The sequence below is a fragment of the Monodelphis domestica genome, chromosome 8 (assembly GCF_027887165.1).
Source record: "Monodelphis domestica isolate mMonDom1 chromosome 8, mMonDom1.pri, whole genome shotgun sequence".
Taxonomy (NCBI): domain Eukaryota; kingdom Metazoa; phylum Chordata; class Mammalia; order Didelphimorphia; family Didelphidae; genus Monodelphis; species Monodelphis domestica.
In genome coordinates this window covers 235,452,412-235,524,500 of record NC_077234.1, presented here as the reverse complement: position 1 = coordinate 235,524,500, position 72,089 = coordinate 235,452,412, and the positions used below count along the sequence as shown (strand labels likewise).

Genomic DNA, 72,089 nt, shown 5'->3' with positions numbered 1-72,089 from the left:
ATAAAAGAATATACTCTGACCCTACATACTGTCCTTTAGATAAGGTGGCAGAACATAATGGTGGAACAAACTTAAATCAACTATACCTTCTAATACCCCTTACCTAAATAAGACAAAGCAGTCATTTGATTTTTCTATATAACAACAGCAGCCCTCAGTCTCTATTCTCTTGTTGGGCAGCCAGATGATACTTAAGGGATAGAATGCTGGACTTGGGAGTCAGGACGTCCTGAATTTGAATTCTGCCTCACATATTTATAAACAGGATATATTATTTAACCTCTCTCCATTTCTATTTCCTTGTCTACAAAATGGGGATAATAATAGCACTTACCTCATTGAGTGATTGTGAGGATCAAATGAATTAACTTTTATAAAGCATTCTGGCAAACCACAAGTTCTAAATAGATGTGAATAAAAAACCCCTACCACATACCAAGAACATGATAGCTAAGACAGGTATCAGGCATGGCAAAATACATTTTTTTTTAATCCTAAATTCAGGGAGTTTTGTTTTCATCCACTTATTTCCCCCTCTTTTTTTTCAGCCCAGAAATACAAATCCACATAATTGCTTTTAATATACATCAGTAAAAGAAAGGTCAAATGTTCTGAAGTTTTATTTGTGTGTTTATCCCGCAGGCATTATATCACTTAGTTGTGGGGCTTTTCAAATGACTGAATTGGGTTTCTTTTGTTGCATTCCAAATAACTGATCTTGAAAGTGCTTTGTTAGTTGTTTGGGAAAATTAATAGAAACGTCCTCCTAGGAGAAATGGAAAGAGATCCCAGGAGGGGGATAAAAATAGTCACTGCTATGGAGGCATTTTCCTTTAAAAGAAGTGGTTTCCAACTAAGGGTTGCAGCCATTGAGCTTTAAAAAGTAGTGAGTAGGAAACAATTAATAAATTCAAGTTTAGGAGGATTTTTTTTTATCCTTTTGGGATTACATTTTTTTCAAGTGTTTTTCTATGCAGTCCTTAACTAAAACATTCCCATACCTTCCTACTATAGTCTCTGACAGTCATAACTATCCTGAACAAGAGATTCAGATTTTTAAAGTCCCTTCTCCCACACACTAAGATCTTATTTTTTTCTGTATGTTCAGTTTAAAATGTGTGCATCTGGGCTAGCATGCACATGGTCAGCCTGGCTTCTTTAAGGTTTAATCTTCATCTGTATGTACTTTTTTCAGTCTAATTTCCCTTAGCATTTGACTTTGCCTTTACCCTTAGCAGATAAGGACTCTAAATCACTAAAGATAAAGACTGTTAATGGTGTTCATAAAGAATTCATTAAACAGATCCGTTATCTTTAGAATCAAGAAGATTAAAACAATTCCCCTGAAGACCTAGTTAATTTTTTACCATGCTTGTTTCCTTTATCTGTGAACAGACAGATTTCTGATTAATTATGTTTTGTATATGTGTTTCATTATATAGCAGAAAACAGTTCTTCTGGTATTCCAACAAGTGGAAATACTAGTAATGAGCAAAGTTGCTTATCTACAGCCCATGACAGATGATCTTCTGGATAGTACTGTGAAAAAGTAAAATCTCTAAGCACCTTCTCACAATACCAAGATAGGATGTTATCTAAGTTCGGTACAGGGTCATTCACCCCTACTTACTATATTTCACGATATCCCTCTTAAATGAACTCCAAGTTCAGCCAAAATGGACTACCATCTGTTTTCTCAACTTGCTTCCATTTGCCGCATCTCTGTACTCATAGGAGACATCTCATGAAATTGTCGGATTCTCCTTTTCTTATCTATACCTCTCAGAATCTTGGACTTCCTTCAAGGATTTGCTGTCACCTTCTTGCCAGTTAGTATTTTCTCAAGTAATTTACTTGGGGATATACATACATACATACACACATGCATGTATATATCTACATATATACATGTGGGAATATATATGTATACACACACATAAGAATGTACTATAGATCTCATAGCATGTAAGTTCCTTGAGGACAGGGTTTGTTGTATTTTCATTCCTGGAACCCTTCCACCTAGCCTAGGGTCTTGGCAAAAACATACATTTGGTAAATTATTGGATTTAACTTCATTGTATATGTATATTCAAAAACCTTTACCTTCCATCTTAGAATCAATATTAAGTATTGGTTCCAAGGTATAAGAATGTATGGGCTAGGCAATTGGAGTTAAGTGACTTATCCAGGGTCACACAGTTACACAGTCCTCTTCTGTTGTAGCTGGGTGACCCTAGGCAAGTTAAACCCTGTTAGCCTCAGTTCCTCAAATGTCAAAAGCTTTGGAGAAATAAGTGGCAAACCATTCCAGTATCTTTCCTAAGGAAATCCCAAATCAGTTCATGAAGAGCCAGACATGACTGAAATGGCTGAACAACAACAGAATACTTTAGCCTAGAATCAAGAAGTTCTGAGTTCAAATCTGACCTCCTACAAGTATTAGCTATGTGACCCAGGGAAAGCCACTTTATCTCTGTTTGCCTCAATTTCCTCCTCTTTAAAATGTGGATAATAATAGCACCTATTTTGTAGGTATGTTGTTGTGAGGCTCAAAAGAAATAATAATTGTAAAATGCTAGGCACATAACAAGCACTATTTGGCTATTATTGTTTATGAAAGGCCATAGTTACAAAGTTCGTGTCCAGAGTTCAGTATTCTTTCTGTAAAATCATACTTTCTGCCATACACCAGAGAAATTGTTGGCAGAAAAGCAATTTCATTGTAGGAGGACATGATTAGAGATTCTGTCCTGCAAAGAATGTCAACTAGGATAGGAATGATGGAGCAAAGCAGTGACTGTGCAATATCAATCATCCATTTCCTAATGGTTTCTTTTGAAAGTGAAGAGGGGAAGCCTGAGAAACTTGCTCGAGGACTTCTTTAACCAGTTCTTTCTTGAAGTCAGTGTTCGAAACCTTTCAAACCCCCCAATCTGAAGTGTCTCCCCTTGATAAGCTATATGAGAATTTCAATAGTTCAAATGTCTTCCATTATCAGTGACAGCAGAAATGGTCATGGAAAACCATACATATATTTCTCTTAAGGTCAAAACACACAAGGTTATATCTAAAGCACATTAGCAGTTTTCGATAACCGGACCAAGCTAGCTCCAGGGCATCTGGATTTGTATTCTTGATTCTTTTCAGAAGGAGAATCTAATAACTGACTGAAAGTTTTCCTTCCCATCTGAGCACATCTGAATGTCATAATATGAAGAAAGAAACTTTACAAAGCATTAAAGCCCTTTAAGATCCTCTCAGCAGCCTGAAGCAAGGAGTATGCACTGATTCTCAGGAATTACCTTTTAAAGATCCAAAAGTACATGAACAATTGAGGTGATCAAACCCAAACTGCCTGGACAAACCTATTAACCCATGAAAACCTTAATCAAAGCATAAGCCAAGGAGAAGAAAGAGAATCCTCTTTCTGGATTGGGGTGATAACTGTAACATGAGAACTACATAAATAATTGTATTTCTTGCTGTTGTCACACTGTTCATGGAAGTCAGGATCTTCTGCTCTCCAAAGTTCCTGCATTTACAGAGAAACCTCTATTCTATCCATCTTAAATCTGTATTCCAGAAATAACATTTAGAATCCTCTCCAGTCAGTAAAGCCTATTGTGCCCTTAAAGCATTGTGGGAAATGTCCAAAGAGTGTGTTTCTATCCATAAATGGGTCCCTTAGGACTTTTTTTTCCTGCAAAGGAAGGGTAGGAGACCTCATCATTCAGAAGTGTGGGGACCCCAGCAAAAATTTTGAAGATAGAAGGATTAAAACCTCCAGGTCAAAGTCTCTGTATTCTATGTAGTATTTTATGTAGTAGGAATTCTATGTAGTAGGACTTTCCTGACCTAGTCATGATTGGTATATTCAAACTTCCTGAGGCTTGCTTACCCTAAGATTGGTATGTTGATAAGAAGCTTTGTCTATTTACCTGAGTATTAACCACTCAGCCCTAAATACATAGGATCTCCAGAACTGGATAGAATCAGTTGTGTGCGTTGCAATTAGGAGTATGACTTCCTTTACCCAAATTAGGCTAAAGTGAAAACCTGGGACGGTAGTGAGAAATGACAGTGTCATTTGTACATTATCACTGTAATCACCATCATCATCACCACCATCATCATCATCATCATTACTAGCATATACAAAACATTTTAAGGTTTGAAAAGTTCTTTACAAATATTATGTACTTTGATCCTCAAAACAACCATAGTAGGTTTTGGTGTTCAGTCGTTCAGTCCTTTCTGATTCTTCATGACCCCCCTGGACCTAGCATGTCAGACTCTTCTATCATCCACTATTTCCCAGAGACTGTTTAAGATCATATTTATTGTTTACAGGACATTATCTATCCCCTTCTCCTTTTGCCTTGTTATAAGGAGTTTTTTTATTTTCATTCTCTCGTTAAGAACAGAATTTTTATGTTAGAGGGAATTTCTTAATATCACTTTGTCTCTTTAAGAGACAGTAACAGACAGATTTTTCCCCTGTCTCTTTAAGAGAGTGACTATAAAAGAGAGTCAGTTAAGAAAGGAACTGCTTTCTCTCTTGACTTCCTAGGGAGCAGTGGTTCTGTGTCATTCTCTCTGAGTCAAAAAGATCTGGCAGTTAATTGTTGAGAGTTGGAATTTAGAGACAGATTTGAGAAGGAGTCTATCTCAGAGGGGGTTTCTTCTCAGCAGTTTGAGGGAAAAAGGTCTAACTCTGAGGCCTTTTCTCCTCAGAACTTGAGAGAGCAGGGGAATGCTCTGTGTCTCTGTGACAAGCAATTTCACTATTTGAACTTGGAGAAATTGACTTTAAGGAGGTTATTTGAAGATGAATGCACTTTGATTTAGCTCAGGTAAGATAAATAATGAAATTAATCTTAGATAGTCAGTGTAGGTTAGTTAGGCCTACTTGGCCAGGCAAGAAGATCCTTAGATGTAGGGTTTTTTAGAACTTTTAGTAAAGGGTTTTGGATTTTAGCCATAGTATAAGAATTAAGAGCTATAATCTCCTATTTCCAGTCCTATCCAAACCTCTCCCGTGAAAAAATAACTGTCAGTGCTATACCAAACTGCTCTCCACAATTTCATCAAACTCCCTCAAATAATTTTAACTCACAACAGCATTCAATCTTTCCCAATATAAAGATCTTTTCCACTGAATCCTGTCTTTTCATTTAAGTGGCCTAAATTTAAGCTTCAGCTTCAGTATATGACTTTCCAGTGAATAATCTGTATTGATTTCTTTAGGTATTGACCAATTTGATCTCTTTGTTCTCCAAGAGACTCTCAAAAGTCTCCTACAGTGCCACAATTCAAACATGACTGTTCTGTGGCTCTCAGCAATCCTTATAATCCAACTCTCACAGCCATACATTGCTGCTTGAAAAACAAAATGTATCTTTGACTGTACACATCTTTGTTGGCAAGGTGGACTCTGCTTTTTTTACTATGCTATCCAGATTTTCCATAGCTTTCCTCTGAAGATCAAGTACCTTTTCATTTCAGGACTATAGTTGCCATCTGCAGTCATCTTTGAACCTAAGAATATAAAACCTGACACTACTTCAATTTCTTCACCCTTTACTTTGCAGGAAATGATAGGACCTGTTACCCCCCAAGAGCTTGTTTTTTTTTTATGCTAAGTTTCAAGTCAGCTTTTACACTCTCCTATGTTGTCCTCATCAAGAGGCTTCTTAATTTTTCTTCACTTTCTTCTAATTAGAGGCATCTTCTGCATATCTAAGATTGCTAATATTTGTCCAAGTAACCTTAATTTTAATTTTGATTCACCCAGCCTGTTATTTTGTATGATATACTCTGCATATAAGTTAAATAAATAAGGTGACAATACACAGTCTTATCATACCCCTTTCCCAATCTTAAATGAACCAGTTGCTCCATGTTTGGTTTTACCTGTTGCTTTTTGACCCACATAGGTTCCTTAGGAAACTAGTAAGATGATCTGGTGCTTCTATCTCTTTGAGGAATTACAACATTTTGTTGTGATCTACACAGTCAAAGTCTTTAGTGTAGTCAATGAAATATATGTAGGTGAAATAGAAGTAGGTGTTTTTTTTTTTTCCTGAAACTCTCTTGCTTTCTCCACCATCCAGTGAATATTGGCAATTTGGTCTCTAGTTCCTCTGCCTCTTTGAAAACCAGCCTGCTCTTTTGGTAATTCTTAGTTCATGAATGAAGCTTAACTTGTGGAAACTTAAGCATTACCTTGCTGGTTTGTGAAATGAATGCAATCGCCATTCTTTAATATTGGAGGTAAACTGATCTTTTCCAATTCAGTGTCCACTGTTGAGTTTTCCAAATTTACTGACATTGAGTTCAGCACTTTAGTAATACCATCTTTTGGGGTTTTAAATAACTCAGATGGAATTCCATTACCTCTATTAGCCTTATTGTTAGTAATGCTTCCAAAGGTCAATTTGACTTCATTGTTCAAAATGTCTATAATGACACCATCGAGGTTATCAGTGATGCTAAGATCTTTCTGGTATTGTTCTTCTACATATTCTTGCCACCTTTTCCTAATTTCTTCTGCTTCTGTTAAGTCTCTACTATTTTTGTCTTTTATCTTGCCCGTTTTGCTTGAAATATTCTCTTGATATCTAATTTTCTTGAAGAGATCTCTCATCTTTCCCATTTTGTTTTTTTTCTATTGCTTTGCACTGCTCATTTAAGAATACCTTCTTATCTCTGTTTACTATTCTCCAGAATCCTGCATTCAGTTGGACATATATTTCCCTCTCTTCTTTACTTTTTATTTTCCTTCTTTCCTCAGCTATTTGTAAACCCTCATTAGAAAGCCTCACTTGCTCTTCTTTTTCTTTGGAATTTTTTTTTTTTTGCTGCCTCCTGTTGCTGACCTCTGTCCATAGTTCTTCAGGCACTCTATCTGCCAAATATCACCCCTTAAACCTAATCATCACTTCTACTTCACATTCATAAGAGATGTTATTTAGACCTTACTTATAAGATCTGAACATTTTCCCTACTTTCTTCAACTTAAGCCTGAATTTTGCAATAAGAAACTCAGGATCTGAGCCAAAGTCAGCAGAAAGTCTTGTTTTAACTGACTTTCCACCTATGACTGAAAAGTATGCAATGAATCTGATTTTGAAATTGACCATCCAATAATATCCATGTGTAGAGTTGCTTTTTAGGTTGTTGTCTACCCTAGGAGGTTTTTTCCCTCATTACTCCCATTTGACAGACGGGGATACTGAGGAAGACAGAGGTTAAGGGACCTTTCAAGGATAACCCAGCTAGTATAGTATCTGAAGAAGGATTTGAATATGTCTTTCTAAATATAGATCTAGCATTTTATCTTCTATGCTACCTGTTATCTTACTGCATGGGTGGATAGTATTTTAGATCATTAAAAATGCCCAATTCTGAGTGACTAATAGATAACTTTGGCTGTTATTTTTCATCTGGCTACACTCCCCTGGAATTCTCCATCATGCCCTTGTGCTGGGTGTCTTTTCTCTACCCCAACCACCTCTTTATTTCTTTTGTATATTGCCTTCTTCCCATTAGATTATAAGCTTCCTGGGGGCAGGAACTGTCTTTTGCATTTCTTTGTATGACAAGCAGTTAGCACAGTACCTGGCACACAGTAAGCACTCTATATATTTATTGACTGACTGATATCTCAAACCCCACATGGGTCATAAGTATTATTTCTTAACATTTTTCCTTTTCTTTAGAATTACTAGGAACTTCCTCAAATATTGTGATTCTTTCTTCCATGTAACATCTGTTATCTTCCAAAGTGTACAATTTCACAATTTTATCTGGGTATTTTTCTCCCTTTCCTTCACATTTAAGTTTTAAATCATCTTAATCAAGTCAGTGAATTTCTTGCCAAGCATGTTCATCCTGGGCCTTCTGAGATACGTCCCATTCTTTGCCAAGAGCCCATTATTCTAGAATTACAAGCTATGGTCCAGAAAACGACATCCTTTTCTTCAGTCCCATCTGTTCTTTGACACAAGCTGTTGGCTTTCTTTGTCCTTCGTTCTTCTTTCGAGTTCAAGACTGCTGGAAAGGGACACTGAACACCTGGGCTCCTCAAAGCTACAAAGTCACTGGAAATGTTTTCAAGGTTACTGCTGATGGATTCATTGAACATTGAAAAGCAGAGCTGAGTAGGGGGTCAATGGCTTTGCTACATCTTTGCAAACTCTGTCATAACTTGGATACCTGTTCCCCAAAGACAATGTGCCTCATAATTAGTCATGTCAAGTCTACACAAAATTGGCTACATGCCTGTAGATATCTAATGTGGCCATTACTGAAGTAATTGGTATTTGGGTACATCCCAGCTGGTCCCCTGGGAACAGAATCTGTGGAAATTGAAGCCTCATCGTAAGGACATATAGGCAAAAGGCTTGGATCAGGGATTTAGCTCTCTGTGGATTACAGGGCCCAGCCTTTCCCATTTTAGCTGGCTTTTTGCCATGCATCTCAAAACAAACCTAGCGTTTGGTACATAGAATATATCATTCCATCTTTTACTTGTTAAATAAAGAGATTGGCATGGAGGAAGAAGAGATACCGAATATGACATTTTATGCAGAACATAAGTCTTTACTCACAATAGGACCTTTGGAATAAAATGTGAATTTTAAGATATATGATTTCATGACCATCAAATAAAAATAAGAGGCAGCTTGATGGTACAGTTGATAGAGTGCTAGGTCTGGAGTCAGGAAGAACTGGCTTCAAATCCCACCTCAGACACTTACTAGCTGGGTCATCCCAGGCAAGTCATTTAACTTCTATCTGCCTCAGTTTCCTCAGGAGCAGTTAGGAGGCATAGTGGATAGAACTTTGGGGCTGGAGTCAAGGAAGACCCGAGTTCAAATCCAGGCTCAGATACTTACCAGCTATGAGACCCTGGTCAGTTTCCTCATCTATAAAATCAACTTTAGAAGGCAATGGCAAACTACTCCCATATCTTTGCTAAAAAAAATTCCAAATGGGGTCACAAAGAGTCAGACATAACTGAAATCACTGAACAACAATTAAACAACAGCATGAACAGAAATCCCTAGGGAATAGTGGATAAGAACCTTCTACTCTGATGGCTGCTGTGCAGATGTGCAGAACTTCGGGAAGGTGTACCCCAGGGATTATGGAAGAGGCTCTGATGAGAGCTACAGATCTATAATATGGAATACTCTCTCTTGTTACCAAGCAAAGAGATGGAATTTTACATTATGAATTAAAATTCAAGAAATCTACCTTTCTCACAAGTATGAACCCAACAATCCTTATATAACTTTCCCATCATCTCCATACAGTTATTGAATCTATAATCTTGTCAGTTATAACCTTTAAAACATTAAAAAGGGGGCAGCTGGGTAGCTCAGTGGATTGAGAGTCAGGCCTAGAGATGGGAGGTCCTAGGTTCAAATCTGGCCTCAGACACTTCCCAGCTGTGTGACCCTGGGCAAGTCACTTGACCCCCATTGCCTAGCCCTTACCACTCTTCTGCCTTGGAGCCAATACACAGTATTGACTCCAAGGTGGAAGGTAAGGATTTAATTAAAAAAAAAAAACATTAAAAACAATCACATGCAAGTGAGCTGATAGATAGACCCCAATGCCCTACAGGCATCATTATCTCAGTTATTGCACTGCCTTCAAAGTCCTGTCAGTATATTCATCTGAGGTGGCAGCTCTTTATATGGCCCTCCAAAGAGTCTTTGTCCTTCCTCGACACTTTAAGAGAATGTGTTTCTTCCCAAGTTGATTTTTATCAGTTTTCATTACACAAATGTTATTTTTCTCTTCTTTTCAGCAGATAAGCAGGTAGGCAGATAGGGCTCCAGGCTGGACCAGGAATCAGTAACACTTGGATCCAAATCTAATCTCAGACACTAGCTGTATGACCCTGGGCAAGTCACTTAAACCTCTCTTTGCCTTAGTTTCCTCATCTGTAAAATGGGAGATAACAATAGTACCTATATTCCAAGCTTATTGTGAGAATCAAATGAGATGTTTGAAAAGCACCTGGCATATGGTAGAAGCTATATAAATGCTAGCTATTATTATCTTAATGGTTAATATACAAAATGGGAAAATCTGATCTCCTTTAATGGAGTGTAAACCCCATAAGGGTAAATACTGGGTCTTCTTCATATTTGGACTCTCCATAGCTTTGAGCTCAGTACCTCACCCATATTGGTATTTATTTTCCAAACTTGTTATTTCATCAATATGAAGAGTACTTGATGTGGAACACCTTCTACCAAGGCTGACTGATATAATAAACTTTTATTAAGAGTCTACTATGTTTCAGGTACAAAAAAGTAAAAAAGAAACAGTTCCTGTCCTCAAGGAACTTACAATTGAATGGGGGTGGGGGAGAGAAGAGAATTTAAGAGTCTACTATGTTTCAGGTACAAAAAAGTAAAAAAGAAACAGTTCCTGTCCTCAAGGAACTTACAATTGAATGGGGGTGGGGGAGAGAAGAGAATTTAAGAGTCTACTATGTTTCAGGTACAAAAAAGTAAAAAAGAAACAGTTCCTGTCCTCAAGGAACTTACAATTGAATGGGGGTGGGGGAGAGAAGAGAATCTGCATTAGGAAACTGAAAAGGGAAGGGAGAAGAGGGCCACCGAGAGTAACTGGGGCTGGGGCTGGGGAATGATGATGATGATGATGATGATGATGATGATGATGGAGTCCAAACCAAGCAGAGTAGATGAAGAGATGGCTGAGATTTTGAGCCCTCAATAAATGAAGAATATGGCAGGAGTTTTTTCTCCAACCTTTCAATCAGAGGGAACAGAAGCAATTGAGGCACAGATGAGGTGTGATTACCAAAGCAATTTCCATGATGATGAGGTCAGCACCTTTTTTGGGCTTCCTATATCAGTATGAGGTTAGGTGACTTCCCCAGAGTTGCTAGTATGAGTCTGACTAGACTTGAGCCCAAATCTTCCTCACTCAACAGATCAACTCTATATTCAGAGTGTTACACTTTAAACATATTTTTCAGTACCTTCAAAAGGCAAGTAGACACTTATTAGCTTTGGGATCCCATGTAAGTCAATTAACCCCTGCCTGCCTCAGTTTCCTCATGTGTAAGTAGGATAGTAATAGCATCCACCTCCACGGGTTGTTTCTTTTTTAAACCCTTACCTTCTGTCTTAGAATTAATACTAAGTATTAGTTCCAGGGTAGATCATGAGGGCAAGGCAATTGGGGTTAAGTGACTTGCCAAGGGGTACATATTTAAGAAGTGTCTCAGGCCACATTGGGGTGTATGGGGTGCTCAGGGAGGGGTAGTATCTCTGGTATGGTGGGCTTGTCGTGCCCTCTTAGGGCAGCTCTCCAGCCTCTGATCCTCACTTGACACCCAGCTCTCACTGGTGGCTCCCAGTAGCTGCTAGCATGCGGCAGCGGTCACACCCCGGCTTCGACAGGCCGGCTAAACCTTGTGAGGGTAGCCATTGGGTCGTCGACCCCTGGTGAACCAGGGCTTTGCTCACCCAGCATGTGAAGACTGCTTTGGCGGAACAGACGGAAGAAACCAATAAGAAGGTTCAACGGCTGAGAAGGCGACGCAGCAAAGCACTGTGGAGTGCTCAGGGCGTGTTGGAGCACAAAGGACAACACGGCCACCCAATGCAGCTGAGGAAGTCTCCAGGTGTAACGACTTTTCGTGCCACTGGACCCAGGCTTCCAACGCCGAGAGAGTGGGACTGTCTCTGTGCATGGACTCTTCCACTTAAATCTCCTTCACGCACAAGTGTCTTTGTGCACAAAATGCACAAAGACAATCGTCATCCTCCGTTACCGAGAGACTACTACCACCACCACCAGGCCACATTTGAACCCAGCAACTCCTGTCTCCAAGTCTGGCTCTCTATTCACTGAATTACCTACTAGGCCCCCAAGATTGCTTTTTTAATCATATGAGATGATATTTGCAAAGCATTTTTAAAACCTTAAAGTTTTATATAAATGCTAATTATTATTATTACTTTGATTTGCTTAATTCAGTTAGATTATATTGAATAATATAATATAGGGATAGGTTTAGATGTGTTCCCCCAACACACACACACATACACACACACACACACACACACACACACACACACACACACACATACCAATAAGAGAGAAAGAAGGTGGAAGGAATATGGGAAACTGGAGGTCTAAAAGGCCAATTCCTTCCCCTTTTCTTGCCATTGACTCATGTTTTCAATGAGGAACTTTACAGTCACAAAGAGGGTATATAGTGTTTTCAGAAAATAACCTGGCCATTGATGGCTATGATTTGGAGAAGGGTAAAGGTTAACCTTTTTGCTTCAAACAGAAATAGGGAAGGAGAAGTAGTAGTTGTTGCTACGAAGATGTTCTCTGACATGGAGGTTAATTATTTAACTTTGAACTATTAAAAAAACTATAAAACTATAAAGCGTAAAAATATAATGGGTAAGAGATAATGAGAGTAATGAAGAAGTAGAATATCTGTGCCACAGGAATGACCACTGAGGGCCTTATCCTGAATAGCATCAGAACCTTTACTAGCACAGGGAGAACAGGACTTTGTTCCAGGACTCCAGTCTCCAGTGGGGCACTCTTCCTCCCTTCAGTGATGGAACTGCACATGAAGAGGTTGATAGAGGGCTTTTAAGACAAAGAAGATGGCCTCAGAGAGGGCAAATGTAAACCTTAATGATGCCAAGGGGGAAAAAGCCATGTCTAAAACTATCCCTGTACTCTAACATCTCTTTCCTCCCTTCCCATTTTGGTTCCCAAACCATTATTCTTCTCCTGGGTTTCACCTCCCATACCACCAGACTTGACTGTGACAAAATACTCAGACATCGTCTGGATGGCAATGCCATGGCCCATGCTATGCTTGATTCCTAGAATCAGTAATAATATTGGCATATGCAGGCCAGAGGGTTCACTAGACTCTATTTGCCTTACTCACTCCAAATGAATTAACACTATAGACCATGATATCCTGTTATAGTGATATGTGAACAGAGATTAGACTTGGGGCTAGATAGCTGCTGCCTACCCCCACTCAGATATGCCAGTATGGGGAGGGTAATGCCCAAACTGGAAGATCAGATTATGTATTTTTAACTCATCTGGATCATGGGCAACTGAGCTCACCTTGGCATTTCTGCTTCATGGGAAGGTCCAAAGATATACAAAGTGGAGGGTGAAGAGGAGGCCATTGGACAGCTTAAGAAGACAGGCACAAAATAAAAAGTATCTTTTATCTCCACATTTAACATTCTTTACATGCATTATCCGTATTCCTTCACTGATAGTTGGCACTAGAATCTCAAATGGTATTCAGGAAAAGAAAAAAAAAACGGAATGACTACAATATTTGTCTTGATGGCATAACTGATGAATGAGAGTAGTGAGGCTTTCCCAGCAAGTAATGGACCAAAGCCACGGTACAAAAATAGATTCTGCCTAGGTTTTCACTTTGCCATTTCCAATGGGTATTTCTTTGGGGATGGATGGCTGACCCGCATGCTGACCCCTGGCATATAGCAAACAAATCAGTGGTACTTCAGAGAGAAGTGGAAATGCAATGTAATGCATGCAGGAGAAAGAGAGAGAAAAAAAAGACAGTGGGAAGAGATCATTAAATTGCTCTTAGAAAACTTAGGAATGCTGACATCATCTAGTGCAGAATGTTAGTTTTTCATTTTCATTATTGAGCCACCCACATGATGATTGGCACAAACCTCAATAGTCTCAGAGACAGAAACTTGACGGTTAGAGATGTGTTGTGGTTCAGAAAGTCTACAGCCTTTGCAGTCTGGTAGATGTATGGGTTTGTCAGTCTGCATCTTAAATATTGCTTCTACCTCCCAGAGGTGCCTTTTCAATGGCAGGGGTCCAAGAGTGGAAAGTCCTCTCCTTTGAATACCTGAGGAAAAGGCTTAACTCTCAGGGTTCCTCCCTTTACCCCATAGCTCTGTTACTTTGGAGATGGTAAAGCTTATTGAATTGGAATATTTGGGCTATTCAGGGAGGACTAGCCCTTCTGGTGTGAGAGCTTGCTGAGCCCTTTTCAGGGCTGCTTATTCATATTTGGTGTCTACACGTGACTCAGCTTTCATCTGTGCCTCCATGAAGCTGTAGTATGAGCAGTGGTCACAACTCTGGTAAAACATCTCAGCAGCCAGGCTGAGGATAGAAAAGAAATCTTTAGGTGAATTGAGGGGATTGAATATTTCAAACATATAAAGACTTCCCCCAGTAGAATGGGCAGTTGAGAACAGTTCATTCCAAGGGCCATGAAAGAGGATGAAGCAGGAGCATTTAGTTTGGTTAGACACTGAAGAAGCCAAGATCATCCACTGATCCTGGGCCATTGCCAACCATTTTGACGTTGGTCTTGCCATTGGACTTTGATAACTCTGGAAGAGGGAGTAAGGTTGGCAACTTTGAGCAACTTAGCTTCACTTCAATCCAGTTCATAAGCAAGTCAGGAAATGATGATATCATTGGTCCTTATCCAGAATATAGGATGAACAACAAGAATAACAACAGAGAGACTATATGGCCTTATCCCCTAGTTCATGAGGCACCCAGGACATTTTCATTACTGGATCTATTCTTTGTTCTCTGGGCTTTTTACCTCCTTGCCAGTAGCTTTATCACCCTGAATGTGGGATTGTTCACCTTTTCCCTCCTCTCTTTCCATGTAGGTTCCAGTTTCCTAGTATGTGTTGTCTTTTTCCATTAAAATGTAAGGTTTTTTTAGAGTAGAAATTGTCTTTTTTGTTTGTATTACCAACCCTTAGAACAGTTCCTTGTACATTAAGTTTTCATAAGCGTTCCGTGTATGTATGCATCCTATATTTGCCTAATTGGTTTCTTGGCTTAACCCACACACATGTTGAAAATTGTTCCTTATATTCCATTTCATTGAGAACTCCATTCTGCCCTCTTCTCAATCATGATGAGAAGCTGTATGGCATCCTGGATAGTATCATGGACATGGAGTCAAGAAGACCTGTGTTCTAATCCCAATTCAGATGCTTACTTTGGGCATGACTTTGGGCAAGTTATTTAGCCACACTGAGCCTCAGTTTTCTTATTTGTACAATGAGGGGTTTGAACTAAATAATATCTAAAATCTCTTTCAATAATAAACCTATGATCGTGAGTGAACCTAGTATAATGGAGTCAACCACACAAATATGATTTCACTGTTTGTATACTTTATTCATGACCATAGAAGTAAAAGGAACAAAATCAAATATATTAAAAAAAGTTCCATGTGTTCTCTAGCTCTGTCCAAACATAAAGAAATCTAAATGGGGGAGGGGTGGTATAGCCATTTCCTAAATATAGGAGTTCCTAGATAAAATTCAGAGCCAGGAGCTCTCATCAGGAGCTAAAGAAGTACATAGCACTCCCGTTTTGATTTTCCAGGCACAGCCTTTAGAGGAGGTAAGCTCAGTCACTTAGGGAGCTTAGGAACCCTGGCTGCCTCCCATTGCTAATGATGTTCCACTAACTTCCTTAGTACTTCATGAAAACTTCTGGCTCCTTTCTAGTATGGCTGCTCCTCAGCTGGATTTTGAAGCCCTCTGAACAACGCTTGCTGCCTGTTCACAAGAGAAACAGCCAAGAGAAGCCTCTACACACATTTCTTCCTCTTACTTGAACCAGCAGCACCTTTTGTTTGTCCACCCGGACACTTTGTTTTTCATTTTGGTTTCAATTTGTCATGCTTGCTCTTTTCCTTAAATTTTTGCTCAAGCTTAGTCTAACCTATAGTCCATGTAGATAAAAGAGCCTGCTTTAGGATGATGATAATGGGAATAGAAAGGAAAGGACAGATTAAGAGGTATATTACACTTATTAGACTAAAAGAAATTGGAGAGGGCAATCAGGTGCTCAGTGAATTGAGAACCAGGCCCAGAAATGGGAGGTCCTGGGTTCAGACCTTAGATAGTTGTGTGACCCTGGGCAAGTCACTTAACCTCCAATGTCTAACCCTTACTGCTCTTTTGCCTTGGAACCAATATACACTATTAATTCTAATATGGAAGATAAAGGAAAGGAAGGAAGGAAGGAAGGAAGGAAGGAAGGAAGGAAGGAAGGAAGGAAGGAAGGAAGGAAGGAAGGAAGGAAGGAAGGAAGGAAGGAAGGAAGGAAGGAAGGAAGGAAGGAAGGAAGGAAGGAAGGAAGGGAAGGGAAGGGAAGGGAAGGGAAGAGAAGGGAAGGGAAGAGAAGGGAAGGAAATTTGAATAAAGTGACTTAGTGGCTGTCTGAAGCCAGATTTGAACCTAGGACCTCCCGTCTCTAGGCCTAGGTCTCAATCCACTAAGCTACCCAGCTGCCCCCAGAAGTTTTCTGTGAAAAGGTGAAAGCAGAAGTTTGTAGGAATAAATGGGTTTATCAAGCTAAGAAATGTACAGAAAAAAGAGAAGAGAGTCCAAACTCAACTTGTGTAGAATATTCACATTAAAAGGTCAGGAAGAGGATACGAGTCAGGAAAAAATGAGAGGGAAGGAGCAATTACAAAGATAGCAGAACTAAGAGAGTATGGAGTCCAGTAGTTCTCCAGAAGAATGGATGAGTCAACAGTGTCAAATCTTCAAAAAACATTTGTAGAGAATGGGTACCAAAAGTCGTCATTGAGTTAAAAATTCATGAAGTCACTGTACATCTCTGAGAGATCACTTCAAAGAATCTTATTAGGTGAAATTGGTGTGATTTCGGGATTTTGTGTAAGAATGCTCATCTAGCTTGGGACAGAAGTAGTGAGAGTAATTACTCCAAAGTGAGGGTTTTCAGGCCAAATAACTAGCTTCAAATGTTCAATCATTACCTAATATCTGTTCTTCATATTCAAAAAATGATCCAATTTCCTACCAGGGTCTTGTAGAATTATTGGTAGCTTTCTTTGGTTTTCACTTTGTCTTTGAGAAGGAGAATCCTTGAGAGTGTAAAAAAACTCAGTTTTTTCTAATCATTTAAGCCCATGGCATGGTGGAAGAAGCTAAGTCAGGAGGATATTTGAGACCCCTACCCATGACCAAATAACCCATCTAATAGTTCTCAAGAAAGACAAGTTCAGGGAAATCGTGGTTGAGTCATCAAATGATAATAGTCACTCTTTATTTCAAACTCTTTATTAAGTCTTGCTATTTTCTTTCTAGTTTCATCTCAATTAACTTACTTGAAAACATCATCAGGGCTGGTGGGATTTGCAAAATCAAGGTCTTCCTTTTGCTCCTCTGTGGGCCAACTAGTCAGGTTGTTTTCTGACCTGGTCTCTTCAATGAATTGGCGATGCTCATGGGGGCTAAACAGTTCAGACAAGAGAAATTCTACATCTTTGAAGTCTGGGTCAAAGATCCTGAAAGCATGTTTGAGTTCCTTCTGAGTCTTAAAAGGCTGATAAATAAATTTTGGAACCCATTTCTTCAGGGAATCAAGCTCCTGGGTTGTAAACTGTCTATACACTTTTGAATGTAACACACCAGCTGTACTTGATAACTTAGTGACCATTTTAGTGGAAAAAATTTTCAGGTTCATTATCAGACTTAGTGTCCTTGTCACTGTCATTCCCCTGTGCATTAATCTTTGATTTCTTTGCCTTTCTGTCTTTCTCTTTGGGTGCACTATCTGTCTGGCCATTGTTAATCTGGTCTAGCCCTTTCGCCTTGACAAATTCTTTAAACATATTCTTAAAAACATTTCCCAAGTTAGTATCTACCACCATTATCTGTGCTGCCTTTTGGGGGATTACAAATCTATAGATGTTCTTCAAATAAGTCAGAGTCTGTATGGCCACCATGGAGAGATATAAACCTGAGTTATAATCTGCCAGAGGACAGTTTCTTTTTGGAATGGCCACTGTAGTATGAGCATCGTGGTGTTGCCAAGGTATTTCACCGAATCAACAATCATGGTGGTCATTTTACTATATAGAATATTATAGATCCAATAAGCCATAATGGCTGCCAGAACAACTACCCCCACAGAGCACTTGCTTAAACATCTTGCTGTTTGTTTTAGAATTGTAAAGTCCAGTCAGCCTGAGGTGCCAAATTGCAATAGATGATATTGGAGGGGGTATATCTGATGGATATTAGATAACTAATGGATCATGTAGTTATCTTCTTTTGCCTACCCTCCTCCCTCTATATCTCCCTTTCTCCCTCTTCCTCCATTGTGTCTCCCCACCTCCCTCTTCAGCCTGTTCAGCTTCCCTTCCCCTTTCTTCTTCAGCCTCCTTCTAAGTCACTCAGGCTGAGCTATGATGTTTCAGAGGAAATACTCCTTTCTCTTCTTTATCTCAAGTAAGGGTTTATTGGGGAAAACAGGACAAGATGGAGGGTGGAGGTAAGAGGGTTGAGATTTCCCTATTATCTATGGGGAGCCTTAGGTTAGAGGATATTGAGATAAATGGCAATTCAGTCACTACCATGAAACAGAGCAAGTCAGAGAGATATGTGGACTATTGTCCTTCTTCTTCTGCCTTCAAATCAGCCAGGCCACCTCCAGCTTGATTATCCCAAGCCCCGGAGATAAACCCAGCTTCTTCCTTCAAAGTCACCACCATCAGCCAAGAAGCTCAGAAATCAGTCAGCAGTTGGCTCTTGCCTTCAACTGTTTCCTGGTAACATTCCAAATGGAATTTTCCTTTGATTGACAGCTGATCAACCTCCAGCTTCTTGTCTTGCTGCATGCCTTGTAATTTCTCTCTTCTCCACACTACCTATCTCAGACCATTGGATTTGGCACCAACCCTGTCTGGTTTTTAGTTTGGTTGATGATCATTTTACACTTGTTAGACTACAAAATCAAATTTCATTTCCTCTAAATCAATGTGGAAAATATGCTTTCTTCCTATAACAGGGTTTTAGTATTACTAACCTGTGATACTATAATAACAAATCTTTTTCCTGGGTTTCCAGCAAATGTCATGGAAAACCTTAAATTGCTTTCTTCTAAATTAGAGGATATAGTCTTTCATCTTCCCTACAAAATTAGAAATGATGGGGAGCAAAGTACATGCTATAAAATATCCTATAACTCACTTTTTCTTGTGAGGAAAGAGTTTTCTTCAAAATATTTATATGATAAAAGTTCATAATTTCTTTTGTAAGCCCATTTCTTATTGGGAGTATGTGATAGAAATTTTTGTGTTTGGTGATGATTATTAAATTTGAAGTAAAGAAGAACATTTCTTAAAATAAAAGGAGGCCATTACTTATAAGCATCAATTATCTGGTCAACAAACTTACATACGCACTTCCTTGGCCCAACTTATCTGTTCACTTTTGCTGTAAAAATTAATTTGCAAATGTAATTCAATTTAGTAAATTCTGTTGAAGTATCTAATAAGTACAAGGCACTGTGCTAAGAACAGGGGATATGAAGGTAGCTAAGATATAAAGACTCTAGTATCAAAGTGTTTATGTTCTACCAAGGAGGAGCAGAATACAAATTACTATGAAAGAAGAAAGGTCGGGATAAATACAGCAAAAGCACTGATGAAATTGTATGAAATCTATTTCACCTTGTACAGAGAAAAGTGTCAGGGAAGCTTTCAGGGTGAAGATGGAATTTGCTTTACACCTTGAAGGAAGGAGAAGAGACATCAATAAACCAAAAAATGAAGGTGGGAGACAAAGTCAGTCCATTGCAATGCAGGCAGATGGAAGGGTGTGAATAAATATATGCAGATGGGAGAGAAAAGGACAAGAATAGGAGATAGAATGTGATATTATCTGGCTCTAATTAAAAGTATATGGAGACGTATAAATAGAGATTAAGCTAGACAAGTAAATTGGAGCCTGATTGTAGAGAGCCTTGAATATTAAGGAAAGGAATTTATATTTAATTCAGTATATAACAGATTGTCACTAAAAGAATTTTTACTTATTTTAAATCAGTTTTATTGATTCTTTTTGTTTTTGCATCATTCATCTCTGAAACTCACCTTGGTTCAGGTTGAATTTACTAAGATGTGTAAGTCTCTCATTCATGCATCCTCCGTTAATTGAATGCTTACTGTTTATGCATAGTCAATTTGTTTATGAGTTAATATCTTGTAAATGAATGATTGATTGGCTCATTTGAAATCATTACACCTCTTTTAAAAATTCATTCCATACTGGAAAGATTCATTCAGAGCATTTGGTGGATTGGTTGTATTTTAAGGAACCAATTCCCATTACTTTTCTGTTTAAAAAAAAACAAACAAACAAACAAAAAAACAAACCCCTGCATTCCCTGTCCTAACAGTATAGTTCCTAACTCTTTAACATTCATTTCCTCCCCCTTTGCTGCCTCAAAAAGCCTCTTCCTGTTTTCTTCATAGCTGTATCTTTGACCTGTTCTAGTCTAAATTCCTTGTGGCCCATAGAAGTTGTCCTCGGAGATCCTTGTTTCTTTCTTCTAAGATTGCAATGGGGATAATCCCACTCCAATCTAATCACCACAGCTGTGAGAACTTCAGTGGCATGTGAAGAACTGGCCATCCATGTCTGATTTCCCCCACATTATTGTCATCCCAGAAGTAATATAGATATTTTGACTTTAAAACAGATAAACTAGTGTTTAAAAATTGAAATAAATGTTGTATCTTCAAATCAATTTAGGGGGAAAAAAGCCCTCCCTCTTCCTCTAATCTAAATTTATAGGATCATAGATTTGGAATTGGAAGGGACCAGAGAGGTCACAGAATTCAACCTTCTCCTTTTATAGATAAGAAAACAGATTTAAAGAGGGTTTAAGTAAGTTATCAATATCTTACACATAAAGAGTATCAATATAACATTCTAACTGAGGTTGTTGTTCAGTCATTTTTCAGTTATGTCCAACTCTTTATGAGCACATTTGGGGTTTTCTTTGCAAAGATACTGGAATGGTTTGCTAGTTCCTTCTCCAACTTATTTTACAAATGAGGAAACTGAGGCAAACAAGGTTAAGTGACTTGCCCAGGGTGACAGAGACAGTAAGCATGGCCAGATTTGAACTCAGGAAATTGAGTTTTTTTGATTCCAAGCCCAGCACTCTATCGACAATGTCACCAAGAGAACATTTATGTAGCACGTTAAAGTTTGTGAAATACTTTATGAAGCTAAGTAACTTGCTCAAGGTCACATAGATAATATCAGTATGTTAATAAGAGCCAAAAGTTGATAATTATACAGTGCTTTAAGGTTTTCAAAGCACTTTTCAAATGCTATTTCATCCTCATAACCAGAACCAGAACCTAGGAAAGTAGGTGCTCTTCATCTCTTGAGCAGGGCTCCATTTACTGTGCCTCATAGCTGTCTGCTAAAGACAAAATGTATGTTTATACATCCTTTGACTGCAAAGCCAGTTTCTTTTCTATTATATCATGCTGCTTTCATAATAAAAAAATTAAAGAAACAAAAAGCAAGCAAACAAAAGTATAATATTCCTCTACTATGATGTAGTCATTTTTCTAGGCATTAGACATAAAATAATGGGAGAAAAAAGGAGTCTCTGGGAAATTTATAATCAGATCAATTACATAGCTTGCCACACATTCCTTGTATTTTCACAGTGATGGAAAATCTTCAACCTGTGAGGCTAGTTTTGATTTCTGGAATCAGACTGGGGTGGTAGGGGAAAGATCAAGTATATTCACATCATTTTTATCAATAACCATATTTGAATTAAAATCGTCATCGTCAGATTCTGACAATGAAAGCCTTAGAGGTCTTTCTAAAAGATGGGTTCTAGAGATGTTTTAGGAAGTGGCGCAGTGAACAGATTTCTCTGTCTGGAATCAGAAAGACTCATCTTGAATTCAAATCTAGCCTCTTACTAGCTATATGATCAATGAGCCTGAGAAAAAATGACAAACCACTCCAGTCTCTCTGCCAAGAAAACCCCCCCAAAGAGTGAAAACAAATGAACAATAACAGAGCAGTTTTGAGCATGACTGAAATGAGTGTCTAACCTCCCAAAATGATGGCTTTGAGGGTGTCAGAATTCATTGGATGTGATTTTTTTTCTTCACAAATTAGTTTAACTTCTTGAAGTAATGCCATAACTATGTGAAATGTCAAATAAAGCATATTCTGTTGGTACTAATAATATAGTCTTTGAAAAGGATATGCAGGATGCTTTCCAAAGTCTTTATGAAGTTGCAAACTTTTTTCCCCCAAAATTGTTGTTGTTTAGTTGTGTCTGATTCTTTGTGATCCCACTTGGAGTTTTCTTGGCAAAGATACTGGAGTGGTTTGCTATTTCCTTCTCCAGCTTATTTTACAGAAGAGGAGACTGAGGCAAATAGGGTTAAGTGACTTACCCAGGGTCACACAGTCACTAAGTGTGTGAGACCAGATTTGAACTCAAGAAGAGTCTTTCTGACTTTAGGTTGGTACTCTATCCGTTGTACTACCTAACTGTACTTTTTTCAAAATATTTCACCATTTATCCCTCATCCTACTTTTAACTCAAACTTCAATGTAATAAAGCTAATAATATAGAAATAGCCACATTTAGAGTGTCCCACAAGTCTTCATGCAGATTTTAGCTTTAATAACTTAAATAAACTTAATAGCTTAAAACTGAGGTGGCTTTTGGGACACTCTGAATATGGAAATTACTTTGGAAATTAGCATGCTATTTTAGCCTTGATATTACATTGAGGTTTGAGTTAAAAATAGGATCTGGGATAAATGTTATAATTTAGAGAAAAAAAATAAAATGGTGCCATTAGCATAGGGGACAGGATTGGATTCAGCATCAAGAAAATGAGAATTCAGTATCAACTCCCACACTTACTGGTGCTGTGACCAGAAAAAATTACTACTGAGCCTCGCTTTTCACAACTGTAATATGGGAATCATAATACATGTAGTCCTTGTTTAACCAGATTGTTCCTTAGCTCAAATGAGACCTATGAAATACGCTTTGCAATTTTAATTTAAAATTTAGATTTTATAAGCATTTATTTTCTTTTCCTTTTATTTCCCCCAGTGAACAATAAAAAAGAAAACCCTATAAAAAAACTATCTGCATACACACACATATTTCCTACATATCTCTGTATCTATCTAGTTCTGTTCTCTTGAAGGAGGTGAGTAGAGTGCTTTGCTTTCAGATCTATGGAACTGTGGTTTGTTATTACACTGATCAGAGTTCAAAAGTCTCCTAAAGTTCTTTTTCTCTATAATGTTGTCATTGTGAAAATTGTTTTCCTAGTTCTGCTCACTTCTTACTGCATCATTTCATTGACATTTTCCTAGTTTCCTCTGAAACAGTTTATCATTTTTATGGCACAATAATATTTCTTTCATTCGTATACCATAATTTTATTAGCTCTTGTAAATATCTTTGTATTTAGGGGCCCCTTTCCTCTTCCCTTGATTTCTTTGGAGAGTATGCCAGTAGCAGTCTTGCTGAGACAAAGAATATGAACAGTTTGGTGACATTTGGGGCAAAATTCTGAATTGCATTTGGGAAAGACTAGACTAATTCATAGGTCCACCAAGAGCATCAAGTAGTGCACTTGGAATACAATGAAGTGTTATATAAATGTCAGATGTCATCATCATCACCATTAACAGCATTATTGTAATGATGGCTGGGTTAACGGAAGAATAGGAGTAAATCATCAATAGTGGCAGAAGCAATTATAAATATACTGGCTTATTTGATCTGTGAAAATAGATTGCTGGCACCTATGTCAATATGACAGAAAAAGAAAATGATAAATGTTGAAGAAGATGTGGGAAAACTGGGACACTAATGTATTGTTGGTGGAGTTGGGATCTGGTCCAGCCATTCTGGAGGGCAATTTGGAACAAAGAGCTCTAAAACTATGTATATCTAAGTCCAGCAATGCCACTACAATGTATCCCAAAGAGAGAAATAAAAAGGGAAAAGGATCTATTTGTGTAGAATTATTTGCTGTAGCTCCTTTTGTGGCGGCAAAGAATTGGAAATTGAAGATTGTTCATAAATTGGGGAATGGCTAAACAAGTTGTGGTATCTGATTGTGATGGAATATTACTGTGCTCTAAGAAATGATGAGCAGGACGACTTTGGAAAAATCTGGAAAGACTTACATAAACTGACACAAAGTGAAATGAGCAGAGCCAGAAAAACACTGTACGCAGTAACAGCAATTGTGAATGGCCTAGTTATTCTCAGCAACACAGTGATCCAAGACAATCCCACAGACTCATAATGAAAAATACCATCTGCCCTCTGAGAAATAATTGATGGAGTATGAATACAGACTGAAGCATATTGTATTTCACTTTATTTCTTCTTTTTTTTTGGTCTCTTCTACAAAATGACTAATATAGAAAAATGTTGTTCATGGAAATTTTATACCAGATTGCTTACTCTCCAAGGAAATGGAGAAGGGTGGAAGGAAGAGAGAGAATGTGGGAATAAGGGAGAGAATTTGGAGCTCAAATTTTTAAAGAGAATGAATGCTAAATATTGTTTTTACATATCATTAGGAGAAAATAAAGTATGCTTTAAAATTAAATATATTGTTGGGGTACATTATATTCATGCTTACTTTCTTTTTCATAGAATTCCAGAATTGTAAAGAATCTTAAGAATTCAAGTATATCTAACAATTAAAAAGAAGTCCATAAACTAATATCTGAAAGAATCCAAGCTGCCTATAAAAAGAAATTATTTTGTAATACAGACACCCTCCTTGGATTGCGCATAGACTGTGCCATTGTAATGGTGGAAGGGAAGGGAAGGAAAGGGCTAGCGAGCTTGGGAAACTAGTAAAACTTTGTCCAACCTCACCAAAAATGAATTTTCTGTTCATTGAGTCTCTTTCATTAGTGAGCAAAGAAAAAACAAAACTTTAAGACTCATCCACTGCATCTCAGGCCATCATCAGTCCTCCTAATTGTTGCCTTGCCACTGGGCTTCAGTGACTCAGTAAGAGAAAGAGAGAGGTGGATGACTTTGTGCAATTTTGCCTCACTTGAATTCAACTCATGTGCAAGTCAAACACTTCCCTGTGATGCCATTGGTCTTCTTTGAAAAATATGAATGAAGGACAACTGTAATGTGTGTATGTGTGCAAGCACATCTCTATGAATGACAGGCTCTCCTATCTTCCATCAGGGACACTGAGCAGGTGAAACGGTATGCTACAGATAAGACTGCCAATCCCCTAGAACTCTGACTTTTCGCTATTACACTAATACTCAGCCTCCCTCCTCTCCTCTACCTTATGGTACCCTTAGCTGCCTTCAGGTTTCAAGTGCTACTTCCTACAAGAAGACTCCTTTTTCTGAATACTTGCCAGAGAATTTGTTTTATATTTATTTTGCACATTTTTAAAATTTCCTTCACAGTGTACATATTGCTTTCCCTCAAGAGAATGATAATTTCTTGGGGGAAGGTTGTTTCATTTGTGATCTTCCTTGATGGGAGCTAACGCTAAAAAAGTCTGCAGCTAGATGGCTCTGTGGAAAGAAATTCAGGCATGGAGATGGGAAGTCCTGGGTTCAAATGTGACCTTACATACTTTCTAGTTATGTGATCCTGGGCAAGTCACTTAAGTCCACTTGCCTAGCCCCTACCACTCTTGTGCCTAGAAACCAATATTTAATTTAATAGAGAGGTGAGCCTAGAGATGGGGGGTCCTGGGTTCAAATTTGGCCTCAGGCACTTCCTAGCTGGATTTTGGAGACCTCTGAACAATACTTGCTATCTGTTTATCATCAGGGGAACAGAATCAAAGAAAGTCCCCAAACACATTCCTCCTTTTTCCTTGAACCAGCACCTCTTGTGTGTAACCATGTGGTTACATTTTACTCCCTTGTGGATTCCGTTTGTTATGCTTGCTCTTTTCCTCAACTCTGCCCAACTTGAGTATCTATAGTCAATGGAGATAAAAGAGCCTGTATTAGGATGATGGTGACAGGAATAGAAAGGAAAGGGCTGATTAAGAGATATTACAAGATTTGGCTGAAAGGAATTAGAGGGGGAAGCTAGGTAACTCAGTGGATTGAGAGCCAGCCCCAGAAATGAGAGGTCTTGAGTTCAAATTTGACCTCAAAACTTCCTAGTTGTGTGATCCTGGGCAAGTCACATAACCCATGCCTGGCCTTTATTGTTCTTTTGACTCAGAACCATTGTATAGTATTGATTCTAAGACAAAAGGTAAGAGTTTTTTAAAAAACGATAATATGAGGAAGAAGAGGATAGAATTCCATCAGTAATTATGGGAAGAGGAGTCAGGAAAGGCAGCCTTTAGAAGCTGGCACCTGAGCTGAGTCCTAAGGGGCAAGGGGCAGGAGGGAATATATTCTAGGCATAGGAGACACTCTGTACAGAAGCATGAAGACAGGAGATATAATCACATATTGAAAGAGCAGCACATGGATCAGTTTGGCTGAGACTTAGAGTGTGTGAAGGAATAATGTAAAACAAACCTAGAAAGTAAGCTTGAGCTAGATGATGAAAGATATTTAAAATTGCCAAATGAGGAGTTTGTATCTTATTTTAGAGATAATGAAGGTTTCAGGACTGAAACACCTGCATTGGACTTGGCCTTTATTTAAACTCATACATAGACACACTGATGGATTTCTGCAGAATATATGAACATTGTGGTGCTTCTCGGGGTTCCATTTTTAAATATCTCATTTTAAAGATGAAGAAACTGAGACCATAGAGGTCAATTAACTTATCCAAAATCATAGATAATAAATAGTTAGAGCAAGTTTGAAACCAGGTGCTCTATCTCCAAATCTAAGTTTCTTTCTGATTGTAAAGAATAGTTCATAAGTGATACATTTTTGGCAGTAACTGTAACAGTGGGCCAGTTTTATCCAAACTATCTGAAGTGTGGGGTCCTAATCACTTCTTCCAATGGACTGAACTTTGCTCATTCTTGGGAGTTTCTAATTGCAGGAGGTTAACAGAAAGAGTCCTGAACTTGGATGCATGATGCTTATTTGAAATCCCAGTTCTGTTTCTTACAAACATATGCAACCTTTTGCCTTTATGGACTTCAGTTTTTTCATCTGTAAAATGAGAGGTTAGACTGGATGACCACTGAAGTCTTTCCCATCTCTAGCTTAAGCACCTTATAGAGGCATTAGGATATGTAGTTATATTGTTGATTCTGGCCTTTGTTAAAAAGCATTGAAAACAGCCTCTAAAATGACAGGTGGTGTTTAGCAGAAAAGCGTCACATCCCACAAGAAGCCATCGTAATAGAACTCTCCTTCCCATCCAATTAAGAGAAATCATTCTGACAATCTGCGTCAGAAAGGTCTGTCAAGCGCACACTGGCTTCTAAAGTACAGAAAGGTTTCTCAGGGAAAGGAGCAGTAGACAGGAAATTGAATTCAACTTAATACTGTGTTTCAGAACAGCTCTTGACAACCTGTAAGGTCAAATGAGCTTAGATGATGACCACTAGAAAATTCTAGACCAAACAGCAGGTAGAAGATACAAGTCTCTTCATGAAATTAAGGTAAACCTAACAGAAGAAATCAAACTTCTTGACTTGGGATGCTTTGAATACATTGGATATTTCTGCATTTTGCTCTGTGAAAGAATATAACCCTTATGATTAGAGTAGGACAGGTTATTCTTTCAAGTGTATTATGATTATTTTAACTTGAACCTTCACCTAGAAAAAAATCACTCTCTTATAAGAAGAATTGCAGTCTCACCTTGAAGGAGTGATGGGCCTTTCATCCCAGATCTAGTTACATGGAAATCCCCCCAATAGACTCCATGTTAAGGCAAAGTGACCAAAATCTTCAGTATCTTTTCCAGGAGCTAGGAGATCACTGCTAGGTAGGAGCATTGCTCTAGAGTTGAGAGGAACCTCAGAGGTTATTTCATACGACCTGTCCACTGTCTGCCAAAATAATTGAGGTAAAGAGAGGTTAAATAACTTGTTATGGTCACATAGGTCCTTTCCTCCCACGCAGGCAGAGCTAGGATTTAAAATTAGGTTGTGTGATTCCGAAGTCAGTACTCTTTCAATGGGACTACTAGACATCACTGTTCTTTAGTCAAGGACAAATTATTGATAGTCTTTGAGGCTATCCAAGAATGTCATTTGTTTCCCTAATTTCTCACCTTGGTGTTATCAGATTAATGAAAGCATCAAGTGGATGAAAAAGTAATTAGATGTTTATCAAGACTACAACATACAGCTGTATTGGCAGTTCATTGACTTGGTCCATTCATATAACTATTTATCCCAAATAGTTACTTTAGATGAACTGTGAGATGGGTCTACAATAGATAGAAAAAAGGGAGCTGGATTGAATTTAGGAAATTGCTCATTGATTTCAATATCCCCAAATTGTGGAGGTGGAGTCAAGATGGCACATTTTAGATGACCACCCTACTGCGCTCTCCCAACATTCCCCTCCAAACAATGTTTAAATAATGCCTCAAATCAAAATTTGGAATGACAGAACAAAAGCTCAGGTGAAATATTTTTCCAGGCAGAAAAAATCTTAAGAGGTCAGCAGGAGAAGTCTGTGATGCGAGGGATGGGGGTGGGCTGCTGGGGAGAGCCTATCCATATGATGCAGCAATAGCCTCTGAGGGAGCTGCCACTGGGTACACCTAGTGTTGACTGGCAATTCTGTTGCCCATACACAGTTCTGGGTCACTATTCCAGGGTGGAGAGGAGTGCTTGTTTTTAGTCAAAAAGGAGTAGGGACCCTGATCAAAATTCCAAAGCAAAGATGAGCACTAGTGCTTGCATATAAAAGGGTCTAAGGGCCCTTAATGGGTGAAGAATAGAAAACAGTAACTATGCCATTCCCAGAATAACATCACCTTGAAAGTGCCAAAAACTTGAAGACTGCTAGGAGTAACTCTGAAAACAACAGCATGAAAAAACCTGCAGGATGGGACACCACCTCCTCAAGCCCAGGTGAGCAAAGCTCAACTTTAACATAAAGTCATGAAATAGGCTAGAAAAATGAGCAAAAAACAAACAAAAAAAGGAATTCAATATAAGCTACTGCAAAGAGCATGGAAGATCAAGATGTAGACTCAGAAGAGGGCAACAAGAGTCTCAGAGAAAAATGCTAATTAGATCTAAACCCAACAAGAAGAAATCCTGGGAAAGTTAAAGAAAGAGATAAGAATGGCAGTGGAGAAGTTGTGGAAAGAAATGAGTGATGTAAGAAAATTATGAAAAGAGGATTAACAGCTTGATAAAAAAGCACAAAAAATCCTAAAGAAACAACATTTAAAAAAAGAGAATTGGTTAAATGTTTTAAAAAGTACAAAAAAAAATCTACTGAAGAAAAGAAGTCTCTGAAAAACAGGACTGACCAAGTGGAAAAGAAGTTACAAAAACTAACTAAAGACAAATCTCCTTAGAATTGACAGTAACTGGCCAAATGGAAAAAGAGATACAAAAAATAAGTGGAGAAAATAATTTCTTAAAAATTAGAGTTGGGCAAATTAAAGCTAATGACTTGTGGGACAACAAAAAAAACAATAAAAAATCAAAAGAATGAAAAATAGAAGAAAATGTTAAATATTTCATTGAAATACAACAGACCTGGAAATTAGTTTGAGGAGAAATCATTTAAGAATTATCAGACTACTTGACAGCCATGATCAAAGAAGGAGACTAGAAACATATTTCCAAAAATTATCAAAGAAAACTGACCTGTTAGATCCAGAGGGCAAAATAGAAATGGAAAGAATTCATCTTCTAAAAAAATTTAAAAATGAAGACTCATGAGAATTTTATAGCCAATTTCTAGAGCTTCAACATCAAAAAGAAAATACTTCAAATGGTCAGAAAGAAACAATTCAGTATTTTGAAGCCACAGTGAGGATCACACAAGATTTAGTGACTTCTGTGTTAAAGGAGTGGAGGGCTTGGAACAGAATATTTTTGAATGCAAAGGAGTCAGGATTATAATGAAGAATAAAAACTCGAGGGCAGGGGAGGGAACAAATATTTAATGAAATAGAGGAATGCTTAAAAAGCATTCCTGATTAAAAGACCACAGCTGAATAGAAAATTTGACAGCCAAACAGAAGACTCAAGAGAAGTATAAAAGGTAAACATGAAAGGGTGATTATATATGTTTATATTGATATATGGAAAGATGATGCATGGAATTCCTAAGAACATCATCTTTATTAGAACAGTTAAAAGGAGTTTACATAGGAAGAGGACATGGGTGTGAGTCAATTATGTTGGAATGACTCTAAAAAAAATAAGGGGTGAGAATTGATAGGAGTAAGGAAGAAGTAGAATGGGGGAATTTTTTTCATGTAAAAAAGACATAGAAAATGGGGAAGGTATTGGGCAATGCTTGAACCTCATTGGAATCGGTTCAAAGAGTAAAGAATACATTATATATATATATATACATATATATATATATATGCACATACATACTCAGCTGTGTATAGAAATATAACTTGCCTAATAGCAAAGTGAGCAGTAAAAGGTGATTGTACACAGGAATAGCAATGTTGTAAGGGTGATCAACCATGAAAAATTTGGCTACTCTCATCAATATAATGATCCAAAATAATTCCAAAGGAGTCATGTTAAAAACACCTGAAGATAGAGAACTGATAAACTCTGAGTCCAAATATTTAAGGAGCAGCTAGGTGGCTCAGTGGAGAAAGAGCCAGACCAGACCTGGAGATGGGAAGCATTGGATTCAAATTTAGTCTTGGACACTTCCTACCTGTGTGACCTTGGGCAAGTCACTTAATTGCCATTGCCTGGCCCTTAAGCTCTTCTGCCTTGGAAGAAGAATGGAAGGTAAGAGTTTTTTTTTTTTTAATTGATGTATATTTTTCTCATTTTATTTTTTCCTGATTTTAAAAAAATATGGCTAATATGGAAATGTGTCTTACATGATTTTATGTGTGTAATTCATATCATATTGTTTGTATTCTTATTGGATGATGAAAGTGGTAAAAAAGAGAGAGAATTTGGAACTCAAACTTTTAAAATAAAATAAAATAAATAAAAGATAAAAATGTAAAATAAAAACCACAACACAAGAATGATATTGTCTTTTAATCTTGAGGAATAGTCTAGAGCATCCCGAAAGACTATCTTCAGAAAGAAAGAGACATATTATACCTGTATATCTCAGGTTTTATTACAATTTTAATAAAGCAGGACAGAAATTTGTAATAACATGTGAGGGTACATTTTCAAAATATCAACACATTTCTCAGAAAAGAAGTTCCCAAAAGTAGAAGCCAGTTAGTCCTTCTAAAACTGTCTGCTTTTCACTGACCTTGTCAACTGAACCTTGCCTTGTACTTGCTAAAATAAATTTTGTCAGAGGAACTGAAAAAAAAATAATCCTAAATTGCCTTTTGCTTCCAAAGTCCATCTTTAGACCTTCAAATACCATGCCTGGAAGAATCTAAGCCAATGGGCTTATATACTGCCCTGAAACCATATAAATTTCTTTACGTTTTTTTGCCTTTCTTATCTCACACTCTTTCACCTGTTTGTTCCTGAGCACTCAACATGCTTGTATGTATAAATATTTTGCACCTTATTGCTATTATTGAATAATTTCTTTAGTTTCATCTCTTTTCATGTTTGATTTAAAACTTTATGGAAATGATAAAAAAAAAAGACCAAGTCAGTTCCAGGTGGGGATCATTAAAGGACAATCTTTGTGCTTCTTTGGTATACGTAGAAAATCAAGAGTCCTAGGAAGCTCTTCTACTCTTACTTCATCCCCTAGGTACATTGGGGGCAGCCCCTAGGACAGTGTTGTGAACCTATGGCATGCTTGCCAGAGAGGGCTACTTCCATCCTCCTCTCCACATGAGCCTGAGGACATTTCTCTCATCACCCACTCCTCTGCCCAGCAAACCAATAGGAGGAATTTGTCCCTCCCCTATCCAGGGTAAGGGAGCAACTACTTGAAGCATGAGGGTGCAGTTTGGGCACTCAGTCTCTAAAATGTTCACCATCACTACCCTAGGGTGAATTTACAAAAGGACAGGGACTAAGATAGGTACACGTGGATTTGTAATAGACATTGCTAGAGAGCATACTCATACGGATAATGTCCATGGAATAACAAACAAAGATCATAGGATCACAGATTTAGGGCTGGAACCTTTGAAGTCATTTCCCTGAATTTTCTTATTTTATAGAGAAGGAAATAATCCCATAAAGACTGTGATGCACAAAGGGTATACTGAGCAACATTCAAATCTGGGTTTGAAGCAATAAAAATCTAGTATTCTTTTTGAATATGGCATATTGAAAAAAAAATACCTCTAATTTCATTTGTGGCAGGATCATATGGCTTTTCTGGAAGGGACATCTACTTTTCTTTCTTAAAAAAAAAAAAAACAGAAAAAACACCTTACCTTCCATCTTGGGCTCTGTGTATTGGTTCCAAAGCAGAAGAACAATAAGTGCTAGGCAATGGTACTTCCTCAAGGTCACACAGATAGGAAGTGTTTGAGGACAGATTTAAATCCAGCATCCTTCTAGGCTTGGCTCTCAAAATCCACTGAGCCTCTTGGCTTCCCCCATTGCCTACATTTCTAATAATGAGAGATATTAATTTGTAATTTCCTTAGAGATTAGGACTTCTCCTATCTAATTTGTGGAATGGTTATTTCGCTTTTCTGGAAGCAGAGTCTACATTTCTAGTAACGGAAGACCTTATTTTTGCTGTTTCCCTAGAGGTCAGAAATCAGCAGTAGGCTATTCTTTTACTTTCTATATCTTACTGTTCCTAAGGTAACTTAGGAGAATGGTCAGGGCCAGACAGTACACATACCTTAAGAACTGCTTGATACAAGCTCCTTTAGACTGAAGCTGACAGCCTCATTGACTCATGTGAATGGTCTCATCAATGTAAATGTTTCCTCGGTAGTGCATATGAAGCCCCTTGAAAGTCTTGTCTATGCCATTCTATGAATCCTACATAAAGGATCTACTCAGTGCCCAGGAGGCCTTTCTCTTAGTGATTTAATATTTTGGATTAATATTGTGGGTACCATTTCAACACCTGAGTTGTCCATATTTTAATCTTTGTCTTCACTACATAAGTAAACCACTTCAATTTTCTCAATCCACATGTCATTCATGTCACTTTGGCTACCATTTGCAGCTTACTCTTACCCACCGTTTGTCTCTTCTTTGTCCCTTGGGTCACCTGGGGTTCTGATTCTTCTGATAAAGTGCTTTTCCATGATTTATATTTTGAATAGCAGCATAGATAAGGTGAATGATGATTAGGTCAACCATGTTTTCATCCTACGAATGATATTACTATATGGGAGACTGCAAGTAGAAACAGAAATGCTTATCTGTTACTAAGTAGAACAAATCAGGGAACTGTTATTATTTGCTGTGTGCCTGAATTTTATGAAAAGTCTCACGATGGGAGGGGACTATCCTGTAGAGCCACAAGTAAATATAAATCAAGTCCATATAGGTACAAGTTAAGCCAGGACCCTTTTAAACTTCTCAGCTCCCAAACTGCAAATCCTACTTTTAGGTAGGGGGATGAAGACAACTTCTCAGAAATGGGGATCCTTGTGTAAAAACTCAAAGGATCATAACAGTAAAGTGAAATCATTGGTCTGGAACTCTTTTGCTAGAATCATGAGTTCTGATATATCCTCATCCAATAGTCACTTAGATTCTAAGTTCATTGTCTTCATTCTGCCCTCATCTGATCTCTTGCTGCCCTCTTCATGTCCCACTTTTCCCTACCTTGAATGCTTTGGATCAGACTTATGGAGTTCCTGCCCTTGGGTGTTAACCCACTCAGCTTTGGAAATCCATCCTGGTTCTAAGTTGTCCAGGTTGGTGAGTAATTGAGTGCAAACTGACTCATCATTGCTGGTCCATTGGTTCATTATTGAACCATGTTTCACATCTATATACCTCATACATCTTATCTTCTTCAATGGATCCCCTGTGTCCTCCCTCTTGTTTTGGGAATAGTAAATAATATGACTATTTCTTCTGGAAAAGACATGACAAATAACTCCCATAGTGTTCCAATCACCAACCCTGTGACTTCCCAGAACAATGCTCCCTTCCCTGGCAACAACTCTCCTATGGGTATTGTTGTCCTCTCTATTAGAATGTAAGTTCCTTGGAAGAACTTAAGTTCCAAGGACCAACTCACTTTTTTATTTGTATCTTCAGTGCTTGTCAGAGTTTCAGGTTAATACTATGCACTGAATACTTTTAAAATTCATTCATTCACTCATTTGTTCAATCATTCATTCATTCTTGGACAGTACCAAAGGTATCTTGAGAGAGTAGTAGATCACCACAGGGAGGCTCTTACTAAATAAGTTATTTCAACAAATACTTATTTAACATTATATGTAAGACATCAATATATATAAACTGATCTTCCCCATTAGGACATAAACTCCTTGTAAGTAGGCAAGTACTTTTACCCTTTGTATTTTGTACTTGTATTCCTAACACCTAGTACTATGCCTGTTCATGCATTGATTGACACAGGTCAATACCATACATAAGAGCAAAATAAAAGAGTGGACTGTCATAAGGAAAATATATTCTCAGAAAATGTAAGGAAGAAGGAATCACATTTATTCAGAAGGACCAGGGAAGGCTCACTGGAGGAGAAAACACCAGAGCTAGTCTTTGAAGCTTAAAAAAATGTTTTAATAGCAAAAGATAAGGTGTATTTCAGGATAGAAAACAGTCTGCATACATTCATATGTATGTGTGTATATATCATAAAGCACATACATACATGTTATACAAATGTGTGTACATATATGTCTGTATATACATGTATGCATAGGTAGATAAATAGAGATTTCTTCCCACTGTGTGCCATAAAGAGTGGAGCATACATCAGACTCTGGGAAAGAGATCATTTATTAGCAAGTACTATTATCTCTACAGATTCCAAAATGGTTCTATTTGTTTTCATTTACTTATAAATAAACTTGTTCTCAGAGAAATAAGAACCCCACCCCCCAGCATACTTGAACCATTTGTTACAAGAAGAAACTTCTATAAATATTGGCCCATTGGCCCAAAACCCAAATGAAATTGAGAGGATGAGAAGAATATAATCTTCTCCCTTCCTGATTTTATCTATAAGTTCACAGCATTATTTATAACTATTCGATTTATAATTGTGCATTATGTCATTCATACATAATTATACCTTTATAGATTTGTAAATATCTGTCTATCCACATAGACACATATGTACTGATAAGTGTATTACATATGCATATGTGTACATGGGCAGCTGGGTTGAACAGTGGATAGAATGCCACACCTGAAGTCAAGAAACTCCTCTTTAAGAGTTCAAATCTGGCCTTAGACATTTACTAGTTATGTGACTCTGGGCAAATCACTTAACCCTGTTTGCCTTAGTTTCTTCATTTATAAAATGAACCAAAATGGCAAACCAGTTCAGTATCTTTGCCAAGAAAACCAAAATCAAGTCACAAAGAGTTGGACACAACTGAATAAAAACATCAACAACAATACTTATACATATAAATGGATAAATATATATATATATTTTTTATTACATTTTCATTCACCAATATGAAATTCTGTTCAGAGTACATCTTTGTATTTGCTACATGGATCAGTAGTAGGAAGTATGAAGGGAGGATATTTTATTGGTGAGAGTGGTTAAAACTAACACATTACTTGAACCAAATAGAATTTTTGTGGATCTGATGATTTTGAAAAACTCTTTGCAAGGCTAGTCATAAATGATAAATGTAATTAGCTACAAAAGGAGAGGAAAGAACTTGGTGCATTGTACCAGAAAAATTGATTACACTACATAATTCTAAAAAAATGAGCATAGATTTGATGAGGGATCAAGTTAGAGCTCATCCAATCTATAAAACATACCCTAAGGGGAGGAAATGCATAATTATAAATAATACTTTAGAATTAAAGATAATCACAGCAAGAGGCTAAGTAGAAATGTGAATTTTGAGCTATACATCTAGAATTTCTTTTCCAAGTCATCTGAAACACCAAGGGAACAGAGAGAAGTAGAATTCAGGGGCAATCTTGAAAATATCCTGTTCTTTCTACAGTCTTAAATTTTCGACTTCTGTAATGGATGTTTTATCACAGCCAGAGCATTTCAATCAATTTTTTCCTCTTTTTAATTTTGGAATAACATCCCAATTCCTTCCCGTTATCTTCTGGCAAAGTTATCCATTTTGGCCACCGTTGGCACTCAGCTAAGCAGGATTCCCAACATACTGATTCCCAGTGTTCAGAGCCTATCAAACAGACTAAATCTACATGTAGTTAAGCTAGAGAAAAAATTAGGCAATATTATTTATTGTATGGGGCCAAAGAAAAGCAATAATGGGCTGTTAGTCTGACTTGCCTTTCTACTCCAAAAAACTTTGCATCGCGATACAAAGTTTTTTGGTTTCACTTTTTAATTCCATTATTCTCCTCAGTCACCTCTAGAGGTAGTTTAGGGACTGTTAAGAACAAAGAATATCAATTTATCCTTTTCTTCATGGCCTTGTTTCATGCTGTCACAAAACTGAATTGGGACCACACATTTCTGATTTGTTGACCACCTTATTTCTGTCTTGAAATCAAAATGAAAATCATTCGCTATCCTTTCCTAATTCAAGTAGCTTCAGATTGCTGTTGTAATGTGGACTTTTCCTGTCCTTGCTAGAATGAATGAACTTGGTTTTCCTTAGCTCTCCTTAGTTTGTTTAACATGGAAAAATTCCCCAAGAAGAATACAGTTATTCTAGATTTGAAGAATTCTCCCTCTTATATGCTGTCATATATGTCTAAGGGATCAGAGTGCTGGATTGGGAGCTGAGAATTCCATTTCAGAATTTTCTGTGAACACTTAGGGAATAGGACTATGATTCCATTGCTCTAGAAAACTCATGGTGGAGAAATGCCCACAATTAATGCAATTAAGCCACTTCTCTGAAACTTAAAGTCATGAATTTTCCTAAAGCATTAAGAAGTTAAGTGACCAAGACTATGCTTACTATGTATTAGATATAAGACTTGACCCCAGGTCTTTCTGGCTCTCAGGCCAGCTCTCTACTCCATCATTCTGTCTCTTGTAAGACCTTGAGCAGATGTCTTTGTGACCTTGGGTCAATCACTTAAACTCCCTGAAATTCTCTGAATCTGCAAAATGAAGGACTTCACTTCTGAGATTTAGAGTCCTTTCCCATTCAAGCCAGAGCTGGTATGGAAGCATAGATTTCAAGGTATTTATGCTTATACTAGAAGACAACTAGACGTGGAAATAGGAGAAGGCTAAATTGGCTTTTTTGTGGGTACAACCAGGATTAAATCACACATTCCTGAAACTGGAAATCACCTTAAGAAGTCACAGATTATGGAATCATAGATAGAGACCATCTCTAGTCCAACTCCTCCATTTACAGGTAGGGAAACTGAGGCCCAGGAAAGTTATTTTACTTGTTCAAAGTCATGCAAGTTATAAGTGGCAGAGACAGGATTCTAACTCAGGTTGTCTAACTCCAAATCCAACACCTTTTCCATGGTGGCCCTTTGTTTCAAATCTGCCTTAGTTGTCTTCAATGAAGCCAAAGACAGGGAGATAAATAATACTTAAGTACATTTTAAAAATCCTTGGAGAAGAGCAGTTTACTACCTGTGGGGACAATATATCTATATATCATGGACTTTTATGATCAGGAAATTCTTTCTAATGAATAACTTAATGTAGTATTCTGTCAGCATCAATAAATATATATATGTATACATATATATATAAACAAATAAAAAAACCCAAAGTCTTTCTGCTACTGTTTCATTTCATTCCTTTATATACTCCCCAATGTTCATAAAAATGAAAGGAAGGCATAGCTAGGAAGTACAGTAGATTAGTGCCAGGCCTGGAATTGGGAGGACCCGTGTCCAAATCTTAATTTAGATACTTCCAATCTGTGTGACCCTCAGCAAATCATATAATCCCAATTGCCTAACCCTTACTGCTTTTCTGCCTTAGAACCAATATTTAGTATTGATTCTAAGACAGAAGGTAAGGGTTTAAAAAATGAAGGATAACATCCACTTTCTAGCATTTCTTCATTTAACTTAACAATTGAAGGTAATAGGACATATTTATATGTATCCTTTTCTATACACATTAAGATGTTTCACACAATCCTATCAAAAAGGCAAGAAAGATAAAATCACCCTCAGTGTACTCAGGGAGGTTGCATTACTCCTATTTATTCATTCATTCAGCATGAATTATTAAGCAATTGGTATATGTCAAGTATTATGCTAGCCACAGAGATACAAAGTTAAAAATTAAAGTCTGCATTTTACATTCCTTTTGGAGGTAAAGAAGTGGCAGGTTGGGGGAAGTGGTGTGTGTGTATGTGTGAATGAACAGATAAACAAGTCTATGAATTCACTACTATGCTGTTGACTCAAGTTTCTATTAGCATCATCTCCCTTCTGATTAGAGAGCTAAAAGGTGGTGTACCAAACTCCTCCCAATACCTTCCTTTACAGAGGGCAGAAACTGGATTCAGTTCACTCTGCTTTATGTCTGCTGCCTTGGTTGGTTAAAACTTCATAGTACTCTTGCTTGTTTGAACCCTGACAAGCATCTTCTCACACTCAGTCATCTCCTACTTTGAGACTGAACTCAGAATTGAATTGTCTTTAACCCATTATGAGCTGAGTGGTAGGTACCTTTAGGAAGGGAGACAACCACTAGGAAGTTCAAAAAGATTTCTTCTAATGCTAGCAAATTCCCTAGGATTTGTACCTCTTCATCTACATATACAAAATGAAATTAGTACCAAAGATAATATTTCCCTTACTTTTATATGTCATAGGACCATAGGTTTAAAACTGAAAGGGAACTTACTGGCCATTAACCCAAGTCCTATCAGTTTACAGAAGATGAAAATGAGAATCAGGAAATGTGAAATGACTTGCCCCAAACCATATAAACTTTGGAGGTTTTATGGAGCAAAGTAACTATAATTGCATTCTATACACTCTCAGGTTTGCTCTTAGATCACCAGAGAACCATCTCCAATGAGATTCCCCAAGCCCCTGACAAACTTTAGCATCAGTGTCAGGTCCTCCAGAATCACTTTTTGAGGTTGTATAATAGCAACCAGTGACCATATGTTTCCTTATTAAGTCTATGGAACTATAATTTGAGGCAAAGGGGTGAACTTTCAACAACATCAACTGGCATTTAAAAAGCATTTTAAGGCTTTAAAAGTGATTTATATACATTATTTCATTTGAGCATCACTATAACCCTGTGAAATTGGTATCTCACTTTTATATATCACAGGATCATAGATTTAAAGCTGAAAGTCCTTAGTGGTCATCTAACCCAATCCCCATCATTTTACAGAAGATGAACGACAGTACCAGAGTGAAATGACTTGCCCCAAACCACACAGCTAGTATCAGAAGATTTAATTCAAACCCGGACTTTAGTGAGTACAGCCTCTCTCCAGCATAACACATGGTATAAAGGATACAATGCTCTCCTACTACATGTATGTTGTTTTTTCTTCCATATTTCCTCACAGAAGATAAGTCCTTTGGAATATTTATAACCATGAGAAATAGAGTCTGAAAGGGTATTTTAGCTTCAGAAAAAGAGAGGAGCTGTATGTTAAATGCTGTTCTAAAAAAGGGACTTTCATTATAAACATCCTGAAGAAAATGAATAGACAGCATGGGGCACACGGTCTGATCATGTGATCACCCTCACTAGATTCTTCTTGAAATGAGATTGCAGCATTATTTTGTAAATGACTTCATCTTTAATTTGTACTTGATGCTCCAGTAACATTGACACACCAGGATGCAGGCTATAAAAATGAGCTTATAAGTGGCTATTTTGCATAAGATTTCTGTTTCTGTTCACTGTGTCTGCAGAATGGCCATATTCATAAATGGAGGTATAGGTCATTTGAGAAGCTGCTATGTATTTTGCTAAATGGCAGGAGCTCTGGAGCATTCACACAGGCTGGATTCAGATAAGTGAAGCTTGATAGCTGAGGATTGGGAAAATGAGGTTTCTATTCTGAATACTACTAAAGTCTTCTCCCCAGGAGGATGCTAAGAATGTCACTTGTTTATTCTTTCCCAAGTCCCTTAGCTTGAAGGTGAGGATTATATTTTCTGAGTATTTTATACCTTATTTAACTACCCCAGGGAGGGAGCTCATTTAAAAACTTTGATCAATTAATACCTGGATGAGATTCATTAACTAGCATCTACAGCAAAGCTTTGAATGGAATGGGGTTTAAGGTAATTGCTGACAAAAGGGACAAGATGTTATTTTTTATTTTGTACTTTTATTGTACTTATATTTTGTTTTGTACATTTATTGAGGACTTGCCCTGTCTTGCAAAGAAAAGAGAGAGAAAAAAAGTGAGAATTCTAGAAATTATTCAGTAAATGCACCAGACTTTCTTTCTCCTCAACTCATCTGTATGAAGCCCAACATCCTCTTTTTCTACCTTGCTCTCTCAGCAGATAACAAACACTTCCTACTTCACAGAGAAACTAAAAATTGTTTTAAGTTCTCTTTTCTTTCAGTATGTATTTCTTTTTATCCTTGTAGTATGCCAGAATGTACTTCTTTCTGTTCTTGATCCAGAACTTATTTTGACATTGCCATCTCTTCAAGATATTCCAGATGCTTCTTTCCTTTCCCTCCTGAACTTCTAGAAAGAATCATCTACACTGATTGCTTCCATTGACATCATCACCCATTCCTTTCTCAACTCCTTGTAAACTGGCTTTCTACTCCATCATTCCATTGAAACTACTCTCTCAAAAGTTAACTAGCAATCATGTCTTTATTGATAAATCCAGTAGGCATTTCTCAACCCTCACCTTTCCTGAACTCTCTTCTGCATCTAATAATATTGACCATACCTTCCTTTTTAAAATTTTTATTTTCATTTCTGAATTCCTTTCCTCCCCGCTTTCCTTTCTCCACCCATTGATTAAGCAAGAAAAACAAAATCAGTTACAAATATGTAGCATCAAGCAAAAAAATTTCCCACATTAGCCATGTTAAAAACAAACAAACAAAACTTCAATATGCACTCTGACTCCATGACCTCTCAATCTGGAAATATATAGTTCATTTCATCATGTATCCTTTGGAACGTAGTTGGTCCTATTGTTTCTATCAGAATTATCAGATCTTTTATTATATAAATTGTTCTCGGTTCTGCTCATTTTACTTTTTGTTAATTCATACAGGTCTTCTAGGTTTTTCTAAAACCATTTCTATAATTTCTTACATCTCCAAAAGCATTCCATCACATGCATATACTCTAACTTCTTTAGCTATCCCCCCAATGTATGAGCACCTTCTCAGTTTCCAATTCCTGGTCACCACAAAAAAAACTGCTTATAAATATTCTTGTACATATGAATTATTTCCCTCTTTTTAAAAATTTCTTTGAGGTATAGATTTCATAGTGGTATTTATGGAACAATATTCTAAATTGTTTTCTAGAATGATTGGATGAGTTTGCAGTTCAATCAACAGTACATTAGAAGTACCTATTTTCCCATGGCAACTATAGCATTTATCATTTTCCTTTTTTGTCACTTCGCCAATCTGGTAGGGATCACACAATTCTTTTAAGTACTCAATCATCCCTTGACTTTCTTTAACACTGCTCAGTTATCATTTCTTCCCTTGCCTCCACCCCAGTTTTTTTTTATTCTACTTTGCCAAGTCATCATCCATCTCCTGACTCCCTTATCAATTAATCCTTCATCTAATTACCAAAATAGTTTTTAATTCTTACCATGTCATTCCCTTTCACAAAAACATTCCATGACTTAGCACCTATAAGATAAAATAGAAAAACTTAACTTTGCTTTTAAAATCTTCCATAATTTGCCTCCAATCAACCCCTCAAGCCTGATTTTACTTAAAGCACCTTCTAGTCAAATTCAAACTTTAACTAAGCTCATTTTTTAGTCAGATGTGTTCTTGATTATTTTTTTTACCACACTGGAGTAGCTGCTGGTAGTACATACTAACCTGTATCATTCCTAATTCCATACCTAGATATGTGATCCTGTATTTGGGTCATTGCTAGAAGAAACTGACCGCCTCTTAGAAGAATGAATTCCCCATTTTCACTGGCCCATCACACTTACCCCATCATCCTGGGGAATATTGATAATTATAGTAACAGTTAGGCCTTGACTAAGGAGTTCCCTATAGGGAGAGAATGAGATATGGAACAGATAACTTATTCTTAAACTGAAGCAATGTGTGATAATCTACAAGAATCACAAGACACATGAACAGAACTATTTAAATGAGATCCATTATTTAACTTATCCTTATAGTCACATTTAGTGCCATTAGGTGGAGGTTAGGGAGGAGAAGAGGGTGTCATTGTGTATTTCATAATTACACTCAAAGGTAAGTAATTAATAATTTGCTTTGACCTACATACATCTACTATGTATCATTCAATTACCCAATGGGCTGTCTATAAATTTTATTCTTTTGTAATTGTGTTGCCTTATGATTAAGAATAATATAGAACCACTGGAACAATGCTTTCATTTTTTAAAAGCATAGACTTTGAATGAAATTAATGCAACAAGGATAAGAAAGGAAGCTATTGAAAGGGGAAAAATCTTTGTATTAAATATCTCTGATTAGCTCATTTTCTAGTATATGATAATCACTCAATATATGATCTATGTATCATACATATAACTGGTACAGGTCTGATATCCAATGTTATTATTCAGGAATAATGCATACAGCCATTCCCCAATGAATAAGTGGTCAAACATCTATCTCAATGAAAAATTGTTTTTTATAAAAATTTATTTTTTTCCAGATTACATATCAGTAAAAATTTTAATATCCATATTCTGATATTTTTCATTCCATGTTGTCTCTCTCTCTCCCTTCTATTCCTCCTCCTTTCCAGAGTACACATATAACCATATAATATATATTTACATGTTCATCATGTTGGGAAAGAAGACACATATTGCTTTCACTAGAGAAAAATTCATGGAGTTAGTAAAGAATGATGTATTTAAATTAAAATTAAGGCTTCTAAACTATAATCATGTGAAACAGTTTTACACATTAATAAAGAGAAATGCACATGGAAACTTCCTCAGTCTCTCCTCTCAATAAATTAATGTAGAATGTATCTTAGAAAACAAAGTTTCATGAAAATAAAGGTTCTACTTCTAAATGATATAAATTAAAGGGGATAAATGCTTCTGAATACACTCATGGCAGAGTTGAGAAACTAATGCTAGCTTCAGATTATATATGATGAGAAGAAAAATATGAAAAAAATATGTTAATACTACAACTGACCCTGAGCTTTTTCTACCTTGATCCAACCATTCTAGAAAACTATCAGAAATTATATTTTTAAAAAGTGATTAGGCTGGAACAAAATCTGTTGGGCATCAATTGAGAAAAAGAAGGCAGGATTTCTTCGCAATTATGATATCTGACAAAGCCAAAGTAAAAATAGATCTGATTAAAAGAGATAGGGAAGGTAATTACATCCTGATAAAAGACAATATATAAAATGAGGAAATATCAGTACTCAATATCAATGCACCAAACTATTGGAGATTAAGGAGAAAATAGATAGTAAAACCATACTAGGGGAGACCTGAACCTACCTTTATCAGATCTAGATGAATCAAACAAACAACAAAAATAACAAGAAAGAGGTGAAAGATGTGAAAGAAATATTAGAAAAATTGGAGTGAATAGATATATGGAGAAAAATAAATAGGGACAAAAAGAAATACAACTTCTTTTCAGCAGCACATGGTACATTCACAAAGATTGATCATGTACTAGGGCATAAAAACATGGCAAACAAATGCAAAAAAGCAGAAAAAATAAATTCAACCTTTTCAGATCATAATGCAATAAAAATAATAATTAGCAAGGGTACATGGAGAGGCACATCACAAATTAATTGGAAATTAAATAATATAATACCCCAAAATCGGTTCATTAAAGAACAAATCATAGAAAAAATTGATAATTTCATTGAAGAGAAAGACAATGATGAGACATCATGTCAAAATCTATGGGATGCAGCCAAAGCGGTACTCAGGAGGAAATCCATATCCTTGAGTGCATATATTAACAAATTAGGGAGGGAAGAGGGCAATGAATTGGACATGCAAATTAAAAAACTAGAAAGAGAGCAAATTTATGATCTCCAAATAAAACTAAATTGGAAATTCTAAGAATTAAAGGAGAAATTAATAAAATTGAAAGTGAAATAATTATTGAATTAATAAATAAGCCTAGAAGCTGGAACTTTGAAAAAACAAATAATATAGGTAAAGCATGGGTTAATCTAAAAAAAAAGGAAAGAAAATCAAATTAACAGTATCAAAGATGAAAAGGGAGACTTCACTTCTAATGAAAAGGAAATTAAGGCAATCATTAAAAACTATTTTGCCCAATTATGTGGCAATAAATATAGAAATCTAGGTGATATGGATGAATATTTAGTAGTAGTAGTAGTCTCTCAGTAACCGAGGATGACGATTGTCTTTGTGCGCTTTCATCTGTGATGTAGATGAGTGTGCACAAAGACACCTGTGCGTGAAGGAGATTTAAGTGGAAAAGTCGGTGCACATAGACAGTCCCACTCTCTCGGCGTTGGAAGCCTGGGTCCAGTGGCTCAAAAAATCGTTATACCTGGAGACTTCCTCAGTTGCATTGGATGGCAGTCTTGTCTTTTGTGCTCCAACACGCCCTAAGCACTCCACAGTGCTTTGCTGCGTCGCCCTCTCAGCCATTGAACCTTCTTATTGGTTTCTTCCATCTGTTCGGCTGATGCAGTCTTCACATGCTGGGTGAGCAAGCCTTAGTTCATCAGGGGTCTACGACCCTATGGCTACCCTCACAAGGTTTGGCTGGCCTGTCGAAGCCATTGCCCAGGGTGTGGCCGCTGCCGCATGCTAGCAGCTACTGGGAGCCACAATTGAGAGCTGGATGTCAGGTGAGGGTCAGAGGTTGGAGAGCTGCCCTAGGAGGGCATGACAAGCCAGATACCAGAGATACTACCTCCCTGAGCACCCCATACACCCCATGGGATTTATTACAATGAAGAGGAAAATAAGGCAATCATTATAAACTATAATGTCCAATTATATGCCAATAAATATGGCAGTGTAGGTGATATGGATGTATATTTACAAGAATAGAACTTGCCTAGATTAACAGATGAAGAAATAGAATACCTAAACAACCCCATATCAGAAAAAGAAATTGAACATGCCATCAAAGAACTTCCTTAGAAAAAATCCCCATGACCAGATGGATTCACAAATGACAAGAATGAAAATGAAAAGACAGAGCCAAGGAAACCCTCTGCTGGGCTCCATTCAAAAGGTATGCCCCCCAAAAGCTGGAATTCAAGAACTCTTGGGTTTATGAGGAAGTCAGAAGGAAGATCCAAGGACCCCCTACCCCGCACGTAGAGTGCCAAGCCTCCAGCGGCAGCAGGAATCTCTGGGCAGTCAAAGGCACTGGTCTTGAGGGATTACCTTGCAGAGAGGGCTATTCCAGGCTCAGAGCATCAAACTCAGGCAATGTAGAAGGAGCTGGAGAGGGAGCGCAGAGCAAGCAGATTTACAAAAATACAAATTACCTAAATTAACAGAAGAAATAGAATACTCAAATAATTCCATATCAGAAAAAAGAAACTGAACAAGTCATCAAAGAACTCCCTAAGAAAAAATCCCCAGGGCCTGATGGAATCACAAGTGCATTCTTTTTTTTTTCAAGTTAATTTATTTAGTCAATTTAGAACATTATTCCTTGGTTACAAGAATCATATTATTTCCCTCCCTCCCCTCCCCCCACTTCCTGTAGCTGATGTGTAATTTCACATATGTCCTTGATCAAAACCTATTTCCAAGTTGTTGGAATTTGCAGTAGGATGTTCATTTAGAGACTACATGCCCAACCATATCCCCTCAACCCATGTAATCAAGCAGTTGTTTTTCTTCTGTTTCTAATCCCAGTTTTTCCTCTGCATGCAGATAATGTTCTTTCTCGTAGATCCCTCCAAGTTCATAAGTGAATTCTATCAAACATTCAAAGAACAACTAATCCCAATATTATACAAACTATTTGATAGAATAAGCAAAGAAATAGGAGTTCTACCAAATTCTTTTTATGACACAAACATGGTACTGATTTCAAAGCCAGGCTTATCAAAAACAGAGAAAGAAAACTATAGACCGATTTCCTTAATGATCATAGATGCAAAAATCTTAAATGCAATACTAGCAAAAAGACTCCAGCAAGTGATCACGAGGGTTATTAATTATGATAAGGTAGGATTTATACCAGAAATGCAAGGAAAATTCAATATTGAGAAAGCCATACACATAATTGACCATATCAACAAGCAAACCAACAAAAATCACACAATTATCTCAATAGATGCAGAAAAAGCCTTTGACAAAATACAACACTCATTCCTATTGAAAACACTAGAAAGTATAGGACTAGAAGGGCTTTTCCTAAAAATAACAAACAGGATATATCTTAAACCATCAGCAAACATCTGCAATGGGGATAAATTAGAAGCCTTCCCAATAAGATCAGGAGTGAAACAAGGATGCCCACTATCACCTCTATTATTTAACATTGTACTAGAAACATTAGCTGTAGCGATTAGAGAAGAAAAAGAAATTGAAGGTATTAAAATAGGCAATGAGGAGACCAAACCAGGATAGCATACACCATGATCACACAAATATAATCAGGGAGTTCCAAATGATCATTTCCCAAAACTAAAGGCAACAGTAGTAAGTTCAAAATAATAGTTAAACCCCAAGTCCTATAGGCTCTCCTTAAGGCAGGTTGGGTAGTGGTTGATTCTTTATCTACAGTGGTCTGTACTTCTTGAAAGTAGTGTACTGTGCATAATGTATTGCACTCCTTAAACTCTGGAGTATGAAGGACAGAAAGGACTCTAGCAGGTTTTAAGGAAATCCTCATGCGCATATTGAGAGTGGAATTCAGTGTGAATGAGATATTTGTTATTGCTATTGTTGCTGAAATTTGCATGTCCAATTTTGTGTCTATTTCCAATTTCTTATCTATTATTATTATTATCCCTCCTCATAAGTCTAGGGAACTATGTCTTGGAGAAGTAACTAGAATGTTGAAAAAGTCAGGCTCCAAAAACTCTAAGGAGGCAAAGTCTGCCTCAACCTGATATAAGATGTACTGTGACAAACAGATCTATACCATCTAATTGGGTAGTAGAATATGCCTGAGCCTTAAAGGAACAGCTAAGTCCCATATGACTGTATGTACATTCCATTGAAATTTTTTTAATATAGACAAAATCACCATGTTGAAAATGATGTAGTTCATAAGCAGTATGGCCTGATTGAACACTAGTTCCCATTTGCTGCAATTCCTTTAACCTATGTAGCAATATTTCTAAGATCCTTGGCAATTGTCATGTCACTCCAAAACATAGAAGTATATACAGTAACAAAGGGTTTGGTCTTTAGAAGCATATGACCAAGTAACACTTCATAAGAAGAAACATGACAATCGATAACAAAAGCAGCATCTGCCTTTGAGGGAGGAAGAACTTCTACCCAATGAGTCAAATGATCAATAATAGCCAAGGAATGTTTCTATTGAGCAACTTTGGGCATATTTATAAAACCAATTGGTAAAGCTTCAAATGGGAGATAAACTAGAAGGTTTATCCACCACCAAATGCAACCTTTCTAAAAACATGTTGATTAAAAGCCAGACATTCAGGACAACCTACAATGTTTCTGAGAACCTACCAATGTGATTTTAGATGCTATCCAGTCCCTTCTTATTGTATCCACAATTTCTTGTGCACAATAGTGACCACCTGCATGTAGTACCAAACACAGGCCTGCTGCTAACATTTTTTTTTGGAAGAAATGGCTTGCCTTCCTCACTACTTACCCAGATCTCTGATACCTGCTTAGCATCATACTGCTTAATCCAACTGTCCACTTCCTTGTCTTCAAAGATGATTCCTGGCCAATTTCCTTTAGGTAGAACAGAATCTTTATCTGTATCAGGTTCCTCTTCTGGAGTAGCCAGCATTATGGTGATCCTTGGCTGCTGATAGCAGCTAAATCAGTTCTTTTGTTTCCCCTGGACATGGGATCACTTTCCTTTTTGTGTGCTGAACAATGTAAGATGGCCAAGGATCTGGGCAGTTGTATAGCTTCTAATAAGTCCTTTATCAGATCAGAGTGGCCTACCTGTTTTCTGGTGGAGGTGAGAAAGCCCCTTTGTAACTACAACATTCCAGTGGCATGACATATTCTAATAGTATAAAGATAATCTGAGTAGATGTTAATAGTCTTTCCTTTGGATAAGAAATAATCTTTTGTTAGAGTGATAAATTCAGCAGCTTGAGCTGATTAGAAGGCAAAGAGACTGCCAATAAGATTTCATAGTCTGTAACCATGGCTGCCTGAGTAAAATGACAGCCTTGTTCAACAAAGGAAGAACCATCAAGCTCAGGATTTTCCAGAGGAATGTCCAACAAATCCTGAAGTGGTCTTTCTGATAGGTCATAGCTATGGAAAGGTTCTCCTGACACAGGAAGGTCTGGGAGTAATGTGCAAGGATTTAAGGCGTTGCATCTCTTTAGGGTGATATTCTCATATGCTAATAGAGTCACTTAAAATGCTTGTGTTCTGTGTCTTATCAATACAGCCTTAACTTCATGGGAGCACTGGACCATCAAAGGACATTCCAACATTAGGTCTAATGATTTAAGGTCTAGCAGAGCAGCTTCAGCCACTGTATGCAGATAGGGAGGCGCTCCTGCTGCTACAGTGTCTAACTGAGCTGAGTAGTAAGCTACAGGTCTTTGGAGAAAAAGCAAAAGTTTGAGTTAGAACTCCAGATGCGACTGAGTAGCAAACCCTCCCCACCTCGGGCTGCTTCCGACAGTTGCTAGCAGCAGCAAGCTGCCTGCCACAAAGTTACAAACTTGGAAGCCTGGCTCCTCTCACAGTTATAGAGAAAAACTCTTCCAATGAGAAATCTCTTGACATGAACCGGAACTTTCCACCCAACCAAGATACATTGTGTGTGTTTGGAACGGGACACTTTGCAAGGTCAATTGGCAATAAGATGTTCCAATGGGGCTACTCTGTGGTCTTTGGCAGTCAAAACCCTGAGATGTCCGATCTGCTCCCCAAAGGAATGAATGTCTTGAGCTATGCAGAAGCTGCCTAGGGTTCCGACATGATCATCATAGCAATCCACAGAGAACATTATGATTTTCTTACAGAATTAGCTGAGGAACAACAAGGAAAAATGTTGGTGGACGTCAGCAGCAACCTTAAAATTGATCAGTATCCTGAATCCAATGCAGCATATCTCACTTAAATGGAGCCAAGAGCCACAATTGTGAAAGCATTTAACAAAGTCTCAGACTGGGCTCTCCAGTCAGGCACCCTGGATGCAAGCAGGCAGGTATTTGTCTATGGAGATGACAAAGCATCTAAGCAGAGGGTGATGGATGTTGGCTGTACACTTGGGCTTACTCCAGTGGATCAAGGAACTCTCACGGCAGCCAGAGAGATTGAAAACTACCCCCTGCAGCTCTTCCCAATGTGGAAATTTCCTCTATACCTCTCTGCTGCCTTATGTATTTTCTATTTTGCTTACTGTGTGATAAGAGAGATCATCTACCCCTACATTAATGAAAAAAAAAAACAACACTTTTCATTTCTCTTGGCCATTTCTGTTCCAAATTGTATCTTCCCAGGGATGGCTCTCAATCTTCTTGCCCTGGTTTACCTCCCTGGGATCATTGCTGCCATTTTGAAATTATACCAAGGTACCAAATATAGCTGCTTTCCAAAATGGCTTGATCACTGAATGCTCTGCTAAACAACTTGGACTTGTGGTATTGACCTTTGCCTTCCTCCATGTCCTGTACACGCTGGTGATACCCATCTGCCAATACATGTGATGGAAGTTGAACAGCAAATTCATTGACCAGATAAAAACTAATAATACTGAACCTTTTAACACAACTTCTGGCTGGCTCAATTACTCTTACCTAGCCCTTGGCATTTGGGGATTTTTCTCATTTGTCCTTTTGGGAATCACTTCCTTGCCATCAGTCAGCAACCTGGTCAGCTGGAGGAAGTTCTGATTTGTCCAGTCCAAACTTGGCTGCTTGACATTAGTCCTGTGTACAGCACATACCCTCATTTATGGTGGAAAAAGATTTCTCAGCTCTTTAATTCTCAGGTGACACCTCCCTTCAGTCTATGTACTAAGTCTCATCATCCCTTGTATGGTGCTGGTCCTGAAGTTCATCTTGATAATTCTGTGTTTCGATAGGCCACTTACACAGATCCAACAAGGCTGGGAAAGAAACTCCAAAGTTTCCTCAAAGGCCCAGTTAGAAAATGGCAAAACTGAGGTGTGAGGTAGCTACCAACCCATCACCTGGGAATTCCCCAGCAATGGCCTTGAATGAAACTCTGGAGTGTGTTCCTCTGTAAGCCTTCCCTCTTTTCCTCTCTCTAGAGATATAAAGAGTAGACAGGAGAGGACATTTTGGTAGGAAGGAACCAAGGCACCATTGGACTTTTGGAAGAGGAGATTCATTCTTTCTTAACTTAAGTTTTGATGCTGGAATATAATAGCTGAAAAGTTTGATCAACTTCAGTTTCAAGGAATGAGTCAATTTACTTCAAAGGTTCCATGATTTCATTGGACAAATGGGAGATCCCTCTTCTGAGCCACATTGTGACCTCTACTTTCTCCATCCCACCTACCACTAATACCTAGATGGTCTTCATAAATTGCTATGAAAAAAGAAATCAAAATCTAATAACAAGCCTCTCTGGCACTGAGTATTTCTTGTTTTATCCATTAATAACCCTCATATAATATATCCCTTGTCCATGAAGAAGTCCCTACTAGAACCCTTTCTAGCTTGAGAGAACCTGCCCAAATTTGTGCCTTGCTGGCTTAGTTTTTAAGAACTTAACAGGACCCCAGTATTAGGGAACACTGAAGAAAAGCCTTCATGGAAGGCAGAAGACTTCATGAATATAGAAACACTCAATACTCAAGAAGGAGCCGGAAGAAGAAACTCCCTCTCTTCTTCCCTCCCTTCCCCATAAAATCAAGATGAGGTGGAGCCAGATAAACAACCTGGTATTGTTTTATCATGGATCAAGTTGTGCTTGTTGCTTCAGTGTGTTTCATTATATGTACATGTCCAATTCATTCAGGGCTGACAACATGTAATATTTTCTTATTACACAATCCACAGTGGTGATTATTCCTATAACCTTATCAACACTCATTCTTATGGTAAACAATGAAAGGTAAAAAGAAAATGCAGAAATGCTGGATCTAGGGATTAGTTGAAGGACTGGTGGTTTGTGAGTCTACAAACTTGAAGACCGGTGGGAGATGACAGATGCCCTCAGGTTTCTGAAGGGCTCTCATGTAGAAAAAGGAGCCCAGTTGGGTGATGCAGTAGATAGAGCACTGGGGCTGGAGTCAGGTAGACCACTCTTCCCAAGTTCAAATCCAGCCTCAGATGCTTATGAGCTGTGTAATCCCACACAAATCAATTAACTCTGTTAGCCTCAGTTTCCTCATCAGTCAAATGAGTTGGAGAAGGAAATGGCAAAACACTACAATATCTATCTTTAAAAACAAAAAACAAACAAACAAACCCAAATGGTGTCCGAAAGAGTCTGACATGGCTGGAAAATGACCAAACAACATGTAGAAAAGGAATTAGACAGATAAGTTCTTATCTCCAGAAAGCAGAGGAAGAAACTAGGAGCAATATAGGGATGTAGTAATGTTTTAACAACCAGCTTTGGGGGAGAGGGAAACATTTTAAAATCTGATCTATATTATTAACCTTTTTTCCCATCACTTTCTTAAGTCTTAAATAATCAACAAAACAATCAATCAAAAGCATGATTTGTAGCATTTTGACAATTTCTGAGGTATAAGTGCTTACCCTGGAAATTAAATTATCAGTTATTGGTTAAAGCCCAGGCCAGTCTGTCTCTGGAATAATGAGTAGAAGGTGCAAAAGTTCAAGGTATGATTTGATGTCAAGGGAAATATCCTAATAATGAGAGTTATGAAAACTCTTCTAATAAAAAGTCATCATGGAAGATCTGGATAACAATTTGTTTAGCATAAGGTTCTACTGTGTCTCCTGTACCTACTATATGCATAGCACATTGAAAACTTTTTTTTTCCAATTTAAACATTATTTTATTTGGTCATTTTCAAACATTATTCCTTGGAAACAAAGATAATTTTCTTTTCCTTCCCCCCCTCCCACTACCCCTCTCCTAGCCGACACATGATTCTACTGGATATCACGTGTCCTTGATTCAAATCCATTTCCATGTTGTTGGTATTTGTATTAGGGTGTTCATTTAGAGTCTCTCTTCATTCAGTCCCCTCAACCCCTGTAGTCAAAGAGTTGCTTTTCTTCGGTGTTTTTACTCCCACAATATGTCCTTTGCTTGTGGATAGTGTTTTTTTCTCCTAGATCCCTGCATATTGTTCAGGGACATTGTATTGACACTAATGGAGAAGTCCATTATGTTCTATTGTGCCACAGTGTTTCAATCTCTGTGTACAATGTTCTCCTGGTTCTGCCCCTCTCACTCTGCATCACTTCCTGGAGGTTGTTCCAGTCTCCATGGAGTTCCTCCACTTTATTATTCCTTTGAGCAGAATAGTATTCCATATACCACATATACCACATATACCACAATTTGTTCAGCCATTCCCCAATTGAAGGGCATCCCCTCATTTTCCAATTTTTGGCCACCACAAAGAGCGCAGCTACGAATATTCTTGTACAAGTCTTTTTCCTTATTATCTCTTTGGGGTAAAAACCCAGCAGTGCTATGGCTGGGTCATAGGGCAGACAGCCCTTTATCGCCCTTTGGGCATAGTTCCAAATTGCCCTCCAGAATGGTTGGATCAGTTCACAACTCCACCAGCAATGAATTAGTGTCCCAACTTTGCCACATCCCCTCCATCATTCATTACTTTCCTTTGCTGTTATGTTAGCCAATCTGCTAGGTGTGAGGTGATACCTCAGAGTAGTTTTGATTTGCATCTCTCTGATTATAAGAGATTTAGAGCATTTTTTCATGTGCTTATTAATAGTTTTGATTTCTTTGCCTGAAAACTGCCTGTTCATGTCCCTTGCCCATTTATCAATTGGAGAATGGATTGATTTTTTGTACAATTGATTTAGCTCTTTATAAATTTGAGTAATGAGACCTTTGTCAGAGGATTTTGTTATGAAAATTGTTTCCCAATTTGTTGCTTCCCTTCTCATTTTGGTTACATTGGTTTTGTTTGTACAAAAACTTTTTTAATTTGATGTAATCAAAATTGTTTATTTTACATTTTGTGACTCTTTCTATGTCTTGCTTGATTTTAAAGTCTTTCCCTTCCCACAGGTCTGACATGTATACTATTCTGTGTTCACCTATTTTACTTATAGTTTCCTTCTTTATGTTCAAGTCATTCACCCATTCTGAGTTTATCTTGGTATAGGGTGTGAAGTGTTGATCCAAACCTAATCTCTCCCACACTGTCTTCCAGTTTTCCCAGCAATTTTTGTCAAATAGTGGGTTTTTGTCCCAGAAGCTGGGCTCTTTGGGTTTCTCATATACTGTCTTGCTGGGGTCACTTACTGCAAGTCTATTCCACTGATCCTCCTTTCTGTCTCTTAGCCAGTACCAGGTTGTTTTGATGACCACTGCTTGATAATAGAGTTTGAGATCTGGGACTACAAGGCCACCTTCCTTTGTATTTTTTTTCATTATTTCCCTGGATATCCTTGACCCTTTGTTCTTCCAGATGAACTTTGTTATGGTTTTTTTTCTAAGTCAGTAAAAAAAAAATTTGTTTTTGGAAGTTCAATGGGTATAGCACTAAATAGATAAATAAGCTTGGGTAGGATGGTCATTTTTATTATATTGGCTCATCCTACCCATGAGCAGTTAATGTTTTTCCAATTGTTCAAGTCTAGTTTTAATTGTGTGGAGAGTTTTTTGTAGTTGTGTTCATATAGTTCCTGTGTTTGTCTCGGCAGATAGATTCTTAAATATTTTATTTTGTCTAAGGTGATTTTGAATGGGATTTCTCTTTCTAATTCTTGCTGCTGAAATATGTTGGAAATATATAGAAATGCTGATGACTTATGCAGGTTTATTTTGTAACCTGCAACTTTGCTAAAGTTGTTGATTATTTCGACTAGCTTTTTGGTTGATTCCCTAGGATTCTTTAAGTAGACCATCATATCATCTGCAAAGAGTGATAACTTGGTCTCCTCATTGCCTATTTTAATACCTTCAATTTCTTTTTCTTCTAATTGCTTCTTCTCTAATTGCTACTACCAGTGTTTCTAGTACAATGTTAAATAATAGAGGTGATAATGGGCATCCTTGTTTTACTCCTGGTCTTATTGGGAATGCATCTAGTTTATCCTCATTGCAGATGATATTAGCTGATGGTTTTAGATATATACTGTTTATATTATTTTTAGGAATGACCCTTCTATTCCTATGCTTTCTAGTGTTTTTAATAGGAATGGGTGTTGTATTTTATCAAAGGCTTTTTCTGCATCTATTGAGATAATCATGTGGTTCTTGTTGGTTTGCTTGTTGATGTGGTCAATTATGTGGATGGTTTTCCTAATATTGAACCAGCCCTGCATCCCTGGTATAAATCCTACTTGATCATGGTGGATGACCCTTCTGATCACTTGCTGGAGTCTTTTTGCTAGTATCCTATTTAAGATTTTTGTATCTATATTCAGTAGGGAGATTGGCCTATAGTTTTCTTTCTCCGTTTTTGACCTGCCTGGCTTTGGAATCAGTACCATGTTTGTGTCATAAAAGGAGTTTGGTAGAACTCCCTCTTTGCTTATTATGTCAAATAGTTTGTATAGTATTGGGATTAGCTATTCTATGAATGTTTGATAGAATTCACTTGTGAATCCATCAGGCCCTGGGGATTTTCTTTTAGGGAGTTCTTTGATGCCCTTTTGGATTTCTTTTTCTGATATGGGATTATTTAAGAAATCTATTTCTTGGGGGCAGTTGGGTAGCTCAGTGGATTAAGAGCCAGGCCTAGAGACGGGAGGTCCTAGGTTCAAATCTGGCCTCAGCCACTTCCTAGCTGTGTGACCCTGGGCAAGTCACTTGACCCCCATTGCCTAGCCCTTACCACTCTTCTGCCTTGGAGCCAATACACAGTATTGACTCCAAGACGGAAGGTAAGGGTTAAAAAAAAAAAAGAAATCTATTTCTTCTTCTGTTAGTCTAGGCAATTTATATTTTTGTAAATATTCATCCATATCTCCTAGATTGGTACATTTATTGCCACATAGTTGGGCAAAGTAGTTTTGAATGATTGCCTTAATTTCCTCTTCATTGGAGGTGATGTCCCCCTTTTCATCTTTGATGCTGTTAATTTGCCTTTCTTCTTTCCTTTTTTTAATTAGATTGACCAGTACTTTGCCTATTTTGTCTGTTTTTTCAAAGTACCAGCTTCTAGTCTTGTTTATTAGTTCAATAGTTCTATAACTTTGATTTATTAATTTCTCACATTGAAAACTTTTAACAAATGTTCATTTTTTAAATTCTTACCTTCTGTTTTAGACTTGATATTAATTCCAAGGTAGAAGGCCTGTGAGGGCTAGGCAATTAAGGTTAAGTGACTTGCCCAGGGTCACATAGCTAGGAAATATTTGAGGCCACATTTGAACCCATTTTTTTTTTGTCTTCAAGCCTGGCTCTCTATCCACTGAACCATCTAGGTGCACTGATAAGTGTTTGTTGATTGACTATGGAGGGGACTTTTTATTTCAAATATTGTTGGATTAGATGGCCATCAAGCTCCATTCCAAATTCTAAAGTGCTAAGATTCAGGGTAATGTGATGATCAAAGAGTATGGATGATTCTAAAGCAGTTAAATATGACAATGGCCAAGAAGAAATAATACTGGAGGAAGAAACAGAAACAGAATTTTATAAAAGGAAAAGAAAGGAGAATGGGTTGATATTATAAAAATACAAAGAAAAACAAGTCTGGAAGGAAACATGAACAGAACAATTTTGTTTCTACCATGATAAATTTAATATACATTTTGATAGATAAACTATACATAACAAATTTATCATGCCATATTCATCTTTTTCCTTTGTGTATTAAAATGTATTTGATTAGGTTTATGATAAATAAAATATTTAAAAGAAAAAAAAAAGAACTCCAAATGCTACCTCCCACCTCTCTTGGACATACAAAGTGAAATGCTTAGAGTAGTTAGGAAATCGAAGGGTGGGTGCAGTCAATAGTGCCTTGGCTAGCTCCCTCAGAGCCACAAGGTGTTCTGGTGACAACTCCAAAGGCTCAGTGACCAAATTCTTTGTCACTTCAGTGAAAGGCTTAATAATTTCCCAATAGGCTGGTATTCAGGCATGACAATAACCTGCTGCTCCTAATATTGCTCATACTTGCTTCTTAGTCTTAGGAATGGATAGATTCTGCAAAGCCTGAACTCTCTTTGGTGTAATCATTCTTTTGCCTGGTGACAAGATAAAACCCAAATATTCTACTTGTGACTTACACAACTGTACCTTGTTCTTTGAAATCTTATGTCCCTTTTGAGCAAGCTCTTGAACCAAATGACAACAACAGGTTTCCTGATCTGGTGAAGCTAGGAGAAAGTCATATACATATTAAATCAAAGTAGTCTTCCAAAGTGATGGTAGACAAAGTTGGAAGAATTGCCAAATCCCTGGAAGCCTTGTAAAGGTGTATTGATGACCAAGCCAGGTAAATGCAAACAGGTATTGAGATTCTGGCCTAATGGGAATAGAATGGAAGGCTGCACATAGATCAAAAACAGAAAAACAAGTTGCACCACAAGGAATAAAGGACCCAATAGTTGTGTGGTTAGACACAACAGGGTGTAGAGGAATCACATAGTTATTAATTGCTCTCAAATCCTGGACAAATCAATATATATATATTGGCTTACCTTCAGTGCCAAGTTTAGGTTTTTTTTTTCTACTTGAATTATAGGAGCATTGACTTCAGATCTATATGGAACAACAATTCTTTGTTTAAGCAATGAATCAATTATGGGAGCAATTCCCTCAATTGCTTCTTTAGATAGAGGGTACTGAGGCACAGATGGTGGTTTCCCTCCTCGAGTAGCAATAGAAACTGGTATAACTGGTTTTAACAACCCAACATCAGTAAAGGAAGTCGCCCAAACCTCTTGAGGCAAAGAATCATGAATAGAGAAATAAGGCAAATTATTATCCTTCTCAGAGGAGGTATTAGATAAAACCTTAGTACAGTATTCACTTAAAACATTTACAAAAACAAGAGTTAACAATTTTTCATCAGGTACATTCAATACAAGCTTATCCGACAAACAATGAATGACAATATTTAGTTCACACAGTAAATCTTGACCCAAAAAGTTGGCAGGTGATTGGGGTATACATAGGAAAGAATGCATTATTGTCATTGAACCTATATTCACTTCTAGAGATTACCATAAGGAGACTTGTTGATTTTTACCATCTATTCCAACCACATTCATCTTCTTAACTATATTTCCTTTATCCATAGAAATGTATTTAAGAACAGATAGTGAAACTCCTTTATCAATTAAACAAGTAACCGTAACACTTACAAACCCACTTGGGGAAAGGGAGAGGCTAGAACAGGTTGGAACTGAAACTGCAGTTTTCAAAATCATTCTTGGCAGCTGGAAAGTCTGCCCCGTGAGTCTCAGAGCCTGCCTCTGAACCTGCCCTTCCTTTGCCCCTGTTATGCTGGAGAAGTCTCATTATTTTGGGGATCAGTATCTCTGTTCTGCAAATCCCAATCCCTGTATTTGGGTTTCCAACTCTGAATTTGTGGATTCCAACTTCTATTCTGTGGTCAGTTTCTGTTATTGTTTTCCACCTAAGCAGCTACACTTCTATTCCTAAAGTTCTCATCTACTAAATCCTACCTTCTCTGACAACACTCTTTCTGCACATGACCTACTGCAGACCACTGTCTTTCTTGAAGAGGAGCTAAAACTGCCTTGGAACTTTGTCCTGGCCTTGAAAGCAGCTTCCCTATCTTTCACTTCATCTTTTCCTTCAAACATATACAAAGCTATAGCCTTCAATTCACCTATAGACTTCTCATGCCAGCCTGGACAGTACTTCAGGAAATACTCCTTAATGTGTGGGAGAGACTGGTTTACAAATGCCACACTGATTACTCTGCCATCCTATGTTTAATAGGATCTAGCCTAGTGAATCTCTTGGCACTTTTATACAGCCTGTCATAAGACTTTATAGGTGACTCATCGTCCTGCAGTCTCTTGAAACTTGCTATAGTTTTCTGGACATTTTGAAAATAATTTCATTCCCCATTTTAGATTATTTCTGGTATCAGATGAACTATTCTGTTCCCAACAGTGTTATAATCCCATCCTGGATCTTGTAATGGCCAGGTCCTGACCCCTCCTGGGGTTGCCACGACTCTGTTAGTGGTTTCTATCACCCCAATCTGAGGGGGGTCTCATCAATAATGCCTAGTCTGCACTCTTTGCCTGATTCTGGGCTAAACTTTGTTCTCCACCCATATCTTGGCAATGTTCCCAGAAACTGTACTCTCAGCCAGGCATTTGCTGGGTTCCTGATTTTGGGCACTGCTCTTCCCCTCTCCAGTGTCAGAAAAGAAAGGAGGGGCTAAAGGGGTTTGCAAAAATGGTCCCAGTTTGAAATCCAAAATTATTTTTCTTCACGTCTTCCTCCTGCTCAATTTTTCTTACTTTCTTGCTCAACCAGATTTTCTAATCTCCTAAATATTCAAGTTGTTTCCAATTTTCTTGTTTCTCTAAGGGTTTCTAATTTAATCATAAAATTTTGGGTTCCAAATTTTGGCCAGAAGTTCTTAAGGGTTTTAGATCAAAGAAAACAATACATAATAGGTTTGTCCCTATCTTTTCCTCATGCAATAGGAAGAGCTCCATTATGCCAAGATTTTAAAAATCTGTCTAGGGGGGAGCCTTCTGGAATAGGTCCCCTTGAAAGTCTAGAGCCCCTATTGGGAGGCATCCCACCCGTCAAGGGTCACAAAGCTTGTCAAGAAGAAACATTAACCCTTCATGCGCCCTAGACCCTATGTGTCACATGAAAAAATAACATGTTTGCTGGGGGGTTGAGCACTCCAAATGCCAATCTTGGCAAGGGTTTCTCAGGAACACCCTAATCAAGGAGTTAAAGCTGAGAAATGCTTGCAAAGTTTCTTTGGCCACGAGACCAGCACTCTGGTCCCCTTGGAAGTTCCAGTTCTCCTGCAGTACACCGCAAAATGCACACACACACACACACACACACACACACACACACACACACACACACTACATTAAACTAAATATGTGAGTGGGAACAATTTCAATAATTTCAATGCAATGTGAATGTCCCCCAGGTATAGACCTAGCCAGGGATCCTCTGGCCACTGAATCTAACCCTCTGACTCACCTTCCCCAAAACTTCTTGCCCAAACATAGATCCACACACAAAATTCTAAACCTGAACCATAAAAAAACAAAACAAAACTCATTTTATTTATTCCTGAAGTCTTCTTTCCCTCATAATGAGCTAAAAAAACTCAAAAAAAATCAGTTTCTAAGAGAGCATAACCTCTTAAACAAATAACCTAGTCAGAAACACTTAATTTTCTCTCTACCAATTTCATATTACTTAGCCTAGGACTGCCTTATTAATTTTAAAACATTTTTCTCATTTCCACAAACTACAAGAAGAAATGTTTTAGTTCCTCTTTTTCACAAACTTCTGGCTTATACCGAATTTAAAAAACAATGAGAGAGAGTTTAAAAAAAATGAGAGAGAAGTCTGGAAATATCTCCTAGTCTGCAGCCTTGAAGAATTCCAAATCCTCTTACCTTACTTGGATGACAGGATTCTTGGACTAGAGGAGCCATCGTCTGCCCACTGAAACTCAGCCTTTCTCTCATATAGAAAAAGAAACAGGAAGAATAAATCCTGTGGGTACCCTTTTGAGATCAATATTTTTCTGTATGAAGGAGAGACCCCTCGGAGGTGACAAGGTTGGTGAAGTTCAAATAAGATAATCTATATTAAGTGGTTTTTAGATCTTAAGATACCACAAACATTTTTGTTATTCTTGAGTGGTGAGAATGAGACAACAAATGGTAGGAAGGAAGGAAGGAAGGAAGGAAGGAAGGAAGGAAGGAAGGAAGGAAGGAAGGAAGGAAGGAAGGAAGGAAGGAAGGAAGGAAAGAAGGAAAGAAGGAAAGAAGGAAAGAAGGAAAGAAGGAAAGAAGGAAAGAAAGAAAGAAAGAAAGAAAGAAAGAAAGAAAGAAAGAAAGAAAGAAAGAAAGAAAGAAAGAAAGAAAGAAAGAAAGAAAGAAAGAAAGAAAGAAAGAAAGAAAGAGAAACAGAAAGAGAGAGGGAGGGAAGAAGGGAGAAAGAGATATAGAGGGAGAGAGGGAGAAAGGAAAGGAAGATGTATGGAAAGATGTGAATGACAATTTTCTGAGACAGGGAGACTTGGAGGGGTAGTTATCTGGAACAATATAAAAGATCTGAGGGTTGAGTATACAGCTAACTCCCAATGAGGAAATAACATTCTTCACCCCCACTTAGCTTCCTTTGTGCTTCTTTTATAAACTCATGAAACTTGTATTCATTTTCCTATATTTATTATAAGCTATATATATTTTTAAATCTAAGCTCTGACTATTTTTATTTAAGTTTGTAATATTATTAACAGTAAAATGGTCCCCAAATTCTGCCTGCTAAGAATTAGAATTGCTAATGCAATTCTAAATGTTTTTTCTATCTCCCACAATGCTAATAAAGTGAATGAATGAAATATTAGTATTTATTAAATTGCTTCCTAATCCCTACCTTTAGGTAAAGCTTCCAAAAACACTTGTTTAACCAATAAAATTTGTATTTCGAGAACAAAGCTATGAGTAAAGAAAAAAATCTTCCCTTGCCAAATACAGTCAGTGGCCTCATGAGCTATCATAAATATTTATATCCGCCTAAAAGTGACAGGCTCCCTGACTTAGAGCTATGATATTGTCCTCACCCTGGGTTTTGATTTTTATCTTGTTTTTCTCTCTGCTAAGGTTATTAAATTCACATATGTTTGCATGGAATTCTAAATTAGTCAGCGCTTGGATATAAATGAGCTAGGGAGGTTGGGGGGTAAATCTTTCATGTCATCAGATGAGATGTATAAAGGAACAAGGAAACACATTGTTTCCCCACACCCCTAAATGAGAATAAGCCATGCTAAATAAATGTACTTTCCATAACACAGGGACCAAGTGAAGTGAGCTGAATTTTTTTTTTCTGTTTTCTTTCCTGAATTTTTCATTATGTCTGACTGACACTAAGAACATCTTTTTTTTTTTAAATGACAGAGAAAAATAGAATAATACCCTCTTCAATTTTTGCTTTCTCATTTTGCAAGAGTTAGATCGCCTAAAATTGAGAGTCATTGATCTGGGAACAAATGACCCACTTAGATTCTGACCACTGCCGGAAAGCTCTTTGGCCCCCAGAGCATAGAAATTTTAAGAGGATGAATCTGCAAACTAAAAAATGTAGAAAGGTAAAAAAGGGTATTGAATGTGGGAATCAGGAGAACCGGCTCCTAGTCCTAGCACTGTGATTAACTTGTTTTGTGACCTTACTCAAATCTCTTTATCTCCTTAGTCCTCAGTTTCCTCATCTGTAAAATGAGCAAGCTAGACAGTCCCTTCTAGTACCAACAATCTATGAATTTACAAAAGAACAGAGTGTCCCAAGAGGTCATTTTAGCTGGATCAGGAAGCAATTTTCTCTTGAGGTCTCTACTTGCCCCAGTCCCTCTTCAGTGATTTGAGGAAAACTCCAAAGCCTTTGGAACTAAGCATCCTTTCTTTCTATCTCCTCACACCTTCATTCCTTACCTAATACTAAGTATGGGTTTCAAGGCAGAAGAATGGTAAAGGCTGGGCAATTGAGGGTAATACATCTTGGAAGTGTCTGAGGTCACATTTGAACCCAGGACCTCCAGTCTCCAGGTCTGGCACTCTATCCACTGAACCACTTAGCTGCAAGCAATCTTTCTGCTTGGAGATAACGAGATCTGCTTGGGAGGGTTTTAGTCTCAGGTAAAGGTCCCAGTTCCACTTTAGCACAACTAAAAAACAAAACAAAAACTCTTTAAATATGAGTTGCAAATAACCATAAAATCCCCTGAGCCCATAAGTAACAATAAATAAATAAATAAACAAACAAACAAACAAATAAATAAATAAACGAATAAATGAATAAATAAATAAATGAACAAATAAATGAATGAATAAATAAATGAATGAATGAATAAATAAATAAATGCATAAATAAATAAATAGATAAATAAATAAATACATGAATGAATGAATAAATAAATAAATGAATGAATAAATAAATACTGTAAAATCAGAGCCTCCCAGTAATCCTTTGATAGCCAAGCCAGGAAAGTGTTTCTCCTAGTATCCTTCAGTTTACAGTGAACCACAGGATGCATCAATAAAGTTTTAATGCAACAGGAATCATTAACCATTTATTAAGCACATACAATCAAGACACAAAGGTAAAAGTCAAGAAATGAATAATCTAGCAGGAGAAAATGTGTGGTATATTAGAAAAAACCTTGGCTCTTGAGTCAGAGGACTTGGGTTCAAACTCTGCTTAAAATGAGTACTACCTGCTTGGAAAAGTCACTTAACTCTCCTGGGGATCATTTTCCTCCATAAGAAAATGAGGGTCTTAGAGCAGGCAGACCCTGAGGTCCTTTCCAGCTTTACATTTATTTCATGACCCTACAAATGTGTCATGGACCCATATATGCATTATTCACAGGAGAGTCTGATAGGAAGAAAGGAGATCATTTTCGGCAAAGAAGTATAAGAACCTTTGAGGGAGGGAGATCACTGGGAATCTGGAAGGATCAGGGAAGGCTTCATGGGAGAGGGGATACTCAGTGAGACTGAAGAAAGATCAAACTTTACACAGGTAGAATTATGGGAGGAGCCCCTTCAGGGCATGGTGGACTAGTGTGCAGTGTGGGAGAACTCTGCCTAGGACTGGCCAAAACCAGATGAATCAATCTACAAGAATGCATCATGTCCTTACAGAACGCCTTTCACTGTTCAAGTTTTAAGCATCCAAAGATAAGAATGAAAAAGTCCTTCTCCTCAAGGAGTTTATGTTCTTTTGTACTGAGAGGAGTATTATGTAGGGCCTTGAATGCCAAGATAAAGAGCTTGTGTTTTATCTTAGAGGCTATCAAATGGACTTACCACAGAAGGTGACCATGGACACTGGGTAGGAATCCTTCAGAGACCTGAAATGCTGCTAAATCAGTGTTGAGGGGGGTGAACCAAGGGATCGAGGATAAAGAAATTCTTGGTTTCATTCCTTGTCAAGTCTTTTTTAAAAAAAGAAATATGTCATTCCCTCCCAATTGCATATAAAAACAGTTTATAATATACTTCTTTTTGAATTTTGCACTCCAAATTTTCACACAGACTCCTCTCCTGAGATGGTCATGGAGCCAACATAGGTTTTACAGGTGGTGCACTCTTCTTTTTTTAATCCTTATCTTTTGTCGTAGAATCTATACTCAGTATGGGTTCCAAGGCAGAAAAATGATAAGGACGAGGCAATGGAGGTGAAGTGACTTTCCCAGGCTCACACAACGAAGAAGTGTCCAACCAGCTGTCAACTCTTGAAAGCTTGACTTAGCTCTAGACTCCAGGCTGGACAGTTTCAAGACCAAAGCCGACAGCATCAGGATGCCGTTGAACTGCCTGATCAGTTACATCCAATGACAACACTAAGTAGATTTGCCATATATGCCAGGATATATCTGGGACAAGTTCCAAAGGACATCAGGTCATCGTTCAATTAGACCAACAGAACTACGATCAGTGTTTTGACTCCTTAACACAATGATTCGGAATATTATTCTCAACTTCCATGGACAGAGAATCTACTTAGAGAATTTCTAATACCATCCCCTGAGGAAAAACCCAGGAATCTTACTTTACCTCTCTGGCAATTAAGATCATGATCCTGGCACTGAAAAGGATTTCAGAGATCACGGAATCTAACCCGCTCAGTCTACTAATGGAAGACAAAAACAAGCTGCGAAGCAAAGATAGGAAAGGTAGAAACACAGATATTCAATGGTAAGCCAGGATTTAAACCTACACACCATTGTCTGGTGCTCTTTCCATGACATACTGTTACTCTGAACTCTGAATTGCAAAACATTCTGTCCTTAGGTTTGACGAAGAATGGGCACACGTATAGGCCAAATTTTGTTTGCATAAATACTCAAGCCAGATTCCACTGCAAAGAAATTTGTTCCAACCTGTTGAGAAGGGAGAACGGTGCCCACAAAAGTAATCCTGAACTACTCTTAGCTCAATAAATGCTGATTAAGCTATTTAAGACTTCCTATTGCCCTTCAGTCTCACTTAGCAGGAGAGGGCAAACAGACTTTTGTACCTGCCATTTTCATTTCTGAATTTTTTGAATTTCAGTGGGCACCAAAGCAAAGCAGGAAGAAAAGAAAAACTCGAGATACATGAACTTAGAGGGATCAAATGCGTGCCAGGGCATCACTAAGGCAATCATGATTTTTTAAAAACTGTTCTTGCTGACTTTTGTAAATTCTTTCCAATTCTAAGAGCAGAAGCACCAAACTCGGGGGCTAAGGAGCATCCTGATTGCAGCTAGCCATAGCTTCCCACTCATCCTACCCTGAGGAGGAAGACAAAGGGGATCTATGGAAGAAATCTCTGCCCAAGAAGAAATAAGAATGTGGCCCCTGAAATTCTACTTTGCTATTTCCAAACCTGGAGGGGAATAATAAATGCAAATTCATTTCCATTCAATTCAATTCTCCCAAACGCAAAATTGAACTCCAAGGGCCATCTAACCCTTCTAAGCTTTCAAGAAATCTGCTTTGTACCATCTCTGGTCAGGCAGAGCCTACACTTGACTATCTCCAGTGAGTTAGCCCCTTGTACATGGGCATAAAAAAGAGCCAGTACCTTTGCCAAGAAAACCTCAAAAGGGGTCATAAAGAGTCAGTCATGCTTGAAAAACAGCCAAACCAACAACAACAAATAAAAGGACGACATGGATTACAACATGGAAAATTCACTTGAAGACAGCAGAATGGAATGAGAAAGTCAGGGTAAAGGTGGCATCCATATTAGACGTTAACTATTTCAACAAGCATTGATACACAAGGAGTAGTTTTTAGACATGGTACGTGATATGGGCAAATGGATTGGGTTAGACTAAGTTAAGATTGAAGTTCAACTAGAAACAAAATTTGGCTGAGACATAGAGAACATGAAGAGGAGTAATTTGTAAAATTAAAAAAAATTGTAAAAAAAATAAATTGGAGGCAGACTATAGACAAGTTGTTAAGTCAATGCCAGATTGGCAGTCAATGCCAAGACTATCAGAGGACAGACTATATAGACTATATATACACATATACATATATATAGAGAGACTAATATAATAATAGGGCAGGGTATCAGAGAAGTTGACTATTCATCTAACTTATCAAGTCTTCCCAGTTTGGTTTCTTAGAGCTATTTTCATTCCTTGATCTTTTTAAAATTATAACATTTTTTTCCAAATTATAGGTCAATACAGTTTTTTAATATTCATTTTTTAATATTTTGCCATCCATGTTCTCTCTCTCCCTGTCACCCCTCATATTTCCATGTTTGCCAAGTCATAAAAAAAGACACATATTGCTTACAGTAGAGAAAAAATCATGGAGGAAATGAATTAAAGAATGATATGTTTCAGGGCAACTAGGTGGCTCCATACATTGAGAGCCAGGCTTAGAAATGGAAAGTTCAGGGTTCAAATGTGGCCTCAGATACTTCCTAGCTGTGTGACCCTGGGCATGCCACTCAACCCCATTGCCTAGCCCTTACCAATCTTCTGCTTTAAAACCAATACAGAGTATGGATTCCAAGATGGAAGATAAGGGTTAAAAAAAAAAAAGAATACATTTAAATTTGCATTTGGACTCTTTCTGTTCCCTCTATGGTGGTGGATCCCCTTCTTTCAATATGAGTCTCTTGGAGTTATTGTGGCTCCTTGCCTTGTCTGGGATCTTTTCTTATGTGGACATCCTGGTGTACCCCATGCCAGTCCCCTTTGTCCCCTCAAGAATTCAGCCATGCCAGTTAGGTGGTGAGCTCAGGAGACCTTGAATGAATGATTAACAGGTTTTTACTTCATCCGTTGGCCAATAAAGAGCTATTGAATACTTTGGAGCAGCAGAGTAGAACCTCTTCATTGGGGAGACTACTGGGTCAGTAATGTCAAGGACAGATGCCAGGGTCATGAGGCAATGGGGGAGATTGGAGGCAGGAAGACCCCTTGGGAAGACATTTTTAGAATCTAAACAAAGACCCAGAGCAAAAACGTTGTGAAGGAAATGAAAACAAGGGGGCAGATGGGAGAAAATACAGTGAACAGTTATCCTATTGGGATGAGCAAGTCTGAGAAAGAATCCCTGAGGCCAAACAGGATTGCTGAATGGGGTCCCAGGATTCACATTATCTAGTTCAACTTCCACGCTTGACTCTGGGTCTTTTCTGAAGCCCAGAGAGGGGAAGGGGCTTGTTCAACATTGCACAAGTTGTGAATGGAAGAGTTGAGATTCAGACTCGGGTCCTTTGACTCCATGTTCCGTCTTCTTTCCTGAAAAGGCGGCACAGAGAACGGAGCCTGGATTCAGGAAAAGAGGAGGTGAAATCTCACTGCAGAGACTTACTAGCTGTGTGACCCTCTCTTTAACTCAGTTCTCTCAACTATAGAATAAGCATAATAATAGCATATTTCCCAGCACTGTTTTAAGGATCAAATGATAAAGCACTGAGCATAGTAACTACCACTAGATGCACTAGAGAAATTGTATTATTTATTATTATTATTATTAATTCAAATGAAATCTAAGATTAAATATTTACCATATGCAAGGTTCCATACTAGATATGTATACATACATGCACATATATGTACATATAGGGCAGCTAGGTGGATAGTGTGCCTGGCCTGGTGTCAAGAAGATCTGAGTTCAGGAGGAAGCTGGGTTGCTCAGTGGATTGAGAGTCAGACCCAGAGACAGGAGGTCCTTGGTTCAAATTTGACACTTCCTCAGACACTTCCTAGCCATGTGACCCTGGGCAAGTCACTTAACCCCCATTGCCTAGCCCTTACTGCTCTTTTGCCTTAGAACCAATACCCCACTATTAATTCTAAGTCTGAAGGTAAGGGTTTAAAAAAAAAGTTAGGAGTTCAAATCTGGCCTCAGACACTTACTAGCTGTGTGGCCTTGGACAGGTAACTTAACCCTGCCTGCCTTAGTTTCCTCCTCCGTGAAATGAGCTGGAGAAGGAAATGGCAAACTATTCTGGCATCTTTGCCAAGAAAACCACAAATGGGGTAATAAAAAGTTGCCCCCAGTTGAAATGATTCAACAACAGGTGTGTGTATAAAGGGCAGGAGAAATAGAATGAGGAGAGAGAGGAAAGAGGTTTAGAGCTGATTTTTTTTTTTACTTGCTAAAAAATAAAATCTAATATGGAGCATTTCCCTTGGGCAACATATGACCCAGGTACAGTAAGAGAAACAAAGTGCCTGGTTCAACTGGGAACTTCACAGGGATTTAAGAGCTAAGCCATAAATCTTAGCAATTAAGAGGTTGGCCCGATGCCAGATAAAGGTGTTACCTCTTACCCAAGAAGGCTCCCCACAACCCCCTCCACCTCCATTTCTTATAGGGGCACCTAAGGAGAGAGAAGTAGTACCTATTCTACTGGAGGCATTTACAATCATGAAGAAACAGCTGCAGGGAGCAGCCAGGTGACCCAGTGGATTGAGAGACAAACCTGGAGACAGAAGTTCCTGGATTGAAATCTTGTCTCAGACACTTCCCAGCTGTATGACTCTGGGCAAGTCACTCCACCCCCATTGCCCAGCCCTTAATGCTCTTCCATTTTGGAACCAATACAGAAGGTTAAAAAAAACCCAAAAAACAACCAACTAGCTTGAGTCCTGATCTATGCAGTTTGGGAGATTTGAAGGGGATCCAAAGAGCTGAGTGTAGCAGTGAAGATAAAGGGTAACTGAATAGAGAAGATCCTTACCCAAACCTCTGGAGGTAGGTACAAGAGGTTTGATTCTCCATTTCACAGATGACAAAATGGAAACCTACAGAATCCAAATGAATTATTCTGAGTCTAGTAAACGTTAGAGGCCAAAGTTAAACTTAAGTCTTTCTTGACTCCAAGCCCGCTCTTCTTTACTATATATACTAGCAACGAGACTCCAGGGCCTCTGAAAAGGGTAAGAGCAGGGTTTCCAAAGGGGCCTTCAAACTTTCTTGAAGAGGGAACACCTTTATCTGGCAATGTATAAATGGAGATTTTGAGCCTTTGACTTCATTCCCCAGAAGTCCTTAGTATTTCCCATAATTCCCTATAATCTCTCCTGTGTCTCCACATACCACATTGGCAAGGTCATGTTATTGGTATTTAACTGGAGGTATGTGGAGGCGCAGGAGAGATTATGGGGAATTATGGGAAATACTAAGGACTTCTGGGGAATGAAGTCAAAGGCTCAAAATCTCCATTTATATAGCTTCATATCAAACTCTTGCTTCTTAAGATGAAGGGAGTGGGGGTTGCACTGTGTCCAAACATGGGTCAAGGGGATATGATTGGGGTTATAATCTCTAAATGATCACCCTCCACCCTCGTGCAAATATCAATAATATGGAAATAGGACCAACGTTACATGTAAAACCCAGTGGAATTGTGCGTGGGATATGGGAGGGGGTTGGGGGGAGTGGAGGAAAAGAACATAATTTTTGTAATCTTGGAAAAATGCTCTAAATTAATCAATTAAATAATTTAAAAAAGATCTGTGACTTAACTCTTCAATCCCTGTGAAGATCCAAGTTGAACCATGTACTTTGTTTTTTGTTTGTTTGTTTTTTCTTGTTGACATTCCTTTATTGGCCAAAGCTTCTGTGGTGTCACCCCTCAAACTAGAGACAGAGTGAGAGCACAGCACCAATAGAGGACTAGATGGAACAAAGAGTAGACAGATGGGGCAGGCTCACAGAGACCACAGCCCCACCACACACTGATGGACACAGACACAACATAGTACCAATACACAGACAAGCCACAGGCTGTAACACATACAGTGCAGATCGAGGGACCCAGGGGTGCCCAGCATTCACAGAGGGCTACCCAGAGATGGGGGACAGAGCAGCTGGACACCAGGGACTAAGGGTAGTAACCTGATCCCAATGGGTGGGGAATTTACAAGAAGATGGAAAGGTGCCCCACATCACCCTCTACCTTTGCAAACTGGTGAAGCTTATTTCCAAACAATCAATATCCTTCAGAATTTCCACTCTTTACCCGCTCCACCCACGATGCTATCTCCCCCTTTCCTAGCCTCTCAAGGGTGTTTGCAACCTAACTGCTACCTAACTTGGGACTCCTAGTAGCAGCTGCATTGGTACCATTGAGAACTCTTCCCTGTCTCCTCTCAGCATATCTGTCCCCTCTTCTTCATGTTATCTTATGACTGAAGCAGGCACCCCTTCCATCTTAGGCTCTGGGACAGTGATAGTTAAAAGTGCTTCTTCTTCCTTTAATTTGGATTGGAAGGAGTGAATATCGTAGGAAAAACAAGCATGGATGGGTTTGATCATCAAAGTTTTCATTATTTTATTTTTCTCATAAACTCCTTCAAGTTTTTCTTTTGCTATTTTTTTAACCCTTACCTTTTGTCTTAGAACTTATCTATCACCAAGGGCTAGACAATGAGGGTTAAGTGACTTGTCCAGGGTCACACAGCTAGAAAGTGTTGGAGATAAGATTTGAACATCCCATCTCCAGGTATGGCTCTCTATCCACTGAACCACCTTGTTGCCCCTGTAATAAAGGGTTTGTGGGGGTGGGGTGGAGAGGAGGGGGAGAGAATGGAGTCTTCTCTCCCTCAAGGCAAGAACAAAGGGAGGAGGAGTTTGGACCCAGAGGTAGAAGGAGGGTGAGTCTGTTCTTTCTCCCTTTCAGTCCTCTCTAGCTCTGGCTCCTCCGTAAGCCTGCCTGCTCACTCCCCACAGCCAGGGTCTTTCTAAATAGCACTCTTCTTTAATCTGGGGAGAGAGAGAGATCACTTCTCTCCCCCTCAGCTGTAACTGCCCTTCACTCAGCCTTGAGTCAATGGGAGTTGGGTAACCAATGTATTCTAAACAATGGGGATGCAGGGTAAGGTTGAATTGGCTGATAGACTGGGGTCAGCAGGGAAGAGGGGAAAAGGGATCCCTAGCGGGCTAAACTCTTCCCCCCCAAAGTTAGGTAACCCAGGTTTGGTGGTCTGAGCCCTGGAGGGGTTCAGAGTGATGAACTCCGGCTTTTGGCCCAGAACAGCAGGTGTTTCAAGTCAAAGTGAAAGGGAGATTGTGATAAGTCTTCTTGTGGGCTCCTTTTCTCTCCACTCGTTGGTTTGGGAGGATTGTGATCAGGTTCAGGGAAGGAAAGATGTCTCAGATGAGAGAGAGCAGAGAACTGACTCTTCCTGGGCTGGTCCCTTTCCCAAGGTTCCAAACCTCCTCTGCTGATGGAATCTCTGCATCTCTCCAGGCTTTTCCATTTCCAGAGCCTCTGGATTTCTCTCTCGTGCACCCCTTCCCTATTATTATCATCGAGGGGGCTCCCATGCTTTTAGTCACTCAGCCTGACATCCTCTTTCCCAGTTTTGACTGCTCTCTCTCCTGTATGTCCCCCAAATCTTGTTATTCATCCCCCTATTGCATTTGTCTCCTCCCTTCTCACACAGCATCCTGTCCCACCTCCATCCCCTAGTCAGACCTTCCCTCGCACCGCAGGGCTTGCCTGAATATCCTCAGGCGCTCTTCCCTGGCCTCCCAGCCTCTGGTCCCTTTAATGCATTCTTCTGGCACAGGCTAAGGGCATGGCTCATCCCATGACTCCTCTCCTCCCGAATGCCTGCAGGGTCCCGTAGAATTGATCTTGGTGGGAGCCTTTTACAAGTGCAGTTTCCTACAAGATGTGCGGTGTGCACAACTGACAGTAAATGCAGACACTTTCTCCCTAAGTAACTGTATGCACAACTCTGTTCTTAATGCCAGGGCGGCTGCTGTGACCGTGAAAGGGGAGACTCAAGCTGCAGAAGCTCCGACATGGGAAGCCATAGAACAGGGCTCTGTCTGGTCGGGGCTCCTCGGCTGGGACTTGTGCACTAACTGCTGTTTTAACTTGCAGTCTACACCACAGTGAGAGCAGAGCCGCGCCGAAACCTCTGCATTCATTCCACTTTAGTTTCTTATTAAAACATAAGATTCAATAATCTATGTTCATCAAGGAGATTGGTCTATAGTTCCTTCCTCTGTTTTTGGTTGGCCTGGCTTGGGAATCGGTTATTATTATTTTTAAGGGGATGTCAGTGCTGGATTTGGAGTCATGAAGACTCCATGAAGCTCAAATTTGCCCTCAGACATTATTAGCTAAGTAACCCTTGGCAAATGTTTTAAGTTCTCTGCCTCAGTTTCCTCATCTATAAAATAGGAATAATTATACCATCTGCCTCATAGGGTTGTTGTGAGAATCAAATGAGATAACACTTAGCAAACCATAATGCATTACATAAAAGCATTATTATTTATCATTATTACTACTACTATTATTATCAATCCTGACTCTGCCCTGAACTACCTATGTGACCAATGACAAATTACTCAACCTCTCTGAGCTTCAGTTTTCTCCTCTATAACATGGGGATGAAGCTTGCACTTCACAAGGTT

The 72,089-nt window shown here is 38.2% G+C and overlaps 1 pseudogene; it reads left to right on the top strand.

Moving 5' to 3' along the window:
- The first annotated feature begins 49,121 nt into the window (after positions 1 to 49,121).
- LOC100617118 (metalloreductase STEAP4-like) lies at positions 49,122 to 71,565 on the top strand (annotated as a pseudogene).
- Positions 71,566 to 72,089: the final 524 nt, after the last annotated feature.